Genomic DNA, 71,921 nt, shown 5'->3' on the forward strand with positions numbered 1-71,921 from the left:
AGACAAAGACTCACGGGATAAAATCTGCTGGTGCTTAAGGGGGGTTGGCTCAATCTGAAAACAGACTCACAAGACTGACCACAGCTGCGCTAGTCCGGGATACTTTGCACTGACCTCTGCCTAGACTCGCTGGACGCAGGAGGAATAAAGTCTCGGCACTTCTCTTCCTGCTTCCACTACGATGGTAGGTGGGGAGCCAGCCAGAGCAGAAGGAAGCCTGTACCATTCTCCCCACAGAATGGGGAGCGGGGTCAAAGGATGGAAATAAGAATATGGGGGCTGATGAGCCTCTGAGTTTGAGGGGGAAAAAAGGCTTGCCTCTGGGATAGCCCCTGTGGATGTGGGCTACACACCTGAGCCTGACTCTGAGATAGCCCCTGCGGATGTGGGCTGCACACCTAAGCCTGACTCTGAGATAGCCCCCGTGGATGTGGGCCGCACACCTAAGCTTGAGAATGCTAGGATCTTTGGTTGGCAGAGAGTCTTGTTTTCAGCAACCTGTCTTGACAACTTCTTGACGGAGCCCGAGCAAGGTCACATGCAGAGTAAAATCAAAATCCCTCTATTTCTCAGCAGAGGCTGACAAGAGCCTCGTGAGTCACAGACACTGATTTCTGCCACTTCCGTGCCTGTTACTCCAGCTGCCCACACTGTCAACAGAGATAAACAAGGGGAGGGAATTCATTGCCAACTTCACCTTAAAGTAAGACTTATCCACAGAAGAAGTCAAAAGAGCTGCGGCTGCCCCAGGCAGCCTTTGGTCTGACATGGTTTTCTGTCTTATAAACAGCAGAACTGCAGCCTTTGGTCAAATTCTTCCACACTCCCAACCCTCCAAGGGCAATAAAGTGCCTCTGTTCAGGCACCCTAAGGACTGCCCGCCTGTCTCCTCGCTGCTCAGGCTGTTCTCGGGCATCCATGAACATGCTCTCCTGGGTGTGCTTGTGTAACCGCACACATCCTTTGCATCTGAGCCACACATGCACACATACTAACTACATGAACTATGTCGTAGTCACTCTTGGGAGGAAGACAGTGTGTATCTCTATCATGACACTGGCTGAGCCACACACCTGGTCTTTCTTTCCATTTCTCCATGAACATTAGAAGCAATTGTCTGAATGTCTGCATGACTGTTATCTTTGATTAGAGCCCTCCGGAAGCAAAGCCACAGCATGACACAGGGACTTTGTGCCTGACCCTCCCCCCAGATTCATTCATTTTGTCACCTGAAGCTTCTGCCTCCTCTGTCCCCTAGTCATAAATCTGATTCTGTCATAAATCACAGAATTCATCCAAACCGTAATTTTCAAGCAGCTCGCCCTAGATCTCATCTCGTTTGACCTTTATAATAACCTGTCAAATCATGTGGTTCTACTTCCGCAGGTAAGAAATATGAGGCTCAGAAAGACAAAATGGCTTCCTCCAGGTCGCACTGCTGCACAGTGGTGGCTCCAGAGTCCATGGAGAGCCCTTCCTGCTCAGGAAGTCAGCTCAGCCCTCTCTCTCAGGAGCATCCATGGTCTGCAAGGGAGACTCACTGGAACTCATGAAAATATATACCACCCCCACTGTGTGCAGTATCCTGAACCTACTCCCATCGTACAGAGCACAGAACAATTGTAATTAAAATACTCTGACCTCCTCTCTTACTGTCAGGGCAGGAGGTATGGACAGGTCAATCTGTAACTGCTTCTTTCTGTAATTCCAGGAAGCCATCATCACCACCACCATCACCAGCATCACCACCATCATCACCACCATCACCATCATCACCATCACATCATCATCCTCCACCACCACCAGCATCATCACCACCACCACCATCATCATCCTTTCTTCCTTCTACTTCCCTTCTCCCTTCCTCTTGCTCTCATTTCTCTCCCCTTCATTCTTTGCCCGGAATGACTTGAAGTAAAACAAAGAGAAAAGAAAATGATAATATGACCAGTCTGCCAAACTTCCGATCATACAATTCCATAAATTATATGATTATTCAAATGATCACTGGGTCACTTTTTTTTTTAATAGAAAAATCTCCCATGCATTAGAAACAGATGTGGACAGGGCGCCGAGACAGATGAACAGGGAATGGCGCATGCTCTCTGAGGCACCCGAAGAGCCAGCTTTCCACTTCTCCATTTAGTGAGGGACTGCACTCACACAGGTGAGTCAGCCTCCTGGGCCATGAATCCCCCAGACTCAGGGCCTGGGGGGACCCACTCCTGGATCAGGAAAGATGACATGTCTGCCTCAAGAAATGCTTCCAATTCTCCCTTATCTAAATGTGCGTGTTTGGCCATCAAGGAGACCAGAGTTCCCCAGCGCTGTCTGGGAGTGTCACAGGTCTCCTCCAGGGTATTGTAGACACAAAACCAACTGACGACATACACAGCCTCTTCACAGGAAACCCCTCCCCCCTTTGCCTTCAACCAGGTGCCCTGATCTCTAAGAGTATTCAGAGTCTCCCCCAGGGGAGGGAGGCACACGCCCAGCCCGACACCCTACGCTCTAGAGCAGTGTGCTTCACAACCTTTCTAACGCTAAGACCCTTTAACAGAGTTTCCTCATGCTGTGGTGACCTCCAGCCACAAAACTATTTCCACTGCTACTTCAGATCTGTGATTCTGCTGCTGTTATGAATCGTGATGCACATATCTGTGTTTTCCGATGGTCTTGGGTGACCCCTGTGAAAGGGCATTTGACTCCCTCCCCCAAAGGGATCGCGACCCACAGGTTGAGAACCACTGCTCTCGCTAGGCACTACATCCTACATGGGCTGTACGTGACACCAGGTGCCAGAGGCTTTAATGACCAACTAACCCATGCCTGACTATAATAGCCAGGAAAAGTCAGGTGTGGGTAGTTTTGCAAGGTCCTTGGAGTCACAGCTCAAAGGAGCAAGGGACAGAAATGTGGACAAAAATGACAGGATTGGGATAAAGCTAAAACAGGTGTCAACTTTTTTCATCTCTTATTCTGACTACTAGGCCCTACCTAATCCTCTGACTCTCTTGTGGCATTTCTGTGACCTCTTTTGAAGAGCTCTGTTTAAGTATACTAATTGACAATGGAAAAAAAACAGTAGATATTCTTTGATATGTTAGAATAGGTGGCTGCATTTTGTGGGGAGCACCACACTGATTGCTGGGGAGCACCACACTGATTGTTGGGGAGAACCACACTGGTTTCAGAGACCTCATTATGTGCTTCCTACTGAGTTGTCATTGAATCCTCTACAATGTCCAGAAAATCTCTTCCAGAGACTGCTCCAGGAATATGAGCTAATGTCGCGGTCACTTGTGGGATTTTCCCCCTGTGTCACCCTGGTGGTTTAGTATTCTCGACAATGACTTTAAGCTAAGGAGGGCTGAGGGAAAGAGCTGGAAACTAACATCACTTCACCTCAAGAGCCACAAATGCTTCCTTCTTTCATATTTTGCACCCACAGATAGAACCCAAACTGCCTTGATCTTTGCAGATAATCCATCTTTCTAGAGATCTACATCGGCTACGCTGTTGCAAGGTGATTTATTTCATGAATTAAGGAGAAAACAGTCAGACTGGCAAAAGATTGCTCACTGTAAGAAATTAGAAGCTCTCCCATGCTAAACAGGCCTTCTGCTCATATATCCCGGTCTATCTGCAAAGGCTTTCTTTCTATGTGTTTGCAAAAAGCCACACAAGCCAGTCTCTCTGTGGCTATTTACCAAGTGGCTGCTGTGTAACCACTCCTAGTTTAGACCCTATCATGTGGGAGGAAAAATCAAATTCTTTCTAGGTCTGCATGTGTGCGGTGTATGTGTTGTGTGTGCACGTGTGGAGCACGTGCAGGCAGGAATGATGTGTGCCCATCCTGTGGAGGCTAAAATCTGTCAAGTGCTTGCACATCCGTAATGTGCAAGCAGTGAGGCTACTTCAGCTCCAGGGTAAGGCTGGGGCATCTTCAACTGAGACAGGAATGGGGTCTTTTGTCATTGCAGAATGGGTCACCCAGGGTGTCAGACAGAAGCTCAAATATCTCAATTTGTGTAAGACTATTTATACCACATTGGTGACATGGTGACATGCCACCAACCCATTTAAAACTAACGATGGCTTCACCATGCCCTTAGAGACAAGAGCTCGCAGTGAGCCCCGAGTCTACGTGCTGGTCTTAGAGTACAAGAGGCCTGCTGATCTGTGGCTCTCTCACACTGGGATTATGGATACTGCCACTTGACTTTTTATGTGTGTGCTGGTGACCTAAACTGAGGCTCTCATGTTTGGCAAGCACTTAACCCATTAAAGCATTCCCCAGCCCGACATTCAAACTTTTCTTTAAAATTCCTCAATTCAGAATCAATACAAGAGTATCATCAGACTGTTTGGTTACTATCTGGTTAAGCATTGGAATCATTTGAATGATAATCTTCCAGGCAGGCAAAGACTATGCAATGCCTCCCTGCCCCACCCCCTAAACACACACAAAGCTCAATCCAAGAGTATGCAAGTATCAGGCCTCAAATCATTTGAAATGAAAGAATTTGCCAGAAAAAGAAGGTAAAAAAAGCTTTGAGTTATTACCAATGAAGGGTCATAGAAAGCTTTTGATAAAAAGTAACAAGACTACATGTATTTGAAAAAAATTACTCCTGAAAGGGTACAGTTTATGTAGATTTATTTATTTATTTGTGTTTTTATTGGATATTTTATTTATTTACATTTCAAATGTTAGCCCCTTTCCTGATTTCTGCCCCCCAGAAGTCCCCTATCCCATCCCCCCTCCTCAGGCTTCTATGAGGGTGTGCCCCCACCCATCCATCCACTCCCACCTCCCCTCCCTAGCATTCCCCTACAATGGGCATCGAGCCTTCACAGGACCAAGGGCCTCTTCTCCCATCCTCTGCTACCTATGCAGCTGGAGCCATGGGTCCCTCCATGTGTACTTCTTGGTGGTGGTTTAGTCCCTGGGAGCTCTCGTTGGTTGATATTGTTGTTCTTCCTATGGGGTTGCAAATCTCACCAGACCTAATGAAAGGAAGGATTTAACTAGAATTCTCTCTTGTGTCCAACAATATCCATCTAATTGTGATTGAAAAACTGAAGTGTGTTCTACTCTCAGAGGGCACTTACCTCCCCAGCTTCAAGACAAGATTTTTCTCTTGAACAGGATTGCTCAAGCATCTAAGAGAAGAAGCTATTTCACAAGGAAGTGGCTCCTGGTACATCTTCAGAGCTTGCTCTGCAAGGTGCTGCACACAGCCTGTTTATGAGCCTCACCATAATCCTCCAAGGGCGGTATTTCCAAGATGAGGAACTAGGATTCAGAAGGTGTGTGTGACTGCTATTGGAAGAACTTTGGTTCAAGCAGAAGCAGAGTAGCTTGTTGCATTTAGACATTCAATGAGTCCCTACCACGTGTTACTTGCTATTCTAGGGTCATGATGGGTATGTCCCTGTCCTTAGAGAAAGATTTATGCACAAGTCTTTCACAAAGACCTGCAGTGCACACTGTCTCAGATATCATGATATGGAGCCTTGGAGAAACATGCAGGTAGTCTTACCCCCAGTGGATGGATGGATGGATGGATGGATGGATGAGAATGGCTTTCTGTAGGAAGTGTATTAAGCAAGGACCAGAGAGATAGATGAGGAGCCAGTGTTGTGAGCAGAACATGGTGGTGTAAAGAGGAAAGGAAGTATGAGTTTAAGCAAGAGAAATTAAGACATGAGATGGGTCTGAGTGAAGAAGGAAATGGTACATCCTCTCAACTGGGCAAAGAGTACCCCAGAGCATTAGGAAGCACAGCAAAGAATCTTCCCCTGTGTGTGTGCCTCACCTTCTTTAGGCACAGGTCCCAGGGCTCCTTCTCAGAGAGATTTTTCCCTAAGCAGCCTGGCATCTGCCGACACTGTCCACCATAGGCACAACTAGTTTCCTCTTGTACTAGCTACATAATACAACTACGTGGTCACAGGACCAAGTGACCCCCAAAACCTGTCACTTGAAACATCAAATGTTTGTCATCTTCTTACATTTCTAAGGTTTCTTCTCTAGGTTGTGGTATGGTAGTTAAGATGTTGGCCAGGGCCTTATCTGAAGGCTTGAGTGGGCAGGAATTTCACTCCCATGACTACTGTTTGGGGTCTCAAGTCCTCCGCAGGTAGTACTCTCTATAGGGATGCTCATAGCACAGTGGCTAACCCCTCCTGGGAGAAAGGTAAGGGAGAGAAAGAGAGTTACATTTTTATTGCTTTCTATCCCAAAGCAACACACCACAACGACTGCTCTCAGCTTTGAGCTTTGAGTAACTACATTCAGCTCATGCTGGGGGCAGGGGTGGGAAGTGGGGGGGGGGCAGTAGCCAAGCTTAACCTCTTAGAGAAAAGACAACCAGAGAACTCACACCCATTGGAAATCACCAGATCTCTCTCCGTGGCATTCAGGGCTGTGACATCCATGACTGCCTTGCACAATCAATTTCACTAACCTGTTTACTGTTTGGGTGGCATCATTGGAATGCCAGTGCACAAGAATTTCACTGATTTTATTTGCTATTGAATAGTCCTGACTCTTCAAACAATGCCTGGTACATAGTGAGAACCCGGTATTTGGTGAATAGATTGGAGAAAATGAATAGGTGGATTCATCAATGAATAGAACCAAGTTGGAGAGATGGACGTGGCCAAATGAAGAAGGTCCCTGGGACTATGTCAAGGAATGCAGACTTGTCCCAAAGGGCATGGGGAGCTATCACAAGTTTTAAACAGGTTGGTGACATGTCACCATGTTACAAATGTGGAATGTCTTACACAGGTTGAGATGTTTGAGCTTCTGTCTGACACCCAGGGTGAACCATTCTGCAATGACAAAAGACCCTACCCATGTCACTGTTGAAGATGCCCCAGCCTTACCCTGGAGTTGAAGTAGCTCCGCTGCTTGCACATTACGGTTAAGTGCTTGACAGATTTTATATTTTTAAGAAAATCATTATTGACTGAACTTCAAAGAGCTGAAACTTTTATATTACTATCATATTTTTCAAGAATTTCTTATTCCCAGATATTTAAGTAAAAGATGAGGTGATGCTCTGGGCTCCAACTCCAGGCTGGCCCACAGTCCCTTCTTAAGCATCAAAGTCACTCAGCTGGTTGTTAATCGGTTGTTTGAGACAACCCCTATATTCAGAGGATGAAGACAGCTAAGGGCAATCTAAGACAAAGCTATAAACAAAAACGATTCTAGAACTTTCTGCAGATGTTTTGATTGGCATGGCAAAACCAGATATAAGTAATGCTAAATGTGAAGGGTCCCTTTTAAGCCCCCACACCCATCATAATTTTCCAAGATATGCTAACTAGATCATTCTTATTTAACAAAAATAAAGTCCTGCCATACACGTGATCTTAATGTCTTGAATTCACTCTTTCTCCAGGAAAAAAACCCAAAGTGACATAGAAATATTCTGTATTATTCAAATAATGCAAAAGGCAACTGGTTGCCTGTTTTGTGCTATATGGAATTTCTTTAGTAAAACTCAGAAAGGGAGAGAAAGCATTGCGTAGCTTACAAAGGCGGTTCCGGGAAGGAAGAATGTCTACATTCTAGGAACGTGCTTTCCCGTCAACTGCAGCCCAGTATGGTCAAAAGGACTGGTTACTCGAGTAACCTGCTTGCTGGTCAGACAGGTAAGGATTGAGTCAACAGTATCTGTGACCAACCACCTGAAACTCTGGGGCTAACATCTTCATTCAACAAATCATTATCTTATCCTCACCGTGCTGGCTACCAGGCTATGTTCTTAGGGTGATAGACAGCTACTACCTTCCAGGTATTTAAAGGATAGAACACAAAATATCAGAGGAGGAGTTTCTCTGACAGTAGAGGAGATGCCGGAGCTGAAGATCTGCTGGGTCAAAGCCACAGGTGGGAAATAATGCACTCAGTCCCAGAAGAATCAACAGGCACAAGTGCAGCTTGGTGATGCATGCACAGGTAAGCAAGGCTGAGAGCCTATGCTGTGTCGGAGGGGTCGAGCAGAGAAAGAGAAGGCTTAAGAGAAAAAGCACAAAGGGATCTTCACACTTCATCCTGCGGGGCCAGCCAGATGTCAATGGAGGACAATGGAGCTAACCAGTGAGGTCCCATCTGCCCCATTGAGACAGCATTCTGGTAAGAACGAGGAAGAGATCTCTGGCTAGAGACCAGGCAGAAAAACTCATCAGCAGGCTGGTGCGATAGCATGGAGAGATGGTAGCCTGGGGTAGGTCATTGGGATGGAAAGAATGCAAAGGATGGAGAGGACTGGACTGAGCCAAACAGACTGAGAGACAGGTGGATGTGAGGAGAGAGTTGACAGATCCAAACTTCCTGGCTCGAACATTGGGGGCTAAATCTGGTGGAAGAACAGGGTGAGGAAATAAAATTGCTAACTTGTTTATGTCATTCTGGTAAAAGAAAGGGGAAGGGCAAGAGCAGGGGTGAAGCAGAGGCCAGGGAGCCACAGCCCCGAATCAGGGACCCGTCATCCTGATGGTCAGAGTCATGAGCAAGGGTGAGCTCACATTGCGTGTAAAGAGACGGCCTAGAGAGAAAGGGAGATGTTCACGCCAAGTGTGGTAAAGCAAAGCTTTGAGAGATGCTCTAGGGGGAATGGTGAGGGCCACAGAGAGGTCATGGTCCGCTTTCCTTGGAAAGTCCATACGTTTTCTTTGAGGAGATGATGTGTAAGCCAAGTGCGATTGGCTTGGTAAATACTCAACAGGCAGACCAGGGGAACAAGAGGGCAAGCAGGGACCACTCCAGAGAGCGGTGTGGAGGTGAGCAGAAACACAAGGTGCTTAGGGAACAGAGACATGAAGCTGGCAGAGTAGCCAGGGGCTGCATCATGAAGAATCTGATGCCCCAGTACTTGGGAGCTAGGGTTTCGCTACCCATGAGTCTCTGTCTCCTTTGAGTCTCCTTTCTAATGTGTATAACTGTGCACAGGGTTACAAAATGCACTGATCTCTAACACAAGGTCTGGGCCATGGAATCATGAAGTGTGGGTTTCCTAACCAGTTACTGGAATGCCTTCTCTGGCCTCCTAGTGCCAAACAGCAAAGGTGCAGAAGCCCTGACTGCAGGTAAGACCGGGAACATCATTTCTCCATAAGACACAGGACAGCTTCTTAGGTTTATTTTTTTCCCAAATATTACTTGGGGGCCATCTTAAATAATAAAATCATAGCTAAAACAAAACAAGAAAAGAATCAAAGTGTGCAACATAGCCACTAAACATAGTGCAATTTTAAAAAAGAAACTTACAAATACATTGTTTATAGTTTGAGAGATAAAACAAGAAGGCAGGAGATGAGTGTGGTGGTGGGTATTGTCAGCTTGACAGAATTTAGCATGGCCTGGGACATGGGCCTCTGAGTATGCCTGAGGGTGAGGCCACTCCCTACCTGTATCAGAGGAGAAAGGAAAGAGAGCCCCCTGAAAGCATTCATTGCTTTTAGCTCCAGGAGTATAGAATCAACAGGGCAGCTGCCTCAGGTTCCTGGGGCCTTGGCTTTCCTGCCAAGGAGCCCTGAACCTTGAGCCAGAATAATAAACCCTTCCTCCTCTAAGTCGCCTCTGTCAGAGGATTTAATCGCAACAAAGAAACAAACTCAGCCCAGCTGTGAATGCTCAGTTTTCATTGCTCCACCTACGTCTACAAATAACCCCCAAAAGTCCCATCTATGTTGATTTTAGAGTTACAAATAAATGTTAGCAGAGATGAGTTCATACATAGAATCATAATGAGTTGACTGTATATACATTCAAAGGAAAGAGTGGGTATTCCCGAGACACGTCGGTCCAGGCGAGACCCTTAGTAAAAGGATAAAAGGAACAATCATGTTACATTTCACAGTCCAGTTACACAAAAGGGAGTCTGGGTGGAATCCAGTGGACAGCACCAACCAAAAGCCTTTGTCTGCACTTGCTAAGTATCTTTCCTGGGAATGGTTGGAGCAAAAGCTTAGTTGCTATGGTTGGAGACTAAAGTAGAGAAATGGAGGGAAAGAAGACAGGATTGTTTTAGGGAGCTCGGCTGTGCTGGCCATAGGGGAATCTGTTCAACGTTGGTATGAAGGCTCCAAGGAAGGAAACGTTCTCTCCTACTGGTTACACAGCTCCTAGAGCAGTGCCTGAAACATTGTAATTCATACCATGCCTCCATCAGCCTGATAGAACTGGGAGGGACTTTCAAAGTTACCAGCCAATGGACGGTGTCTCCATCTCCCGGCCAGCTAGTGGCAGGACTACGCTAGAAGCACGTGGCTCCTTCTTCCTACTTAAATGTCCCTTCCTCTGTATCACGTGGGTTGAAGCTAGGTGATAACTGGAAGTAATAGGGACCCAAAAGACCGTCTGCACCATTATGACAGGGATTTCAGTAAGAAGGGGCTGGGTAGACTTCCCGTGTGAAGAAAGCAGCATGTGAACATGATACATAGAGCATACCTCCATTTTTATAGAATAAAAATAGTCACCCAGCATTGAAAATATTGAGATCCACTCAACAGTTAAAGTGTTTTTCTCTGCAGGAGATCTTCACTTCAATGGCATATTTTTATTTTATTTCATTTTATTGTATGTATTTATGTATTTCCTTTGTGAAGAGGAAGAGAAAAAGAGATTCCATGGCCATGAGTCATGGACCAAACAATATGTCTAATGAGGAAGTTTGAGGACCTCCAAACAGCAGGCTCCTCTGGAAGATGAAGAGAGGACAGTTAAGCTAAGTGGCCGAAGAGAAGACAGTGAGAAAAAAAAGGGAAGTATTCCCACTGTGGGGGCACCAAGGGCGCCCAAAACAAACCACAGATAATCTGGTCATTAATAAGCCAAGTCCCTGCTGAGAAAGAAAGTGACTCTAAGATTTGTAATATCAAGAGCAAAGGGTTTCCTGCCTCCCCCACCCCCGGGCACGGCTCACACTCCCTCAGGCACGCACTGGCAGCTGTAGTGCGCACCTACTGCATGCTCAGTTTGAGATCACTGAGCCCGTCTGTGCTAACTCCACGGGGCTTGATGGACTGGCATGCAGAGATAAATCAGACATGGCAGCAGGTACATGGAGCCACTACAGCATGGCCTGTGGAAAGGCACCTGGGGCACCCTCTCAAATCCATTTCATGCAGCTTGTATATTTCTCTCTTTAAAAAAAAAATAGATTTATTCATTTCATTTTATGTGTGTGTGAATGTTTTTTTTTAATCTTGAACTATGAAATATTTTATTATCATTTTATTTTGTTTTTCTTTATTAGTCATTTTATTCATTTACATTTCAAATGATATCCCCCTTCCCCGTTTCCCCTCCACAAACTCCTCAACCCATCTCCTTTATCCCCCTTCCCCTTTGCCTCTATGAGGGTGCTCCTCCACCCACTCACACACTCCTGCCTCACCACTCTAGCATCCCCCTAGGCTGGGGCATCAAACCTCCACAGAACCAAGGGCCTCCCTCCCCATTGATGCCAGCACCTGACCAATACAGATGCAGATACTTACAGCCAACCATCGGACTGAGCCCAGGGACCCCAATAGAAGAGCTAGGGGAAGGACCAAAGGAGCGAAGGGGATTGCAACCCCATAGGAAGAACAACAATATCAACCAACCAGACCACCCAGAGTTTCTAGGGACTAAACCACCAACCAAAGAGTGCACATGGAGGGCCCCATGGCTCCAGGTACGTATGTGGCAGAGTGCTTTGTTCGAATGCCTATGTACACATGTATACTTGGTGCCCAAGGATGTCAGAAGAGGATGTTGGATCTATAGGAGGAGTTACAGGTGGTCGTGAGTGAAAATGGAACCTGGGTCTTCTGCAAGAGCAGCAAGGGCTGTTAACCTCTGAGCAATCTCTTCGGCTCCCGTGTGTATTTCTCTAAAGTAAGCTTCATTCTATAGCCATGTCTAGAAATGGGAACCATTGCATCTGCATATGTCCTGCTGGTGCTGCTGGTGCTGCTGGTCCTGCTGCTGCTGAGGCTAGCAACCCTCCCCTCCCCCACCCCCCACCCCCCACCCACCCCCCAACGGCCATTTCTTGAGAACTTAGCAGACAAGAAGAAATGTTTTTGGGAGCTTGTTAGGCAAAACTCGGGGGCAAATTTACTTTTCTTTCTCAGATTTATGTTTTTTTAAATATCAGTGAGGAGTTTTACAGTTCTAAAAGATGACCATAAAGCATGAGACTTTCAACCTGGATATCATTTGGTGGCATGGAGTTATAAATGTCCCCACCCTGCCCCTGTAAGGCTCCTTTCTAGGAGCTGTTCCAAATATCCTCAGAAAGCAAAAACCGCCTCTGCTCACACGCATCTCACCCACCGCTCGCCCTGCCGAGTCACCTTCCATCGCGTCCAGCTGCAGACAGCTCACAGCCATTGCCATCTCCCTCACAAGGTCGTTGGTGATGCTGAAACCCTGGCACCGCAGTATATTGATGCCTAAAAAGAAATGTGTGGGTTTTATAGGGCAGAGCATTGACAGGATGCACTTCTTTCTCTCTGGAAGGCCTGAGAAAAGGGCTTCTCCTCTTCTCTACACAAAATATCTGACACACATGGTGGCTCTAATCTGTAACTATAGCACTCCTGAAAGGAAGATATGAATGTTGTATAAGTTACAGACCAGCCTGAACTACAGTCAGGTCTAGGCCAGTCTAGACACTGTCTCAAAACCAGCCCTTTCATAACTTATTAAATTATGCTGTTTTAATGAAACAGCCCATGGAAATAACTATAATAACCTTACCTTTGGTGATTCGGCACTGCCACCTGTCTCCTGCTACCTCGGGGTCTAATTAAACACAACACGTTTTAACTCATCCCTCGGAGTGGCAGTATTTCCAACCTAAGGTCTGGCACAAGGAAAATGGTGACAGCGATCGACGCTCTTCAAACGTGCCTGTACCTCTCTCAGCACTCTGTGCCTTGTAGAATTAGTGATAGTCATGTCTTCTGGGCCTTCCCTTTTCAAAGAATTAGGTTTTACACATAGTACCCACTTGAATATTATCATTTCCCTGAGCCATAAAATCCCTTCATCAACAGTAAGCCAAGAGTTATCAGGCATCTTCAACTCATTTTCAGTAGGCAATCTTTTGACCAAATGCTTCAGCCAACCACTCAAACATTTGATGCCCTTTTCCATATTAGACCTAGAATCTCCATTCAGAGGGCTCCTGTTGATAAACTCAGCCTGATCCAGTCTTCCGTTTCTTCCACCATTATCCTGCACCCTTAAAATTCATTCCTATAACTATTCCCCAGAGTTAGGCTTGAATAAATTAGCAACCTCACGAATCTCCTTAGTAGCACGCCTTGTGGACCACACTTTCAACCTCCCTCTAGGAACCTGCTTTGCTTTAACTCTGGTTATAGGTCTAGAGGTGACTGACTATTGGTGGGGCCCTAAGTGACATCCGGAATGTCTTGCCTGACATCTCCCTCAAGGAAAGTCACCAGGGGTTTAAGAGACAATTAAGGATTAATTCTCTCAGTCAATGGCAAAGAGGGCACTATTGCAGAGGAACTGGAGGGGGTTATCCTCTGCTGAGGGTGGAGAGACTGCTTCCTCTGGTGAGATAAAAAACCCTTTCAAATCTGAGGGTTCAAAGTCCTCCGTCTCAGTAAGGTCCCCTGACACCCACATCTTCATCCCAATTTCCGGGATTCCCTTCTTTACTAAGCAGTTTCCTTACTTTCACCACCCCGATACCCTGGGATTTGAATTTTTGCTGTAACTAAGCCAACTCTAGAGTGAGGACTTCAGGTTGACTTTCTACAGCCTGACCTCTATGGATGCTGGGAAGAAGGTGCTTTCCCAGGGAACACTTAGAAACCTTTAGATTGTTTCGATGCTGGCCAGTCGTAGCACTGAGTTCTTTCTTCCCTTGTCCCAGTATCCTGAGAAGCCAGAAGCTGGGTAATTTTATCAGAGCTCATTCTTGTTCCTTGTCAGTTTATCCAGAAATGTTAGAAGCATCCAGCCAATGTCATTATTTCCCTTTTGTCCCCACGAACTATCAAAATTCTTATCTACAGTCACGAAGCTCCCTTTACCTGCACCAAGCCCTTCCTTAAATATGTCTTAGCCATGGGCTTTCAGCGTTCTCCGTACTACCAGAAGAGCGACTGTGTTGGTGAGCTGCAAAACCTGTTCCAGATACTTAATCAGTTTATCCTTAAGACCCTGGTTCTCTAGAACCATTCCTGGTACAGCAGATCTGTACTAGTCAGAGCTCTCTAAAGGAACAGAACTCAGGACAATATATAAGTACATTTATAATACACCTATTAAAGGAACAGAGCTCAGAAGGACAATATACACATTCAAAGGGTTTATTAGCATGGCCTACCTAGAGGCTGCGGGATGAGCAATTCAACAATGGCTGTCTACTGACAGAAAGGTCAAAGATGTGGAAATGGTTCAACCCTTAGCAATCTCAATCTGGTGCTAGAGTCCTGGGGGGTAGAAGGCAGGGAAGGGGCAGTCCTGGAAAGCTGCGGGATTCCAGTCTACATTGAAATCCTGAAGTAGGTTCTAACACCAATGGAGGAACAACTCAGGAACAAAATGGATGAGCTTTCCAAGGAGTGTGAAGAGGAACAGGCCAAAACACACACACACACACACACACACACACACACACACACACACACACACACACACAAAAAAAAAAAACTCAAAAACAAACAAAACCACCACCACCAACAACAACAACAAAAACAAACCCAAAAACAAAAACAAAAATTCTCTTTCCATGACTTTTTACATAGGCTGCCGCCAACAGGTGTGGCCTAGATTCTGGGTGCTTCTTCTCACTTCAAATGATCCAACCAAGAAAACCCTCACAGCTGTGCCCAGATGCTTGGGTTTGAGTTGGGTCCAGATGTGGTCAAGCGACCGCCAAGATTAGCCATCATGTTTACTGATCACATTCTCTGAGGTGGCTTAGGATTTTTTAACCTACGGTTAGCACCCAGGCACAAGAGCTCAGAGAAGTTAAGTAACCTGCCCAGGATCACACAGCTAACATGGCAGAACCAAGATTCACACACTATTGTCTGATTATGGTTGTTTCTGCCCCCCCGCCCCACCTCCTCCAATTGCTTGTGGTCTATTGAAGAAAGCCTGCTAAGTAACGGTTCCCAACCTTCCTAATGCTGTGACCCCCGAAGCTGGAACGTGAGGAATACAGTTCCTCATGTGGTGGTGACCCCCAACCATAAAATTATTTTAGTTGGTACTTCATAACTGCAGTTTTGCTAGTGTTATAAATCGTAATGTAAATAGCAGATATGCAGGATATCTGATATGCAACATCCCAAAGGGGCCAACCTCTCCCCCAGGTGAGAACCACTGTTCTATAGAAAGACTGTGGAGACTGGAGAAGAGGGAACGGCAAGTCAAAGCATTTCCAAATACACGAACTGTGTACAGTTGCCACGCCTGGCTTTTTGGGTCCTTTAGAAGACCAGGAAAGGTGATTTCTAGAGTCCTAAAGCAACTGATTGGTATCTCGAGACTCAGAAGGAGATGTGTCCCTGGTGGACAAAGGCAAAGTGTGTGTCCTTTAAAGCAGGTGTGCTACTGGCAGAGGAAAGTAAACGCACAGGGCTATTGTCTTTTTAGCTTACTTCAGCATGTGTTACTTAGGCAGAGCCATTGTGGCAGATGACAAAAGGAGTGTGTGTGAGTCACTAATACACACTCAAACAGGTTCTCACACACACTCAGACTGTGCATAGATGGCTGCCGCTTAGAGGGGAAAGAGGTCCCAGTTTTTATAGGCCCTCAGGAGAGAATGGAGAAGGGAGAGTGGGGGATTTCTCAATTTTTCACATGATCTTTTTATTCAAGGGTTTACTCACAGGCAGTATTTAAAGTCAGGCTTTTTAAATTAAAGGCCTAAACTACGAAATCTTGTAAATATGACACTGGCAAAGAATGAGCATCTGGATAATTTAAACCCTCATTATCCCGGCGTCCAAGTTTGTAACACGGAACGCAAAGATCAGTATCATTCAAAACAAACAACTGAGAAACCACAGTGCTGGGTAACTTGGCAATGAAGAAGAAGCTCAGTTCAGCCTTGCTGAGTAGGAAACCAGGAACTCGCTCTCCTGTGGCAGAGCATCCATCCACTGTGCTTCAGAACTTTGCCTGTAAAGTCTCTTTCTCCATCAGCAAATCCGCGTATCTCTGTTGAAGCTCTTTCTCTCGTTCCTGTTGCAGCTGCACATCTTCCTTTAGACACTCTAGCCTACGGGGAATAGCAGAGTCTTCACGTTTCTTGAGTTCTTCAAAAGTGCGTAGCTCCAAGTGAGCCTGCTCAATCTGGTCCCATAAGTCATTCAACTGTTTCATGAGCCCCATAGCACGAGACTGGTATCCACCAAGCAAAATCTTCATCTTCTTTTCCATCTTTGCAGCTCTCTTGGCTTCTGTTGTCATGTGACCCCTGTTTATCTCAAGTCTCTTTTCAAGTGATTCAATTCTGTCCTTTTTGCTAGCAAGATTAGCGCGAGTGTAGCGGCTCTGAGCAATAAGAGAGAGGACTTGACTGTAGCATTCCTCCCACACCTGGTTGTAAGCTTCACTGGAGAGTTCGCCATGGCTCATTCCTTGTTTGACCACTTCCATCTCTTGTACCAGAGCACCCTGGGCCTTTTTCAGATCTTCTTTGGAGAACTTCTCATAAGGGCTATGCTCAAGATAGGTAATGTGCTCTGAATCGTTGGTAGCTAACCCAACATTTTTTCCTTTTTTGTTTCCAGATGGTTCGTAGGGATGATGTAGAAGATCATAATGAAGCATCGTAATCATTTCTTTTTTGATCAGTTCTTCGCTCTTCTGTAAATCTGTTAGAGGTGGTTCTACATTGAAAGGTCTTAAAATAGTTTCATTTACTTCAGACGGCCTGGGAAGATCCTTCTGAACGGCTTTGTGCATTCGTTTCACTTCCTTTACACGCTCAGCATCTCGGATGGCCTGCTTTCGAGCATCCACATCAGCAGCATCTTCAATGTAGGTATCATCTATTTCACGTTCTTCCAGTTCCTTCTCGGCATTTTCAGGCAGAACGATTTCAAAATCGTTCTTAGGTGCAGGGAGGCCTAAGAACCCGAGACGGAGATGTTCACGAGATTCTCTTTCCATCTGCTTCACGTAAGAGGGGTCACTGTAGTCTGCCATTCCATCCTCTGGATTAATGTTTAACTTGTCTCTAAGTGGTGTTCTACCTGGGGTGGCATTAGTGACTGGTTTAGGAGTTGTTCCACTTCGGGGAGTCAGCCCTTCAGCTCCATTAGAAGGAGTCCTGAGAGGGGTAGACAGAACTGTATTTGGAGTCTGCACAACTTGCCGCTGTGGGGTCACACCAGAGAAGTCACTCTCATGCAGTGGGGTATTAAGCCCACCTTTCAACGGAGTGTCCACATTGGTCAAGGCCATGAGGTTCTGAGCTTCCTGTAGAATCCTGTCTTGAGGGGCTGGTGTCCGTGGTGTTCTCAGAGCGATGCTGTTGTTTGTGACATTGTACTCAGACAGGAGAGTGCTAGAAGCAGAGTTTGTTATTCCTGACTCCTCCGCCGTCTGCCGCGCGACTTCACTGGCCTGGCCTACCTTGACAACTTCCTGGAGTTCAGCATCTGAAATCTGAGGCGCAGGCAACACAAGTTTGCTTCTCTTTTTAGTCAACTCGGAGACACCACTGGTTTGGAGGATAGCTGATGGTAAATCAGACTCCTTTTTCCTTTTTAAACGCTGTTTGTCTGTTTTTCTATCTCTTCCTTCTTTTTCAGATCTTAGCTCCCCGTCAAGATCCTGCTGTCGCAATTTCCTGAAGTCTGCATCAAGGGCCTGGTAATTCTCCTCAGAAGTATCATAAAAACCAAGAGCTGGCTTTTTTTCAAATGGGATTTCAGCATTATAATCAACGCCTCTCTTCCTTTTCCTTTTCTTCTGAATCTCTATGCCAGCTGCTCGAAGCTCTCGTCTTTTCTGGAGGGCAGCAAGGCGCCTGGCTTCTTCCAACTGCTTTTCTCTTGCTTTCCTTTTAGCCTTCTTTCCTTGAGTATTGGCCAGACGGGCTCGAGCCTCAGAGAGCATCTCAAGTTCATCCTCATCCATGTCAATCGGGTCGGGCCGGGCTGGCTTGGTCTCTGGGTTTGGATCGATCTCTCCAGGCTTAAGCTTTCGGGGGTCATCTGTTGTTTCCTCTTCATTGTCCCTTTGAGCAGTTCTGTCCAGGAGGAATTCATAGTGTTCTAGGCACTGGGCTGCTGTTCTTCCTATGATTGGAGCAATGGTCCTCCACTGCGTTGGCATCAGCTTGGCCAGGTGCAAGAGTTTTTCTTCCTCTTCTCTGGACCATTCAGTTTTTTTAATACTTGGATCCAGCCATTCGTACCATCTGGCTTTGCACTGCTTTGCCGATTTCCTATGCAGCAATGAGGCAATCCTAGACCACTGGTTTTTCCCATATTTCATTACCGCTGCTTTCAGAATTTCATCCTCCGTGTTCCTCCACACTCCTCCTTTGATCATAATCCGGGGCATCTTGGCGGCAGAGTGGAGTGTCCCGGCAAGGGGGCCGAGAGGAGCTTCGAGAAAATAGTAACTGTGCTCAGGTCACGGGACACAGGACGCAAGAGGCCACCTCCTCCCAAGAGCGACCTTCTGCTTTAGAGACTCCCTTCTTCCAATGTCCTTATATTGTCTCCAGCAGAAGCTGTAGCTCAGATTAAAGGTGTGTTCCACCACACCTTTAATCCCAGGTGAAAGGTGTAGCCCAGATTAAAGGTGTGTTCCTCCACATCCTTAATCCCAGATGTCCTTGAATTCGGAGATTTAATCTTCTGGAATCCATAGCCACTATGTCTAAAGATCTCCATACCTAGATCCAGATCAAAAAACTTCTATCTACAAGCCTCCAGATAAGGGTCACTGGTGAGCCTTCCAATTCTGGATTGTAGTTCATTCCAAATATAGTCCAGTTGATAACCAGGAATAGCCACTACAACCCACCCCTTGTTAACTTGACACAAATAATATCTCATGTTCACATGAAACAATAACAAGGTTGTGAATACGCCTAACAGGATATAACTATCCCTCGTACATTCGCAAATGTATTTGTAAATTTACAATGGGGCAATGTCCCTTGGGAACATCCTTTTAGTGTGTCAACTTAAATACAAATTGATGTTAAAGAAATCGGAAGTGAAAGACTCCGAGAGGAGCCCCTTGCTCAGGCCTCAGGACAATAGCGGACACCCAAGAACGCACGATAGACGGAGCTAGTTGCAGACCACATGAGGCTTTATTTGGGGAACGCCAGAGCTCTGGGGACGACTCATATCCCACTCAGGGGTAGAGGAGTCCACCTTGAGGGGAAAGAGGTCCCAGTTTTTAGAGGCCCTCAGGGGAGAATGGAGAAGGGAGAGTAGGGGATTTCCAGATCTAAACAATGTCTATTCTCAAGAAATGGGTATGGGAGGGGTACAAGGAAAGAGTCTGGTGCAGGTGTAGCAACTCAGGATTGGCTGGGCTGTGGTTGCTGGGGAGATTTTCTGACTCTTTCTCAGCAACCAATATCACAAACACCTGGCAATGGGCTTCATCAGTGGGCACACACACATGGGTTCAAGGAATGGTCAAAACATTGGCAGACATTGGTTCAAGGAGTGGCCAGAGCATTATGCACCTCTATTTTTCTAAATCTGTGAAGCTAGTACTGCTAACACTGACGTCTGTCTGGCCGATTTCAGGGCTTGTGTGACCTTTTACATTCTGTCAGGATCTTTCAGTAGTGTTTGTCCTTTTCCCTGAGGTGGGTTTCCTGTATGTAGCAAAATGTTGGGTTCTGTTTACATAGCCAGTCTGTTCATCTATGTCTTTTTATTTGGGAATTAAGCCCATTGATATTAAGAGATATTAGGGAAAAGTAATTGTTGCTTCCTGTTATTTTTGTTGTTAGAGTTGGGATTCTGTTAATGTGGCTATCTTCTTTTAGGTTTGTTGAAAGATTACTTTTTCTAGGGTGTAGTTTCACTCCTTGTGTTGGAGTTTTCCCTTTGTTATCCTTTGAAGGACTGGATTTGTGGAAAGATATTGTGTGAATTTGGTTTTGTCATGGAAAACTTTGTTTTTTTTTTTTTTTTTTTTTTTTTCCGTCTATGGTAATTGAGAGTTTTGTTGGGTATAGTAGCCTGGGCTGGCATTTGTGTTCTCTTAGTGTCTGTATAACATCTATCCAGGATCTTCTGGCTTTCATAGTCTCTGGTGGGAAGTCTGGTGTAATTCTAATAGGTCTGCCCTTATATGTTACCTGACCTTTTTCTTTTTACTGCTTTTAATATTCTTTCTTTGCTTAGTGCATTTGGTGTTTTGATAATTAATTATGTGATTGGAGAAATTTCTTTTTTGGTCCAAACTATTTGGAGTTCTGTCGACTTCTTGTATGTTCATGGGCATCTCTTTAGGTTGGGGAAGTTTTCTTCTATAATTTTATTGAAGGTGTTTCCTGGCTCTTTAAGTTGAAAATCTTAATTCTCATCTATATGTATTATCTTTAGGTATAGTCTTCTCATTGTGTCCTGGATTTCCTGGATGTTTTGAGTTAGGATATTTTTTGCATTTTGCATTTTGCATTTTCTTTGATTGTTGTGCCAATGTCTTCTATGGAATCTTCTGCACCTGAGATTCTTTCTTCTATCTCTTGTATTCTCTTGGTGATGCTTGCATCTATGGCTCCTGATTTCTTTCCTAGGTTTATCTCCAGAGTTGTCTCCCTTTGTGAATTCTTTATTGTTTCTACTTCCATTTTTATATCCTGGATGGTTTTGTCCAATTCCTTTAGCTATTTGATTGTGTTTTCCTGTAATTCTTTAAGGGCTTCTAGCTGTTTACCTGTGTTCTTCTGGATTCCTTTAAGGGAGTTATTAACGTCCCCCTTAAAATCCTCTACCAGCATCATGAGATATGATTTTAAATCCAAATCTTGTTTTTCAAGTGTGGGAGTACTGTGTTCTGATGATGCTGAGTGGTCCTGGTATATTAGTTTGGGTTCTCTGGAGTCACAGAACTTATGGATAGTCTCTATATAGTAAAGGAATTGATTGATGACTTACAGTCTACAGTCCAACTCCAAACAATGGTTCAGTAGTAGCTGTGAATGGGAGTCCAAGGATCTAGCAGTTACTCAGTCCCACATGGCAAGCAGGTGAGGGAGCAAGAACGAGACTCCCTTCTTCCTTTTATTTTTTCTCAATTTTTCACATGTTCTTCTTATTCAAGGGTTTACTCACAGGCAGTATTTAAAGTCAGGCTTTTTAAATTAAAGGCCTAAACTACGAAATCTTGTAAATATGACACTGGCAAAGAATGAGCATCTGGATAATTTAAACCCTCATTATCCCGGCGTCCAAGTTTGTAACACGGAACGCAAAGATCAGTTTCATTCAAAACAAACAACTGAGAAACCACGGTGCTGGGTAACTTGTCAATGAAGAAGAGGCTCAGTTCAGCCTTGCTGAGTAGGAAACCAGGAACTCGCTCTCCTGTGGCAGAGCATCCATCCACTGTGCTTCAGAACTTTGCCTGTAAAGTCTCTTTCTCCATCAGCAAATCCGCGTATCTCTGTTGAAGCTCTTTCTCTCGTTCCTGTTGCAGCTGCACATCTTCCTTTAGACACTCTAGCCTACGGGGAATAGCAGAGTCTTCACGTTTCTTGAGTTCTTCAAAAGTGCGTAGCTCCAAGTGAGCCTGCTCAATCTGGTCCCATAAGTCATTCAACTGTTTCATGAGCCCCATAGCACGAGACTGGTATCCACCAAGCAAAATCTTCATCTTCTTTTCCATCTTTGCAGCTCTCTTGGCTTCTGTTGTCATGTGACCCCTGTTTATCTCAAGTCTCTTTTCAAGTGATTCAATTCTGTCCTTTTTGCTAGCAAGATTAGCGCGAGTGTAGCGGCTCTGAGCAATAAGAGAGAGGACTTGACTGTAGCATTCCTCCCACACCTGGTTGTAAGCTTCACTGGAGAGTTCGCCATGGCTCATTCCTTGTTTGACCACTTCCATCTCTTGTACCAGAGCACCCTGGGCCTTTTTCAGATCTTCTTTGGAGAACTTCTCATAAGGGCTATGCTCAAGATAGGTAATGTGCTCTGAATCGTTGGTAGCTAACCCAACATTTTTTCCTTTTTTGTTTCCAGATGGTTCGTAGGGATGATGTAGAAGATCATAATGAAGCATCGTAATCATTTCTTTTTTGATCAGTTCTTCGCTCTTCTGTAAATCTGTTAGAGGTGGTTCTACATTGAAAGGTCTTAAAATAGTTTCATTTACTTCAGACGGCCTGGGAAGATCCTTCTGAACGGCTTTGTGCATTCGTTTCACTTCCTTTACACGCTCAGCATCTCGGATGGCCTGCTTTCGAGCATCCACATCAGCAGCATCTTCAATGTAGGTATCATCTATTTCACGTTCTTCCAGTTCCTTCTCGGCATTTTCAGGCAGAACGATTTCAAAATCGTTCTTAGGTGCAGGGAGGCCTAAGAACCCGAGACGGAGATGTTCACGAGATTCTCTTTCCATCTGCTTCACGTAAGAGGGGTCACTGTAGTCTGCCATTCCATCCTCTGGATTAATGTTTAACTTGTCTCTAAGTGGTGTTCTACCTGGGGTGGCATTAGTGACTGGTTTAGGAGTTGTTCCACTTCGGGGAGTCAGCCCTTCAGCTCCATTAGAAGGAGTCCTGAGAGGGGTAGACAGAACTGTATTTGGAGTCTGCACAACTTGCCGCTGTGGGGTCACACCAGAGAAGTCACTCTCATGCAGTGGGGTATTAAGCCCACCTTTCAACGGAGTGTCCACATTGGTCAAGGCCATGAGGTTCTGAGCTTCCTGTAGAATCCTGTCTTGAGGGGCTGGTGTCCGTGGTGTTCTCAGAGCGATGCTGTTGTTTGTGACATTGTACTCAGACAGGAGAGTGCTAGAAGCAGAGTTTGTTATTCCTGACTCCTCCGCCGTCTGCCGCGCGACTTCACTGGCCTGGCCTACCTTGACAACTTCCTGGAGTTCAGCATCTGAAATCTGAGGCGCAGGCAACACAAGTTTGCTTCTCTTTTTAGTCAACTCGGAGACACCACTGGTTTGGAGGATAGCTGATGGTAAATCAGACTCCTTTTTCCTTTTTAAACGCTGTTTGTCTGTTTTTCTATCTCTTCCTTCTTTTTCAGATCTTAGCTCCCCGTCAAGATCCTGCTGTCGCAATTTCCTGAAGTCTGCATCAAGGGCCTGGTAATTCTCCTCAGAAGTATCATAAAAACCAAGAGCTGGCTTTTTTTCAAATGGGATTTCAGCATTATAATCAACGCCTCTCTTCCTTTTCCTTTTCTTCTGAATCTCTATGCCAGCTGCTCGAAGCTCTCGTCTTTTCTGGAGGGCAGCAAGGCGCCTGGCTTCTTCCAACTGCTTTTCTCTTGCTTTCCTTTTAGCCTTCTTTCCTTGAGTATTGGCCAGACGGGCTCGAGCCTCAGAGAGCATCTCAAGTTCATCCTCATCCATGTCAATCGGGTCGGGCCGGGCTGGCTTGGTCTCTGGGTTTGGATCGATCTCTCCAGGCTTAAGCTTTCGGGGGTCATCTGTTGTTTCCTCTTCATTGTCCCTTTGAGCAGTTCTGTCCAGGAGGAATTCATAGTGTTCTAGGCACTGGGCTGCTGTTCTTCCTATGATTGGAGCAATGGTCCTCCACTGCGTTGGCATCAGCTTGGCCAGGTGCAAGAGTTTTTCTTCCTCTTCTCTGGACCATTCAGTTTTTTTAATACTTGGATCCAGCCATTCGTACCATCTGGCTTTGCACTGCTTTGCCGATTTCCTATGCAGCAATGAGGCAATCCTAGACCACTGGTTTTTCCCATATTTCATTACCGCTGCTTTCAGAATTTCATCCTCCGTGTTCCTCCACACTCCTCCTTTGATCATAATCCGGGGCATCTTGGCGGCGGAGTGTCCTGGCGAGGGGGCGAGAGGAGCTTCGAGAAAGTAGTAAGGGCGCTCCGGTAACGGGACGCAAGAAGCCACTTCCTCCCAAGAGCGACCTTCTGCTTTAGAGACTCCCTTCTTCCAATGTCCTTATATTGTCTCCAGCAGAAGCTGTAGCTCAGATTAAAGGTGTGTTCCACCACACCTTTAATCCCAGGTGAAAGGTGTAGCCCAGATTAAAGGTGTGTTCCTCCACATCCTTAATCCCAGATGTCCTTGAATTCGGAGATTTAATCTTCTGGAATCCATAGCCACTATGTCTAAAGATCCCCATACCTAGATCCAGATCAAAAAACTTCTATCTACAAGCCTCCAGATAAGGGTCACTGGTGAGCCTTCCAATTCTGGATTGTAGTTCATTCCAAATATAGTCCAGTTGATAACCAGGAATAGCCACTACAACCCACCCCTTGTTAACTTGACACAAATAATATCTCATGTTCACATGAAACAATAACAAGGTTGTGAATACGCCTAACAGGATATAACTATCCCTCGTACATTCGCAAATGTATTTGTAAATTTACAATGGGGCAAAGTCCCTTGGGAACATCCTTTTAGTGTGTCAACTTAAATACAAATTGATGTTAAAGAAATCGGAAGTGAAAGACTCCGAGAGGAGCCCCTTGCTCAGGCCTCAGGACAATAGCAGACACCCAAGAACGCACAATAGACGGAGCTAGTTGCAGACCACATGAGGCTTTATTTGGGGAAAGCCAGAGCTCTGGGGACGACTCATATCCCACTCAGGGGTAGAGGAGTCCACCTTGAGGGGAAAGAGGTCCCAGGTTTTAGAGGCCCTCAGGGGAGAATGGAGAAGGGAGAGTAGGGGATTTCCAGATCTAAACAATGTCTATTCTCAAGAAATGGGTATGGGAGGGGTACAAGGAAAGAGTCTGGTGCAGGTGTAGCAACTCAGGATTGGCCGGGCTGTGGTTGCTGGGGAGATTTTCTGACTCTTTCTCAGCAACCAATATCACAAACACCTGGCAATGGGCTTCATCAGTGGGCACACACATGAGTTCAAGGAATGGTCAAAACATTGGCAGACATTGGTTCAAGGAGTGGCCAGAGCATTGTGCACCTCTATTTTTCTAAATCAGTGAAGCTAGTACTGCTAACACTGACATCTATCTTGCCAATTTCAGGGCTTGTGTGACCTTTTACATTCTGCCAGGATCTTTCAGTAGTGTTTGTCCTTTTCCCTGAGGTGGGTTTCCTGTATGTAGCAAAATGTTGGGTTCTGTTTACATAGCCAGTCTGTTCATCTATGTCTTTTTATTTGGGAATTAAGCCCATTGATATTAAGAGATATTAGGGAAAAGTAATTGTTGCTTCCTGTTGTTTTTGTTGTTAGAGTTGGGATTCTGTTAATGTGGCTATCTTCTTTTAGGTTTGTTGAAAGATTACTTTTTCTAGGGTGTAGTTTCACTCCTTGTGTTGGAGTTTTCCCTTTGTTATCCTTTGAAGGACTGGATTTGTGGAAAGATATTGTGTGAATTTGGTTTTGTCATGGAAAACTTTGTTTTTTTGTTTTTTTGTTTTTTTTTTTCCGTCTATGGTAATTGAGAGTTTTGTTGGGTATAGTAGCCTGGGCTGGCATTTGTGTTCTCTTAGTGTCTGTATAACATCTATCCAGGATCTTCTGGCTTTCATAGTCTCTGGTGGGAAGTCTGGTGTAATTCTAATAGGTCTGCCTTTATATGTTACCTGACCTTTTTCTTTTACTGCTTTTAATATTCTTTCTTTGCTTAGTGCATTTGGTGTTTTGATAATTACGTGATTGGAGAAATTTCTTTTTTGGTCCAAACTATTTGGAGTTCTGTAGGCTTCTTGTATGTTCATGGGCATCTCTTTAGGTTGGGGAAGTTTTCTTCTATAATTTTGTTGAAGGTATTTCCTGGCTCTTTAAGTTGAAAATCTTAATTCTCATCTATATGTATTATCTTTAGGTATAGTCTTCTCATTGTGTCCTGGATTTCCTGGATGTTTTGAGTTAGGATATTTTTTGCATTTTGCATTTTGCATTTTCTTTGATTGTTGTGCCAATGTTTTCTATGGAATATTCCGCACCTGAGATTCTTTCTTCTATCTCTTGTATTCTCTTGGTGATGCTTGCATCTATGGCTCCTGATTTCTTTCCTAGGTTTATCTCCAGAGTTGTCTCCCTTTGTGAATTCTTTATTGTTTCTACTTCCATTTTTATATCCTGGATGGTTTTGTCCAATTCCTTTACCTATTTGATTGTGTTTTCCTGTAATTCTTTAAGGGCTTCTAGCTGTTTACCTGTGTTCTTCTGGATTCCTTTAAGGGAGTTATTAACGTCCTTCTTAAAATCCTCTACCAGCATCATGAGATATGATTTTAAATCCCAATCTTGTTTGTCAAGTGTGGGAGTACTGTGTTCTGATGATGCTGAGTGGTCCTGGTATATTAGTTTGGGTTCTCTGGAGTCACAGAACTTATGGATAGTCTCTATATAGTAAAGGAATTGATTGATGACTTACAGTCTACAGTCCAACTCCAAACAATGGTTCAGTAGTAGCTGTGAATGGGAGTCCAAGGATCTAGCAGTTACTCAGTCCCACAAGGCAAGCAGGTGAGGGAGCAAGAACGAGACTCCCTTCTTCCTTTTTTTTTTTTTCTCAATTTTTCACATGATCTTTTTATTCAAGGGTTTACTCACAGGCAGTATTTAAAGTCAGGCTTTTTAAATTAAAGGCCTAAACTACGAAATCTTGTAAATATGACACTGGCAAAGAATGAGCATCTGGATAATTTAAACCCTCATTATCCCGGCGTCCAAGTTTGTAACACGGAACGCAAAGATCAGTATCATTCAAAACAAACAACTGAGAAACCACAGTGCTGGGTAACTTGGCAATGAAGAAGAAGCTCAGTTCAGCCTTGCTGAGTAGGAAACCAGGAACTCGCTCTCCTGTGGCAGAGCATCCATCCACTGTGCTTCAGAACTTTGCCTGTAAAGTCTCTTTCTCCATCAGCAAATCCGCGTATCTCTGTTGAAGCTCTTTCTCTCGTTCCTGTTGCAGCTGCACATCTTCCTTTAGACACTCTAGCCTACGGGGAATAGCAGAGTCTTCACGTTTCTTGAGTTCTTCAAAAGTGCGTAGCTCCAAGTGAGCCTGCTCAATCTGGTCCCATAAGTCATTCAACTGTTTCATGAGCCCCATAGCACGAGACTGGTATCCACCAAGCAAAATCTTCATCTTCTTTTCCATCTTTGCAGCTCTCTTGGCTTCTGTTGTCATGTGACCCCTGTTTATCTCAAGTCTCTTTTCAAGTGATTCAATTCTGTCCTTTTTGCTAGCAAGATTAGCGCGAGTGTAGCGGCTCTGAGCAATAAGAGAGAGGACTTGACTGTAGCATTCCTCCCACACCTGGTTGTAAGCTTCACTGGAGAGTTCGCCATGGCTCATTCCTTGTTTGACCACTTCCATCTCTTGTACCAGAGCACCCTGGGCCTTTTTCAGATCTTCTTTGGAGAACTTCTCATAAGGGCTATGCTCAAGATAGGTAATGTGCTCTGAATCGTTGGTAGCTAACCCAACATTTTTTCCTTTTTTGTTTCCAGATGGTTCGTAGGGATGATGTAGAAGATCATAATGAAGCATCGTAATCATTTCTTTTTTGATCAGTTCTTCGCTCTTCTGTAAATCTGTTAGAGGTGGTTCTACATTGAAAGGTCTTAAAATAGTTTCATTTACTTCAGACGGCCTGGGAAGATCCTTCTGAACGGCTTTGTGCATTCGTTTCACTTCCTTTACACGCTCAGCATCTCGGATGGCCTGCTTTCGAGCATCCACATCAGCAGCATCTTCAATGTAGGTATCATCTATTTCACGTTCTTCCAGTTCCTTCTCGGCATTTTCAGGCAGAACGATTTCAAAATCGTTCTTAGGTGCAGGGAGGCCTAAGAACCCGAGACGGAGATGTTCACGAGATTCTCTTTCCATCTGCTTCACGTAAGAGGGGTCACTGTAGTCTGCCATTCCATCCTCTGGATTAATGTTTAACTTGTCTCTAAGTGGTGTTCTACCTGGGGTGGCATTAGTGACTGGTTTAGGAGTTGTTCCACTTCGGGGAGTCAGCCCTTCAGCTCCATTAGAAGGAGTCCTGAAAGGGGTAGACAGAACTGTATTTGGAGTCTGCACAACTTGCCGCTGTGGGGTCACACCAGAGAAGTCACTCTCATGCAGTGGGGTATTAAGCCCACCTTTCAACGGAGTGTCCACATTGGTCAAGGCCATGAGGTTCTGAGCTTCCTGTAGAATCCTGTCTTGAGGGGCTGGTGTCCGTGGTGTTCTCAGAGCGATGCTGTTGTTTGTGACATTGTACTCAGACAGGAGAGTGCTAGAAGCAGAGTTTGTTATTCCTGACTCCTCCGCCGTCTGCCGTGCGACTTCACTGGCCTGGCCTACCTTGACAACTTCCTGGAGTTCAGCATCTGAAATCTGAGGCGCAGGCAACACAAGTTTGCTTCTCTTTTTAGTCAACTCGGAGACACCACTGGTTTGGAGGATAGCTGATGGTAAATCAGACTCCTTTTTCCTTTTTAAACGCTGTTTGTCTGTTTTTCTATCTCTTCCTTCTTTTTCAGATCTTAGCTCCCCGTCAAGATCCTGCTGTCGCAATTTCCTGAAGTCTGCATCAAGGGCCTGGTAATTCTCCTCAGAAGTATCATAAAAACCAAGAGCTGGCTTTTTTTCAAATGGGATTTCAGCATTATAATCAACGCCTCTCTTCCTTTTCCTTTTCTTCTGAATCTCTATGCCAGCTGCTCGAAGCTCTCGTCTTTTCTGGAGGGCAGCAAGGCGCCTGGCTTCTTCCAACTGCTTTTCTCTTGCTTTCCTTTTAGCCTTCTTTCCTTGAGTATTGGCCAGACGGGCTCGAGCCTCAGAGAGCATCTCAAGTTCATCCTCATCCATGTCAATCGGGTCGGGCCGGGCTGGCTTGGTCTCTGGGTTTGGATCGATCTCTCCAGGCTTAAGCTTCCGGGGGTCATCTGTTGTTTCCTCTTCATTGTCCCTTTGAGCAGTTCTGTCCAGGAGGAATTCATAGTGTTCTAGGCACTGGGCTGCTGTTCTTCCTATGATTGGAGCAATGGTCCTCCACTGCGTTGGCATCAGCTTGGCCAGGTGCAAGAGTTTTTCTTCCTCTTCTCTGGACCATTCAGTTTTTTTAATACTTGGATCCAGCCATTCGTACCATCTGGCTTTGCACTGCTTTGCCGATTTCCTATGCAGCAATGAGGCAATCCTAGACCACTGGTTTTTCCCATATTTCATTACCGCTGCTTTCAGAATTTCATCCTCCGTGTTCCTCCACACTCCTCCTTTGATCATAATCCGGGGCATCTTGGCGGCGGAGTGTCCTGGCGAGGGGGCGAGAGGAGCTTCGAGAAAGTAGTAAGGGCGCTCCGGTAACGGGACGCAAGAAGCCACTTCCTCCCAAGAGCGACCTTCTGCTTTAGAGACTCCCTTCTTCCAATGTCCTTATATTGTCTCCAGCAGAAGCTGTAGCTCAGATTAAAGGTGTGTTCCACCACACCTTTAATCCCAGGTGAAAGGTGTAGCCCAGATTAAAGGTGTGTTCCTCCACATCCTTAATCCCAGATGTCCTTGAATTCGGAGATTTAATCTTCTGGAATCCATAGCCACTATGTCTAAAGATCCCCATACCTAGATCCAGATCAAAAAACTTCTATCTACAAGCCTCCAGATAAGGGTCACTGGTGAGCCTTCCAATTCTGGATTGTAGTTCATTCCAAATATAGTCCAGTTGATAACCAGGAATAGCCACTACAACCCACCCCTTGTTAACTTGACACAAATAATATCTCATGTTCACATGAAACAATAACAAGGTTGTGAATACGCCTAACAGGATATAACTATCCCTCGTACATTCGCAAATGTATTTGTAAATTTACAATGGGGCAAAGTCCCTTGGGAACATCCTTTTAGTGTGTCAACTTAAATACAAATTGATGTTAAAGAAATCGGAAGTGAAAGACTCCGAGAGGAGCCCCTTGCTCAGGCCTCAGGACAATAGCAGACACCCAAGAACGCACAATAGACGGAGCTAGTTGCAGACCACATGAGGCTTTATTTGGGGAAAGCCAGAGCTCTGGGGACGACTCATATCCCACTCAGGGGTAGAGGAGTCCACCTTGAGGGGAAAGAGGTCCCAGGTTTTAGAGGCCCTCAGGGGAGAATGGAGAAGGGAGAGTAGGGGATTTCCAGATCTAAACAATGTCTATTCTCAAGAAATGGGTATGGGAGGGGTACAAGGAAAGAGTCTGGTGCAGGTGTAGCAACTCAGGATTGGCCGGGCTGTGGTTGCTGGGGAGATTTTCTGACTCTTTCTCAGCAACCAATATCACAAACACCTGGCAATGGGCTTCATCAGTGGGCACACACATGAGTTCAAGGAATGGTCAAAACATTGGCAGACATTGGTTCAAGGAGTGGCCAGAGCATTGTGCACCTCTATTTTTCTAAATCAGTGAAGCTAGTACTGCTAACACTGACATCTATCTTGCCAATTTCAGGGCTTGTGTGACCTTTTACATTCTGCCAGGATCTTTCAGTAGTGTTTGTCCTTTTCCCTGAGGTGGGTTTCCTGTATGTAGCAAAATGTTGGGTTCTGTTTACATAGCCAGTCTGTTCATCTATGTCTTTTTATTTGGGAATTAAGCCCATTGATATTAAGAGATATTAGGGAAAAGTAATTGTTGCTTCCTGTTGTTTTTGTTGTTAGAGTTGGGATTCTGTTAATGTGGCTATCTTCTTTTAGGTTTGTTGAAAGATTACTTTTTCTAGGGTGTAGTTTCACTCCTTGTGTTGGAGTTTTCCCTTTGTTATCCTTTGAAGGACTGGATTTGTGGAAAGATATTGTGTGAATTTGGTTTTGTCATGGAAAACTTTGTTTTTTTGTTTTTTTTTTTTTTTTTCCGTCTATGGTAATTGAGAGTTTTGTTGGGTATAGTAGCCTGGGCTGGCATTTGTGTTCTCTTAGTGTCTGTATAACATCTATCCAGGATCTTCTGGCTTTCATAGTCTCTGGTGGGAAGTCTGGTGTAATTCTAATAGGTCTGCCCTTATATGTTACCTGACCTTTTTCTTTTTACTGCTTTTAATATTCTTTCTTTGCTTAGTGCATTTGGTGTTTTGATAATTAATTATGTGATTGGAGAAATTTCTTTTTTGGTCCAAACTATTTGGAGTTCTGTCGACTTCTTGTATGTTCATGGGCATCTCTTTAGGTTGGGGAAGTTTTCTTCTATAATTTTATTGAAGGTGTTTCCTGGCTCTTTAAGTTGAAAATCTTAATTCTCATCTATATGTATTATCTTTAGGTATAGTCTTCTCATTGTGTCCTGGATTTCCTGGATGTTTTGAGTTAGGATATTTTTTGCATTTTGCATTTTGCATTTTCTTTGATTGTTGTGCCAATGTCTTCTATGGAATCTTCTGCACCTGAGATTCTTTCTTCTATCTCTTGTATTCTCTTGGTGATGCTTGCATCTATGGCTCCTGATTTCTTTCCTAGGTTTATCTCCAGAGTTGTCTCCCTTTGTGAATTCTTTATTGTTTCTACTTCCATTTTTATATCCTGGATGGTTTTGTCCAATTCCTTTAGCTATTTGATTGTGTTTTCCTGTAATTCTTTAAGGGCTTCTAGCTGTTTACCTGTGTTCTTCTGGATTCCTTTAAGGGAGTTATTAACGTCCCCCTTAAAATCCTCTACCAGCATCATGAGATATGATTTTAAATCCAAATCTTGTTTTTCAAGTGTGGGAGTACTGTGTTCTGATGATGCTGAGTGGTCCTGGTATATTAGTTTGGGTTCTCTGGAGTCACAGAACTTATGGATAGTCTCTATATAGTAAAGGAATTGATTGATGACTTACAGTCTACAGTCCAACTCCAAACAATGGTTCAGTAGTAGCTGTGAATGGGAGTCCAAGGATCTAGCAGTTACTCAGTCCCACATGGCAAGCAGGTGAGGGAGCAAGAACGAGACTCCCTTCTTCCTTTTATTTTTTCTCAATTTTTCACATGTTCTTCTTATTCAAGGGTTTACTCACAGGCAGTATTTAAAGTCAGGCTTTTTAAATTAAAGGCCTAAACTACGAAATCTTGTAAATATGACACTGGCAAAGAATGAGCATCTGGATAATTTAAACCCTCATTATCCCGGCGTCCAAGTTTGTAACACGGAACGCAAAGATCAGTTTCATTCAAAACAAACAACTGAGAAACCACGGTGCTGGGTAACTTGTCAATGAAGAAGAGGCTCAGTTCAGCCTTGCTGAGTAGGAAACCAGGAACTCGCTCTCCTGTGGCAGAGCATCCATCCACTGTGCTTCAGAACTTTGCCTGTAAAGTCTCTTTCTCCATCAGCAAATCCGCGTATCTCTGTTGAAGCTCTTTCTCTCGTTCCTGTTGCAGCTGCACATCTTCCTTTAGACACTCTAGCCTACGGGGAATAGCAGAGTCTTCACGTTTCTTGAGTTCTTCAAAAGTGCGTAGCTCCAAGTGAGCCTGCTCAATCTGGTCCCATAAGTCATTCAACTGTTTCATGAGCCCCATAGCACGAGACTGGTATCCACCAAGCAAAATCTTCATCTTCTTTTCCATCTTTGCAGCTCTCTTGGCTTCTGTTGTCATGTGACCCCTGTTTATCTCAAGTCTCTTTTCAAGTGATTCAATTCTGTCCTTTTTGCTAGCAAGATTAGCGCGAGTGTAGCGGCTCTGAGCAATAAGAGAGAGGACTTGACTGTAGCATTCCTCCCACACCTGGTTGTAAGCTTCACTGGAGAGTTCGCCATGGCTCATTCCTTGTTTGACCACTTCCATCTCTTGTACCAGAGCACCCTGGGCCTTTTTCAGATCTTCTTTGGAGAACTTCTCATAAGGGCTATGCTCAAGATAGGTAATGTGCTCTGAATCGTTGGTAGCTAACCCAACATTTTTTCCTTTTTTGTTTCCAGATGGTTCGTAGGGATGATGTAGAAGATCATAATGAAGCATCGTAATCATTTCTTTTTTGATCAGTTCTTCGCTCTTCTGTAAATCTGTTAGAGGTGGTTCTACATTGAAAGGTCTTAAAATAGTTTCATTTACTTCAGACGGCCTGGGAAGATCCTTCTGAACGGCTTTGTGCATTCGTTTCACTTCCTTTACACGCTCAGCATCTCGGATGGCCTGCTTTCGAGCATCCACATCAGCAGCATCTTCAATGTAGGTATCATCTATTTCACGTTCTTCCAGTTCCTTCTCGGCATTTTCAGGCAGAACGATTTCAAAATCGTTCTTAGGTGCAGGGAGGCCTAAGAACCCGAGACGGAGATGTTCACGAGATTCTCTTTCCATCTGCTTCACGTAAGAGGGGTCACTGTAGTCTGCCATTCCATCCTCTGGATTAATGTTTAACTTGTCTCTAAGTGGTGTTCTACCTGGGGTGGCATTAGTGACTGGTTTAGGAGTTGTTCCACTTCGGGGAGTCAGCCCTTCAGCTCCATTAGAAGGAGTCCTGAGAGGGGTAGACAGAACTGTATTTGGAGTCTGCACAACTTGCCGCTGTGGGGTCACACCAGAGAAGTCACTCTCATGCAGTGGGGTATTAAGCCCACCTTTCAACGGAGTGTCCACATTGGTCAAGGCCATGAGGTTCTGAGCTTCCTGTAGAATCCTGTCTTGAGGGGCTGGTGTCCGTGGTGTTCTCAGAGCGATGCTGTTGTTTGTGACATTGTACTCAGACAGGAGAGTGCTAGAAGCAGAGTTTGTTATTCCTGACTCCTCCGCCGTCTGCCGCGCGACTTCACTGGCCTGGCCTACCTTGACAACTTCCTGGAGTTCAGCATCTGAAATCTGAGGCGCAGGCAACACAAGTTTGCTTCTCTTTTTAGTCAACTCGGAGACACCACTGGTTTGGAGGATAGCTGATGGTAAATCAGACTCCTTTTTCCTTTTTAAACGCTGTTTGTCTGTTTTTCTATCTCTTCCTTCTTTTTCAGATCTTAGCTCCCCGTCAAGATCCTGCTGTCGCAATTTCCTGAAGTCTGCATCAAGGGCCTGGTAATTCTCCTCAGAAGTATCATAAAAACCAAGAGCTGGCTTTTTTTCAAATGGGATTTCAGCATTATAATCAACGCCTCTCTTCCTTTTCCTTTTCTTCTGAATCTCTATGCCAGCTGCTCGAAGCTCTCGTCTTTTCTGGAGGGCAGCAAGGCGCCTGGCTTCTTCCAACTGCTTTTCTCTTGCTTTCCTTTTAGCCTTCTTTCCTTGAGTATTGGCCAGACGGGCTCGAGCCTCAGAGAGCATCTCAAGTTCATCCTCATCCATGTCAATCGGGTCGGGCCGGGCTGGCTTGGTCTCTGGGTTTGGATCGATCTCTCCAGGCTTAAGCTTCCGGGGGTCATCTGTTGTTTCCTCTTCATTGTCCCTTTGAGCAGTTCTGTCCAGGAGGAATTCATAGTGTTCCAGGCACTGGGCTGCTGTTCTTCCTATGATTGGAGCAATGGTCCTCCACTGCGTTGGCATCAGCTTGGCCAGGTGCAAGAGTTTTTCTTCCTCTTCTCTGGACCATTCAGTTTTTTTAATACTTGGATCCAGCCATTCGTACCATCTGGCTTTGCACTGCTTTGCCGATTTCCTATGCAGCAATGAGGCAATCCTAGACCACTGGTTTTTCCTATATTTCATTATCGCTGCTTTCAGAATTTCATCCTCCGTGTTCCTCCACACTCCTCCTTTGATCATAATCCGGGGCATCTTGGCGGCGGAGTGTCCTGGCGAGGGGGCGAGAGGAGCTTCGAGAAAGTAGTAAGGGCGCTCCGGTAACGGGACGCAAGAAGCCACTTCCTCCCAAGAGCGACCTTCTGCTTTAGAGACTCCCTTCTTCCAATGTCCTTATATTGTCTCCAGCAGAAGCTGTAGCTCAGATTAAAGGTGTGTTCCACCACACCTTTAATCCCAGGTGAAAGGTGTAGCCCAGATTAAAGGTGTGTTCCTCCACATCCTTAATCCCAGATGTCCTTGAATTCGGAGATTTAATCTTCTGGAATCCATAGCCACTATGTCTAAAGATCTCCATACCTAGATCCAGATCAAAAAACTTCTATCTACAAGCCTCCAGATAAGGGTCACTGGTGAGCCTTCCAATTCTGGATTGTAGTTCATTCCAAATATAGTCCAGTTGATAACCAGGAATAGCCACTACAACCCACCCCTTGTTAACTTGACACAAATAATATCTCATGTTCACATGAAACAATAACAAGGTTGTGAATACGCCTAACAGGATATAACTATCCCTCGTACATTCGCAAATGTATTTGTAAATTTACAATGGGGCAATGTCCCTTGGGAACATCCTTTTAGTGTGTCAACTTAAATACAAATTGATGTTAAAGAAATCGGAAGTGAAAGACTCCGAGAGGAGCCCCTTGCTCAGGCCTCAGGACAATAGCGGACACCCAAGAACGCACGATAGACGGAGCTAGTTGCAGACCACATGAGGCTTTATTTGGGGAAAGCCAGAGCTCTGGGGACGACTCATATCCCACTCAGGGGTAGAGGAGTCCACCTTGAGGGGAAAGAGGTCCCAGTTTTTAGAGGCCCTCAGGGGAGAATGGAGAAGGGAGAGTAGGGGATTTCCAGATCTAAACAATGTCTATTCTCAAGAAATGGGTATGGGAGGGGTACAAGGAAAGAGTCTGGTGCAGGTGTAGCAACTCAGGATTGGCTGGGCTGTGGTTGCTGGGGAGATTTTCTGACTCTTTCTCAGCAACCAATATCACAAACACCTGGCAATGGGCTTCATCAGTGGGCACACACACATGGGTTCAAGGAATGGTCAAAACATTGGCAGACATTGGTTCAAGGAGTGGCCAGAGCATTATGCACCTCTATTTTTCTAAATCTGTGAAGCTAGTACTGCTAACACTGACGTCTGTCTGGCCGATTTCAGGGCTTGTGTGACCTTTTACATTCTGTCAGGATCTTTCAGTAGTGTTTGTCCTTTTCCCTGAGGTGGGTTTCCTGTATGTAGCAAAATGTTGGGTTCTGTTTACATAGCCAGTCTGTTCATCTATGTCTTTTTATTTGGGAATTAAGCCCATTGATATTAAGAGATATTAGGGAAAAGTAATTGTTGCTTCCTGTTATTTTTGTTGTTAGAGTTGGGATTCTGTTAATGTGGCTATCTTCTTTTAGGTTTGTTGAAAGATTACTTTTTCTAGGGTGTAGTTTCACTCCTTGTGTTGGAGTTTTCCCTTTGTTATCCTTTGAAGGACTGGATTTGTGGAAAGATATTGTGTGAATTTGGTTTTGTCATGGAAAACTTTGTTTTTTTGTTTTTTTTTTTTTTTCCGTCTATGGTAATTGAGAGTTTTGTTGGGTATAGTAGCCTGGGCTGGCATTTGTGTTCTCTTAGTGTCTGTATAACATCTATCCAGGATCTTCTGGCTTTCATAGTCTCTGGTGGGAAGTCTGGTGTAATTCTAATAGGTCTGCCCTTATATGTTACCTGACCTTTTTCTTTTTACTGCTTTTAATATTCTTTCTTTGCTTAGTGCATTTGGTGTTTTGATAATTAATTATGTGATTGGAGAAATTTCTTTTTTGGTCCAAACTATTTGGAGTTCTGTCGACTTCTTGTATGTTCATGGGCATCTCTTTAGGTTGGGGAAGTTTTCTTCTATAATTTTGTTGAAGGTGTTTCCTGGCTCTTTAAGTTGAAAATCTTAATTCTCATCTATATGTATTATCTTTAGGTATAGTCTTCTCATTGTGTCCTGGATTTCCTGGATGTTTTGAGTTAGGATATTTTTTGCATTTTGCATTTTGCATTTTCTTTGATTGTTGTGCCAATGTCTTCTATGGAATCTTCTGCACCTGAGATTCTTTCTTCTATCTCTTGTATTCTCTTGGTGATGCTTGCATCTATGGCTCCTGATTTCTTTCCTAGGTTTATCTCCAGAGTTGTCTCCCTTTGTGAATTCTTTATTGTTTCTACTTCCATTTTTATATCCTGGATGGTTTTGTCCAATTCCTTTAGCTATTTGATTGTGTTTTCCTGTAATTCTTTAAGGGCTTCTAGCTGTTTACCTGTGTTCTTCTGGATTCCTTTAAGGGAGTTATTAACGTCCCCCTTAAAATCCTCTACCAGCATCATGAGATATGATTTTAAATCCAAATCTTGTTTTTCAAGTGTGGGAGTACTGTGTTCTGATGATGCTGAGTGGTCCTGGTATATTAGTTTGGGTTCTCTGGAGTCACAGAACTTATGGATAGTCTCTATATAGTAAAGGAATTGATTGATGACTTACAGTCTACAGTCCAACTCCAAACAATGGTTCAGTAGTAGCTGTGAATGGGAGTCCAAGGATCTAGCAGTTACTCAGTCCCACATGGCAAGCAGGTGAGGGAGCAAGAACGAGACTCCCTTCTTCCTTTTATTTTTTCTCAATTTTTCACATGTTCTTCTTATTCAAGGGTTTACTCACAGGCAGTATTTAAAGTCAGGCTTTTTAAATTAAAGGCCTAAACTACGAAATCTTGTAAATATGACACTGGCAAAGAATGAGCATCTGGATAATTTAAACCCTCATTATCCCGGCGTCCAAGTTTGTAACACGGAACGCAAAGATCAGTTTCATTCAAAACAAACAACTGAGAAACCACGGTGCTGGGTAACTTGTCAATGAAGAAGAGGCTCAGTTCAGCCTTGCTGAGTAGGAAACCAGGAACTCGCTCTCCTGTGGCAGAGCATCCATCCACTGTGCTTCAGAACTTTGCCTGTAAAGTCTCTTTCTCCATCAGCAAATCCGCGTATCTCTGTTGAAGCTCTTTCTCTCGTTCCTGTTGCAGCTGCACATCTTCCTTTAGACACTCTAGCCTACGGGGAATAGCAGAGTCTTCACGTTTCTTGAGTTCTTCAAAAGTGCGTAGCTCCAAGTGAGCCTGCTCAATCTGGTCCCATAAGTCATTCAACTGTTTCATGAGCCCCATAGCACGAGACTGGTATCCACCAAGCAAAATCTTCATCTTCTTTTCCATCTTTGCAGCTCTCTTGGCTTCTGTTGTCATGTGACCCCTGTTTATCTCAAGTCTCTTTTCAAGTGATTCAATTCTGTCCTTTTTGCTAGCAAGATTAGCGCGAGTGTAGCGGCTCTGAGCAATAAGAGAGAGGACTTGACTGTAGCATTCCTCCCACACCTGGTTGTAAGCTTCACTGGAGAGTTCGCCATGGCTCATTCCTTGTTTGACCACTTCCATCTCTTGTACCAGAGCACCCTGGGCCTTTTTCAGATCTTCTTTGGAGAACTTCTCATAAGGGCTATGCTCAAGATAGGTAATGTGCTCTGAATCGTTGGTAGCTAACCCAACATTTTTTCCTTTTTTGTTTCCAGATGGTTCGTAGGGATGATGTAGAAGATCATAATGAAGCATCGTAATCATTTCTTTTTTGATCAGTTCTTCGCTCTTCTGTAAATCTGTTAGAGGTGGTTCTACATTGAAAGGTCTTAAAATAGTTTCATTTACTTCAGACGGCCTGGGAAGATCCTTCTGAACGGCTTTGTGCATTCGTTTCACTTCCTTTACACGCTCAGCATCTCGGATGGCCTGCTTTCGAGCATCCACATCAGCAGCATCTTCAATGTAGGTATCATCTATTTCACGTTCTTCCAGTTCCTTCTCGGCATTTTCAGGCAGAACGATTTCAAAATCGTTCTTAGGTGCAGGGAGGCCTAAGAACCCGAGACGGAGATGTTCACGAGATTCTCTTTCCATCTGCTTCACGTAAGAGGGGTCACTGTAGTCTGCCATTCCATCCTCTGGATTAATGTTTAACTTGTCTCTAAGTGGTGTTCTACCTGGGGTGGCATTAGTGACTGGTTTAGGAGTTGTTCCACTTCGGGGAGTCAGCCCTTCAGCTCCATTAGAAGGAGTCCTGAAAGGGGTAGACAGAACTGTATTTGGAGTCTGCACAACTTGCCGCTGTGGGGTCACACCAGAGAAGTCACTCTCATGCAGTGGGGTATTAAGCCCACCTTTCAACGGAGTGTCCACATTGGTCAAGGCCATGAGGTTCTGAGCTTCCTGTAGAATCCTGTCTTGAGGGGCTGGTGTCCGTGGTGTTCTCAGAGCGATGCTGTTGTTTGTGACATTGTACTCAGACAGGAGAGTGCTAGAAGCAGAGTTTGTTATTCCTGACTCCTCCGCCGTCTGCCGCGCGACTTCACTGGCCTGGCCTACCTTGACAACTTCCTGGAGTTCAGCATCTGAAATCTGAGGCGCAGGCAACACAAGTTTGCTTCTCTTTTTAGTCAACTCGGAGACACCACTGGTTTGGAGGATAGCTGATGGTAAATCAGACTCCTTTTTCCTTTTTAAACGCTGTTTGTCTGTTTTTCTATCTCTTCCTTCTTTTTCAGATCTTAGCTCCCCGTCAAGATCCTGCTGTCGCAATTTCCTGAAGTCTGCATCAAGGGCCTGGTAATTCTCCTCAGAAGTATCATAAAAACCAAGAGCTGGCTTTTTTTCAAATGGGATTTCAGCATTATAATCAACGCCTCTCTTCCTTTTCCTTTTCTTCTGAATCTCTATGCCAGCTGCTCGAAGCTCTCGTCTTTTCTGGAGGGCAGCAAGGCGCCTGGCTTCTTCCAACTGCTTTTCTCTTGCTTTCCTTTTAGCCTTCTTTCCTTGAGTATTGGCCAGACGGGCTCGAGCCTCAGAGAGCATCTCAAGTTCATCCTCATCCATGTCAATCGGGTCGGGCCGGGCTGGCTTGGTCTCTGGGTTTGGATCGATCTCTCCAGGCTTAAGCTTCCGGGGGTCATCTGTTGTTTCCTCTTCATTGTCCCTTTGAGCAGTTCTGTCCAGGAGGAATTCATAGTGTTCCAGGCACTGGGCTGCTGTTCTTCCTATGATTGGAGCAATGGTCCTCCACTGCGTTGGCATCAGCTTGGCCAGGTGCAAGAGTTTTTCTTCCTCTTCTCTGGACCATTCAGTTTTTTTAATACTTGGATCCAGCCATTCGTACCATCTGGCTTTGCACTGCTTTGCCGATTTCCTATGCAGCAATGAGGCAATCCTAGACCACTGGTTTTTCCTATATTTCATTATCGCTGCTTTCAGAATTTCATCCTCCGTGTTCCTCCACACTCCTCCTTTGATCATAATCCGGGGCATCTTGGCGGCGGAGTGTCCTGGCGAGGGGGCGAGAGGAGCTTCGAGAAAGTAGTAAGGGCGCTCCGGTAACGGGACGCAAGAAGCCACTTCCTCCCAAGAGCGACCTTCTGCTTTAGAGACTCCCTTCTTCCAATGTCCTTATATTGTCTCCAGCAGAAGCTGTAGCTCAGATTAAAGGTGTGTTCCACCACACCTTTAATCCCAGGTGAAAGGTGTGGCCCAGATTAAAGGTGTGTTCCTCCACATCCTTAATCCCAGATGTCCTTGAATTCGGAGATTTAATCTTCTGGAATCCATAGCCACTATGTCTAAAGATCTCCATACCTAGATCCAGATCAAAAAACTTCTATCTACAAGCCTCCAGATAAGGGTCACTGGTGAGCCTTCCAATTCTGGATTGTAGTTCATTCCAAATATAGTCCAGTTGATAACCAGGAATAGCCACTACAACCCACCCCTTGTTAACTTGACACAAATAATATCTCATGTTCACATGAAACAATAACAAGGTTGTGAATACGCCTAACAGGATATAACTATCCCTCGTACATTCGCAAATGTATTTGTAAATTTACAATGGGGCAATGTCCCTTGGGAACATCCTTTTAGTGTGTAAACTTAAATACAAATTGATGTTAAAGAAATCGGAAGTGAAAGACTCCGAGAGGAGCCCCTTGCTCAGGCCTCAGGACAATAGCGGACACCCAAGAACGCACGATAGACGGAGCTAGTTGCAGACCACATGAGGCTTTATTTGGGGAAAGCCAGAGCTCTGGGGACGACTCATATCCCACTCAGGGGTAGAGGAGTCCACCTTGAGGGGAAAGAGGTCCCAGTTTTTAGAGGCCCTCAGGGGAGAATGGAGAAGGGAGAGTAGGGGATTTCCAGATCTAAACAATGTCTATTCTCAAGAAATGGGTATGGGAGGGGTACAAGGAAAGAGTCTGGTGCAGGTGTAGCAACTCAGGATTGGCTGGGCTGTGGTTGCTGGGGAGATTTTCTGACTCTTTCTCAGCAACCAATATCACAAACACCTGGCAATGGGCTTCATCAGTGGGCACACACACATGGGTTCAAGGAATGGTCAAAACATTGGCAGACATTGGTTCAAGGAGTGGCCAGAGCATTATGCACCTCTATTTTTCTAAATCTGTGAAGCTAGTACTGCTAACACTGACGTCTGTCTGGCCGATTTCAGGGCTTGTGTGACCTTTTACATTCTGTCAGGATCTTTCAGTAGTGTTTGTCCTTTTCCCTGAGGTGGGTTTCCTGTATGTAGCAAAATGTTGGGTTCTGTTTACATAGCCAGTCTGTTCATCTATGTCTTTTTATTTGGGAATTAAGCCCATTGATATTAAGAGATATTAGGGAAAAGTAATTGTTGCTTCCTGTTATTTTTGTTGTTAGAGTTGGGATTCTGTTAATGTGGCTATCTTCTTTTAGGTTTGTTGAAAGATTACTTTTTCTAGGGTGTAGTTTCACTCCTTGTGTTGGAGTTTTCCCTTTGTTATCCTTTGAAGGACTGGATTTGTGGAAAGATATTGTGTGAATTTGGTTTTGTCATGGAAAACTTTGTTTTTTTGTTTTTTTTTTTTTTTTTCCGTCTATGGTAATTGAGAGTTTTGTTGGGTATAGTAGCCTGGGCTGGCATTTGTGTTCTCTTAGTGTCTGTATAACATCTATCCAGGATCTTCTGGCTTTCATAGTCTCTGGTGGGAAGTCTGGTGTAATTCTAATAGGTCTGCCCTTATATGTTACCTGACCTTTTTCTTTTTACTGCTTTTAATATTCTTTCTTTGCTTAGTGCATTTGGTGTTTTGATAATTAATTATGTGATTGGAGAAATTTCTTTTTTGGTCCAAACTATTTGGAGTTCTGTCGACTTCTTGTATGTTCATGGGCATCTCTTTAGGTTGGGGAAGTTTTCTTCTATAATTTTATTGAAGGTGTTTCCTGGCTCTTTAAGTTGAAAATCTTAATTCTCATCTATATGTATTATCTTTAGGTATAGTCTTCTCATTGTGTCCTGGATTTCCTGGATGTTTTGAGTTAGGATATTTTTTGCATTTTGCATTTTGCATTTTCTTTGATTGTTGTGCCAATGTCTTCTATGGAATCTTCTGCACCTGAGATTCTTTCTTCTATCTCTTGTATTCTCTTGGTGATGCTTGCATCTATGGCTCCTGATTTCTTTCCTAGGTTTATCTCCAGAGTTGTCTCCCTTTGTGAATTCTTTATTGTTTCTACTTCCATTTTTATATCCTGGATGGTTTTGTCCAATTCCTTTAGCTATTTGATTGTGTTTTCCTGTAATTCTTTAAGGGCTTCTAGCTGTTTACCTGTGTTCTTCTGGATTCCTTTAAGGGAGTTATTAACGTCCCCCTTAAAATCCTCTACCAGCATCATGAGATATGATTTTAAATCCAAATCTTGTTTTTCAAGTGTGGGAGTACTGTGTTCTGATGATGCTGAGTGGTCCTGGTATATTAGTTTGGGTTCTCTGGAGTCACAGAACTTATGGATAGTCTCTATATAGTAAAGGAATTGATTGATGACTTACAGTCTACAGTCCAACTCCAAACAATGGTTCAGTAGTAGCTGTGAATGGGAGTCCAAGGATCTAGCAGTTACTCAGTCCCACATGGCAAGCAGGTGAGGGAGCAAGAACGAGACTCCCTTCTTCCTTTTATTTTTTCTCAATTTTTCACATGTTCTTCTTATTCAAGGGTTTACTCACAGGCAGTATTTAAAGTCAGGCTTTTTAAATTAAAGGCCTAAACTACGAAATCTTGTAAATATGACACTGGCAAAGAATGAGCATCTGGATAATTTAAACCCTCATTATCCCGGCGTCCAAGTTTGTAACACGGAACGCAAAGATCAGTTTCATTCAAAACAAACAACTGAGAAACCACGGTGCTGGGTAACTTGTCAATGAAGAAGAGGCTCAGTTCAGCCTTGCTGAGTAGGAAACCAGGAACTCGCTCTCCTGTGGCAGAGCATCCATCCACTGTGCTTCAGAACTTTGCCTGTAAAGTCTCTTTCTCCATCAGCAAATCCGCGTATCTCTGTTGAAGCTCTTTCTCTCGTTCCTGTTGCAGCTGCACATCTTCCTTTAGACACTCTAGCCTACGGGGAATAGCAGAGTCTTCACGTTTCTTGAGTTCTTCAAAAGTGCGTAGCTCCAAGTGAGCCTGCTCAATCTGGTCCCATAAGTCATTCAACTGTTTCATGAGCCCCATAGCACGAGACTGGTATCCACCAAGCAAAATCTTCATCTTCTTTTCCATCTTTGCAGCTCTCTTGGCTTCTGTTGTCATGTGACCCCTGTTTATCTCAAGTCTCTTTTCAAGTGATTCAATTCTGTCCTTTTTGCTAGCAAGATTAGCGCGAGTGTAGCGGCTCTGAGCAATAAGAGAGAGGACTTGACTGTAGCATTCCTCCCACACCTGGTTGTAAGCTTCACTGGAGAGTTCGCCATGGCTCATTCCTTGTTTGACCACTTCCATCTCTTGTACCAGAGCACCCTGGGCCTTTTTCAGATCTTCTTTGGAGAACTTCTCATAAGGGCTATGCTCAAGATAGGTAATGTGCTCTGAATCGTTGGTAGCTAACCCAACATTTTTTCCTTTTTTGTTTCCAGATGGTTCGTAGGGATGATGTAGAAGATCATAATGAAGCATCGTAATCATTTCTTTTTTGATCAGTTCTTCGCTCTTCTGTAAATCTGTTAGAGGTGGTTCTACATTGAAAGGTCTTAAAATAGTTTCATTTACTTCAGACGGCCTGGGAAGATCCTTCTGAACGGCTTTGTGCATTCGTTTCACTTCCTTTACACGCTCAGCATCTCGGATGGCCTGCTTTCGAGCATCCACATCAGCAGCATCTTCAATGTAGGTATCATCTATTTCACGTTCTTCCAGTTCCTTCTCGGCATTTTCAGGCAGAACGATTTCAAAATCGTTCTTAGGTGCAGGGAGGCCTAAGAACCCGAGACGGAGATGTTCACGAGATTCTCTTTCCATCTGCTTCACGTAAGAGGGGTCACTGTAGTCTGCCATTCCATCCTCTGGATTAATGTTTAACTTGTCTCTAAGTGGTGTTCTACCTGGGGTGGCATTAGTGACTGGTTTAGGAGTTGTTCCACTTCGGGGAGTCAGCCCTTCAGCTCCATTAGAAGGAGTCCTGAAAGGGGTAGACAGAACTGTATTTGGAGTCTGCACAACTTGCCGCTGTGGGGTCACACCAGAGAAGTCACTCTCATGCAGTGGGGTATTAAGCCCACCTTTCAACGGAGTGTCCACATTGGTCAAGGCCATGAGGTTCTGAGCTTCCTGTAGAATCCTGTCTTGAGGGGCTGGTGTCCGTGGTGTTCTCAGAGCGATGCTGTTGTTTGTGACATTGTACTCAGACAGGAGAGTGCTAGAAGCAGAGTTTGTTATTCCTGACTCCTCCGCCGTCTGCCGTGCGACTTCACTGGCCTGGCCTACCTTGACAACTTCCTGGAGTTCAGCATCTGAAATCTGAGGCGCAGGCAACACAAGTTTGCTTCTCTTTTTAGTCAACTCGGAGACACCACTGGTTTGGAGGATAGCTGATGGTAAATCAGACTCCTTTTTCCTTTTTAAACGCTGTTTGTCTGTTTTTCTATCTCTTCCTTCTTTTTCAGATCTTAGCTCCCCGTCAAGATCCTGCTGTCGCAATTTCCTGAAGTCTGCATCAAGGGCCTGGTAATTCTCCTCAGAAGTATCATAAAAACCAAGAGCTGGCTTTTTTTCAAATGGGATTTCAGCATTATAATCAACGCCTCTCTTCCTTTTCCTTTTCTTCTGAATCTCTATGCCAGCTGCTCGAAGCTCTCGTCTTTTCTGGAGGGCAGCAAGGCGCCTGGCTTCTTCCAACTGCTTTTCTCTTGCTTTCCTTTTAGCCTTCTTTCCTTGAGTATTGGCCAGACGGGCTCGAGCCTCAGAGAGCATCTCAAGTTCATCCTCATCCATGTCAATCGGGTCGGGCCGGGCTGGCTTGGTCTCTGGGTTTGGATCGATCTCTCCAGGCTTAAGCTTCCGGGGGTCATCTGTTGTTTCCTCTTCATTGTCCCTTTGAGCAGTTCTGTCCAGGAGGAATTCATAGTGTTCTAGGCACTGGGCTGCTGTTCTTCCTATGATTGGAGCAATGGTCCTCCACTGCGTTGGCATCAGCTTGGCCAGGTGCAAGAGTTTTTCTTCCTCTTCTCTGGACCATTCAGTTTTTTTAATACTTGGATCCAGCCATTCGTACCATCTGGCTTTGCACTGCTTTGCCGATTTCCTATGCAGCAATGAGGCAATCCTAGACCACTGGTTTTTCCCATATTTCATTACCGCTGCTTTCAGAATTTCATCCTCCGTGTTCCTCCACACTCCTCCTTTGATCATAATCCGGGGCATCTTGGCGGCAGAGTGGAGTGTCCCGGCAAGGGGGCCGAGAGGAGCTTCGAGAAAATAGTAACTGTGCTCAGGTCACGGGACACAGGACGCAAGAGGCCACCTCCTCCCAAGAGCGACCTTCTGCTTTAGAGACTCCCTTCTTCCAATGTCCTTATATTGTCTCCAGCAGAAGCTGTAGCTCAGATTAAAGGTGTGTTCCACCACACCTTTAATCCCAGGTGAAAGGTGTAGCCCAGATTAAAGGTGTGTTCCTCCACATCCTTAATCCCAGATGTCCTTGAATTCGGAGATTTAATCTTCTGGAATCCATAGCCACTATGTCTAAAGATCTCCATACCTAGATCCAGATCAAAAACTTCTATCTACAAGCCTCCAGATAAGGGTCACTGGTGAGCCTTCCAATTCTGGATTGTAGTTCATTCCAAATATAGTCCAGTTGACAACCAGGAATAGCCACTACAACCCACCCCTTGTTAACTTGACACAAATAATATCTCATGTTCACATGAAACAATAATAAGGTTGTGAATATGCCTAACAAGATATAACTATCCCTCATACATTCGCAAATGTATTTGTAAATTTACAATGGGGCAATGTCCCTTGGGAACATCCTTTTAGTGTGTCAACTTAAATACAAATTGATGTTAAAGAAATTGGAAGTGAAAGACTCCGAGAGGAGCCCCTTGCTCAGGCCTCAGGACAATAGCGGACACCCAAGAACGCACGATAGACGGAGCTAGTTGCAGACCACATGAGGCTTTATTTGGGGAACGCCAGAGCTCTGGGGACGACTCATATCCCACTCAGGGGTAGAGGAGTCCACCTTGAGGGGAAAGAGGTCCCAGTTTTTAGAGGCCCTCAGGGGAGAATGGAGAAGGGAGAGTAGGGGATTTCCAGATCTAAACAATGTCTATTCTCAAGAAATGGGTATGGGAGGGGTACAAGGAAAGAGTCTGGTGCAGGTGTAGCAACTCAGGATTGGCTGGGCTGTGGTTGCTGGGGAGATTTTCTGACTCTTTCTCAGCAACCAATATCACAAACACCTGGCAATGGGCTTCATCAGTGGGCACACACACATGGGTTCAAGGAATGGTCAAAACATTGGCAGACATTGGTTCAAGGAGAGGCCAGAGCATTATGCACCTCTATTTTTCTAAATCAGTGAAGCTAGTACTGCTAACACTGACGTCTGTCTGGCCGATTTCAGGGCTTGTGTGACCTTTTACATTCTGTCAGGATCTTTCAGAAGAAATACAAATATATTTGTTAGCAAAGTAAGACAGGGGCATTCATATTACTTTATAATCCTCGTTTCTGCAACTGGTCACGTGGCCTTAATTGGTACTTATAACCACCTTCATTTTCTACCCATTCTGTATTTCCTTCACTTTCGGCAAGCACCTCAGCAGGTCTTGGCTCTTTTCCTGGAGGATTGACCCATACCTTCATTCCTGATGGGTCTGTGTTCTTTGTCATCCTGCTTAGATTAGGCTTTTGTAGTTTCCCATTGACTTTAATCACAGGACATGGTAGTACCAAGAGACGCCCTAAGGGATCTCCTCCATTCCAGACATAATCTTGTTTACCTCTATTGTGAAGAGGTAATACAATTTCCCCATGGTAATCTGGATCTATCACCCCTCCTAACACTGTTATTCCTTTTTTTAGCCTGCTGGTTTAAGGGCATTAGAAGCCCAAAATGACCAGGGGGAAGTCTGAGCTTCCACTTCAATGGAATGTTTGTTGTAGCTCCTTGGTAGGAGCACTCGCCCCTCTGGAGCCAAAACTTCTAGGCCAGCAGAACCTAGAGTTATGGGGACAGGAAGCAAAAATTTTCCTAGAGGGTCACTAGGAGTGATAGTAAGTGGAACTATTCCTTTTTCCACCCCTTGATTCCTGGACCCATGAATCCTGGCTATGGGGGAAACTGTACCATATATCGAACACTGATTCAAGGCATGTACTGCCTTCTGTAGAACTCTGCCCCACCCTTTCATGCCATTACCACCTAATTGGCACTGTAACTGCATCTTCAAAAGGCCATTCCATCTTTCTATCAGACCAGCTGCTTCAGGATGATGGGGAACATGGTAAGACCAGTGAATTCTATGATCATGGGCCCATATTGCACTTCTCTGGCTGTAAAATTAGTTCCTTAGTCAGAAGCAATACTGTGTGGAATACCATGACGATAGATAAGGCTTTCTGTCAGTCCATGGATGGTGGTTTTAGCAGAGGCATTCGTGCAGGAAAGGCAAATCCATAGCCAGAATAAGTATCTACTCCAATAAGAACAAAACGGTGTCCTTTCCAAGAAGGAAGTGGTCCAATGTAGTCAACCTGCCACCAGGTTGCTGACTGGTCACCTCGAGGAATGGTGCCATATCTGGGGCTCAGTGTTGGTTTCTGCTGTTGGCAGATCTGGCATTCAGCAGCAGCTGTAGCCAGGTCAGCTTTGGTGAGTGGAAGTCCGTGTTGCTGAGCCCAAGCATAACCTCCATCTCGACCACCATGGCCACTTTGTTCATGTGCCCATTGAGCAATGACAGGGATGGCTGGGGAAAGAGGCTGACTGTCCACAGAATGGGTCATCTTATCCACTTGATTATTGAACAACTCCTCAGCTGAAGTCACCTTTGTTGAGCATTTACATGGGACACAAACATCTTCACATCCTTTGCCTATTTGGAGAAATCTATCCACATACTTCTTCTCCAGATGTCTTTCTCACCAATTTTCCAATTGTGATCTTTCCAAGTCCCTGACCATCCAGCCAATCCATTGGCTACAGCCCATGAGTCAGTGAATAATTGTACATCTGGCCATTTCTTCTTACAAACAAACTGTAATACCATGTGTACTGCCCGAAGTTCTGCCTACTGTGAAGATTTCCCTTCACCTGTGTCTTTCAGGGTTGTCCCAGAAAGGGGTTGTAATGCTGCAGCTGTCCACTTCTGGGTGGTGCCTGAATAACGTGCAGAGCCATCAGTAAACCAGGCCCTAGTCTTCTCCTCTTCGGTCAGTCGATCATAGGGAACACCCCATGAGGCTATAGGTGCATGCTTGGCAGCAGATGGCATTGTCACAGGAGTAGAAACCAAAGGTATTTGAGCAACTTCTTCATGTAACTTGCTTGTGCCTTCAGGACCTGCTCTGGCCCGATCGAGTATATACCACTTCCATTTGATAATAGACTGCTGCTGTGCATGTCCCACTTTATGACTTGCAGGGTCTGATAGCACCCAGCTCATGATGGGTAGTTCAGGTAGCATAGTAACTTGGTGTTCTATTGTCCTAACAATGATGCTGAGTGGTCCTGGTTTCTGTTTGTAAGATACTTGTTTGCCTTTTGCCATCTGGTAATCTTTGGTGTTAGATGTTCTAGCTGTTTCTGTCTGGAGCTTCTTCCTCCTGTGAGACTCTAAGCCTGTGTCAACACTCTGGGAGACCAGCTCTTGTTGGGAACTAAATGGGTGTGGGGGAAGAGAGGGGAGAGAAAGAGCCAGAGTCTGGTCAGAGTTCCTCCTATGCTCTGGGCAGGCAGATGTGGGAGAGCTGCCATACAGTTTTCACTTGGCCCTGGGTGGGCATCTAAGCCACTGATCCCACTCAACAGGGGGTAGACAAGGGGCACACCTGATACCAGGGTCCCTGGGGTGACACTCTTGGCTCTGGGGATATGGGAGAGAGGTTCCCACGCAGGTGAGAGTCCTTAGTTCCGGCCTTGACTGGAGCACAGGAAGGCCTTCTGATGGGAGATTAGAAACGGCTCATTATTAGAAAGCCTATCCCATCGTCCAAGTGCAGCCGGCCTTGATGAACAGAAACAGTCTATGGTTTTGGAGCTTTATTGTAGAAAGTCAGGGGAAAAGAGCCATGAATTTGCTATTTGGCCCTTAACTCACAGGCTTAAACATCTCAGATCTGTTTATAATAACAGCAATAGAAGGACTGGGTTGAAGCCCTGTACTTCAAAATTTTAGTATCAAAGATAACCTATAATAATCACCCCAGCCCCAAAGCTTAGGGAACTGGGATGACGACTATTTATAACTTCGTCAAGCTGAATATGGGGGTTGAGATATTTTTGAAGGGAGGGGGAAGGGTAGAGAAATGGGGGAGTTGGTTGACCTTAAGAAGGCCACACCAATGATTATATTAGTCTCTGATGTCTGTGTCCTGACTGGATCTGGATGAAAAACCAAGACATCAGGAGTTCAGGCAGGTCAGTTCAGCATGTCTGATGATGAAATTCACCAAGGCTCTAAATTCTGTCTTAAATAAATCTAAAAAAAAAAAATTTAGTATCATCAAAATAACCTTTTTGTTTGATCCTCTGGAATCTAGTTCTGGGGGGGGGGGCTCTCTATCAAATCTGATCCATATAACTCTGGAAGGTGTAAATACTTTAATAACCTTTTCCAAACACAAAGATAAAATGTTTTCCCCAAATAAGCACATCCTTCAGCCGGTAACCAGGAAAACCTGTAGCTTGCCCTCTGTCCCAGAGAAACAACAAAACTACCACAATACTCAAAATCACACACATTTTAGCCTATTTAGGCCTTTCTAATTTGTCATGTCAGGATTTAAACCCAAAATTTCCGTGGAGCCCACGTTAGAATATGAGTCTCCTGCAGACTTTATTATACCATCTTTAAAACAATTGATTCACACTTCTATTTTTCCTTTATTTTTCCTTTCTATACCTGCTTATAAGAGGCAGCTTGTTAAACCAGGATTGAAACCCAAATTTCCTATGGAGCCCACGTATGACAGAATGAGTATCCTGTAAGATTTGTTAGAGTAATATATCTTTTTTTTTATTACATATTTTCCTCAATTACATTTCCAATGCTATCCCAAAAGTTCCCCATACCCTCCCCCTCACTTCCCTACCCATCCATTCCCATTTTTTTGGCCCTAGCGTTCCCCTGTACTGGGGCATATAAAGTTTGCGTGTCCAATGGGCCTCTCTTTCCAGTGATGGCCGACTAGGCCATCTTTTGATACATATGCAGTTAGAGTCAAGAGCTCCGGGGTACTGGTTAGTTCATAATGTTGTTGCACCTACAGGGTTGCAGATATCTTTAGCTCCTTTGATACTTTCTCTAGCTCCTCCATTGGGGGCCTGTGATCCATCCAATAGCTGACTGTGAGCATCCACTTCTGTGTTTGTTAGGCCCCGGCCTAGTCTCACAAGAGACAGCTATATCTGGGTCCTTTCAGCAAAATCTTGCTAGTGTATGCAAAGATGTCATCGTTTGGAGGCTAATTATGGGATGGATCCCTGGATATGGCAGTCTCTATATGGCCCATCCTTTTGTCTCAGCTCCAAACTTTGTCTCTGTAACTCCTTCCATGGATGATTGTTTCCAATTCTAAGAAGGGGCAAAGTGTTCACACTTTGGTCTTCATTCTTCTTAAGTTTCATGTGTTTTGCAAATTGTATCTTACATCTCCGGTATACTAAGTTTCTGGGCTAATATCCACTTATCATTGAGTACATATCATTTGAGTTCTTTTGTGATTGTGTTACCTCACTCAGGATGATGCCCTCCAGGTCCATCCATTTGCCTAGGAATTTCATAAATTCATTCTTTTTAATAGCTGAGTAGTATTCCATTGTGTAAATGTACCGCATTTTCTGTATCCATTCCTCTGTTGAGGGGCATCTGGGTTCTTTCCAGCTTCTGGCTATTATAAATAAGGCTGCTATGAACATAGTGGAGCATGTGTCCTTCTTAACGGTTGGGACATCTTCTAGATATATGCCCAGGAGAGGTATTGCGGGATCCTCCGGTAGTACTATGTCCAATTTTCTGAGGAACTGCCAGACTGATTTCCACAGTGGTTGTACAAGCTTGCAATCCCACCAACAATGGAGGAGTGTTCCTCTTTCTCCACATCCTCGCCAGCATCTGCTGTCCCCTGAATTCTTGATCTTAGCCATTCTGACTGGTGTGAGGTGGAATCTCAGGGTTGTTTTGATTTGCATTTCTCTGATGATTAAGGATGTTGAACATTTTTTCAGGTGCTTCTCAGCCATTAGGTATTCCTCAGGTGAGAATTCTTTGTTTAGCTCTGAGCCCCAATTTTAATTGGGTTATTTGATTTTCTGGAGTCCACCCTCTTGAGTTCTTTATATATAGTGGATATTAGTCCCCTATCTGATTTAGGATAGGTAATGATCCTTTCCCAATCTGTTGGTGGTCTTTTTGTCTTATTGACGGTGTCTTTTGCCTTGCAGAAGCTTTGCAGTTTCATGAGGTCCCATTTGTCAATTCTCGATCTTACAGCACAAGCCAGTGCTTTCTATTCAGGAATTTTCCCCTGTGCCCATATCTTCGAGGCTTTTCCCCACTTTCTCCTCTATAAGTTTCAGTGTTTCTGGTTTTATGTGAAGTTCCTTGATCCACTTAGATTTGACCTTAGTACAAGGAGATAGGAATGGATCAATTCACATTCTTCTACATGATAACAACTAGTTGTGCCAGCACCATTTGTTGAAAATGCTGTCTTTCTTCCACTGGATGGTTTTAGCTCCCTTGTCGAAGATCAAGTGACCATAGGTGTGTGGGTTCATTTCTGGGTCTTCAATTCTATTCCATTGGTCTACTTGTCTGTCACTATACCAGTACCATGCAGTTTGTTTTTTTTTTTTTTTTGTTTTGTTTTTGTTTTTTTTTATCACAATTGCTCTGTAGTAAAGCTTTAGGTCAGGCATGGTGATTCCACCAGAGGTTCTTTTATCCTTGAGAAGATTTTTTGCTATCCTAGGTTTTTTGTTATTCCAGATGAATTTGCAAATTGCTCTTTCTAATTCGTTGAAGAATTGAGTTGGAATTTTGATGGGGATTGCATTGAATCTGTAGATTGCTTTTGGCAAGATAGCCATTTTTACTATATTGATCCTGCCAATCCATGAGCATGGGAGATCTTTCCATCTTTTGAGATCTTCTTTAATTTCTTTTTTCAGAGACTTGAAGTTCTTATCATACAGATCTTTCACTTCCTTAGTTAGAGTCACACCAAGGTATATTATAATATTTGTGACTATTGAGAAGGGTGTTGTTTCCCTAATTTCTTTCTCAGCCTGTTTATCCTTTGTGTACAGAAAGGCCATTGACTTGTTTGAGTTAATTTTATATCCAGCTACTTCACCGAAGCTGTTTATCAGGTTTAGGTGTTCTCTGGTGGAATTTTTAGGGTCACGTATATATACTATCATATCATCTGCAAAAAGTGATATTTTTACTTTTCCAATTTGTCTCCCTTTTATCGCCTTTTGTTGTGGAATTGCTCTGGCTAGGACTTAAAGTACAACGTTGAATAGGTCGGGAGAAAGTGGGCAGCCTTGTCTAGTCCCTGATTTTATTGGGATTGCTTCCAGCTTCTCACCATTTACTTTGATGTTGGCTACTGGTTTCCTATAGATTGCTTTAATTAAGTATGGGCCTTGAATTCCTGATCTTTCCAAGACTCTTATCATGAATGGATGTTGGATTTTGTCAAATGCTTTCTCAGCATCTAACGAGATGATCATGTGGTTTTTGTCATTGAGTTTCTTTATATAATGGATTACGTTGATGGATTTTCGTATATTAAACCATCCCTGCATCCCTGGAATAAAACCTACTTGGTCAGGATGGATGATTGTTTTGATGTGTTCTTGGATTCGGTTAGCAAGAACTTTATTGAGGATTTTTGCATCGATATTCATAAGGGAAATTGGTCTGAAGTTCTCCATCTTTGTTGGATCTTTCTGTGGTTTAGGTATCAGAGTAATTGTGGCTACATAGAATGAGTTGGGTAGAGTACCTTCTACATCTATTTTGTGGAATAGTTTGTGCAGAACTGGGATTAGATCTTCTTTGAAGGTCTGATAGAACTCTGCACTAAACCCATCTGGTCCTGGGCTTTTTTTGGTTGGGAGACCATTAATGACTGCTTCTATTTCTTTAGGGGATATGGGACTGTTTTGATTGTTAACTTGATCCTCGTTTAACTTTGGTACCTGGTATCTGTCTAGAAATTTGTCCATTTCGTCCAGGTTTTCCAGTTTTGTTGAGTATAGCCTTTTGTAGAAGGATCTGATGGTGTTTTGGATTTCTTCAGGGTTTTTTGTTATGTCTCCATTTTCATTTCTGATTTTGTTAATTAGGATGCTTTCCCTGTGCCCTCTAGTGAGTCTGGGTAAGTGTTTATCTATCTTGTTGATTTTCTCAAAGAACCAGCTCCTTGATTGGTTGATTCTTTGAATAGTTCTTCTTGTTTCCACTTGGTTGATTTCGCCCCTGAGTTTGATATTTCCTGCCGTCTACTCCTCTTGGGTGAATTTGCTTCCTTTTTTTCTAGAGCTTTTAGGTGTGTTGTCAAGCTGCTAGTGTGTGCTCTCTCTAGTTTCTTTTTGGAGGCACTCAGAGCTATGAGTTTCCCTCTTAGAAATGCTTTCATAGTGTCCCATAAGTTTGGGTATGTTGTGACTTCATTTTCATTAAACTCTAAAAAGTCTTTAATTTCTTTCTTTATTCCTTCCTTGACCAAGGTATCACTGAGAAGAGTGTTGTTCATTTTCCATGTGAATGTTGGCTTTCTGTTATGTTATTGAAGATCAGCCTTAGTCCATGGTGGCCTGAGATTTCAATATTTTTGTATCTGTTGAGGCCTTTTTTATGACCAATTTTATGGTCAATTTTGGAGAAGGTCCCGTGAGGTGTTGAGAAGAAGGTATATCCTTTTGTTTTAGGATAAAATGTTCTGTAGATATCTGTTAAGTCCATTTGTTTCATAACTTCTGTTAGTTTCACTGTGTCCCTGTTTAGTTTCTGTTTCCACGATCTGTCCATTGATGAAAGTGGTGTGCTGAAGTCTCCCACTATTATTGTGTGAGGTGTAATGTGTGCTTTGAGCTTTACTAAAGTGTCTTTAATGAATGTGGCTGCCCTTGTATTTGGAGCATAGATATTCAGAATGGAGAGTTCCTCTTGGAAGATTTTACTTTTGAGTATGAAGTGTCCCTCCTTGTCTTTTTTGATAACTTTGGGTTGGAAGTCGATTTTATTCGATATTAGTATGGCTACTCCAGCTTGTTTCTTCAGACCATTTGCTTGTAAGCAGCAGAATGTTGGGTTCTGTTTTTGTAGCCAGTCTGTTAGTCTATGTCTTTTTATTGGGGAATTGAGTCCATTGATATTAAGAGATATTAAGGAAAAGTAATTGTTGCTTCCTTTTATTTTTGTTGTTAGAGTTGGCATTCTGTTCTTGTGGCTGTCTTCTTGGTTTGTTGAGGGATTACTTTCTTGCTTTTTCTAGGGCGTGATTTCCATCCTTGTATTGCTTCTTTTCTGTTATTATCCTTTGAAGGGCTGGATTCGTGGAAAGATAATGTGTGAATTTGGTTTTGTCGTGGAAAACTTTGGTTTCTCCATCTATGGTAATTGAGAGTTTGGCTGGGTATAGTAACCTGGGCTGGCATTTGTGTTCTCTTAAGGTCTGTTTAACGTCTGCCCAGGCTTTTCTGGCTTTCATAGTCTCTGGTGAAAAGTCTGGTGTAATTCTGATAAGCCTGCCTTTATATGTTACTTGACTTTTTTCCCTTACTGCTTTTAATATTCTATCTTTATTTAGTGCATTTGTTGTTCTGATTATTATGTGTGGGGAGGAATTTCTTTTCTGGTCCAGTCTATTTGGAGTTCTGTAGGCTTCTTGTATGTTCATGGGCATCTCTTTCTTTAGGTTTGGGAAGTTTTCTTCTATAATTTTGTTGAAGATATTTGCTGGCCCTTTAAGGTGAAAATCTTCATTCTCATCTACTCCTATTATCTGTAGGTTTGGTCTTCTCATTGTGTCCTGGATTTCCTGGATGTTTTGAGTTAAGATCTTTTTGCATTTTGTATTTTCTTTGATTGTTGTGCCAATGTTCTCTATGGAATCTTCTGCACCTGAGATTCTCTCTTCCATCTCTTGTATTCTGTTGCTGATGCTTGCATCTGTAGTTCCAGATTTCTTTCCAAGGTTTTCTATCTCCAGCGTTGCCTCACTTTGGGTTTTCATTATAGTGTCTACTTCCCTTTTTAGGTCTTGGATGGTTTTATTCAATTCCATCACCTGTTTGGTCATGTTTTCTTGCAATACTTTAAGGGAATTTTGCGCTTCCTCTTTAATGTCTTCTACCTGTTTAGCAGTGTTCTCCTGTATTTCTTTAAGTATGTTATTAAAGTCCTTCTTGATGTCCTCTACCATCATCATGAGATATGCTTTTAAATCCGGGTCTAGTTTTTCGGGTGTGTTGAGGTGCCCAGGACTGGGTGGGGTGGGAGTGTTGCATTCTGATGATGGTGAGTGGTCTTGGTTTCTGTTAGTAAGATTCTTACCTTTGCCTTTCGCCATCTGGTAATCTCTAGAGTTAGTTGTTGTAGTTGTCTCTGGTTAGATCCTGTTCCTCAGGTGTTTGCTAGCCTCTATCAACAGACCTGGGAGACTAGCTTTCTCCTAAGTTTGAGTGCTCAGAGTACTCTCTGCAGGTAGGTTCTCCTCTTGCAGGGAAGGTGCCCAGATATCTGGTGTTCCAACCTGCTTCCTGGCAGAAGTTGTAATCCACTCACAGAGGTCTTAAGATCCCGAGGAGGGTCCTGTGTATACCTTACGGGTGTCCGCAGACTTCACGCCCCAGGTACCCCGATGCTGGCCGGACCGGAAGGGACTTGTGCCCCTGCTCAGGCCGGGTTTTCTGCTTTCCTAACTAATGCAGTCTCAGGTCCCACGTGATTGGATCGGAGCAGACACTGTGTTCCACTCACCACACATCTTAAGTTCCCGTGGTGGGTGTTGTGGGTAGCTGGCAGGTGTCAGCCGACTCTGTGCCCTAGCTACCCCGGTGCTGGTCAGACCTGAAGGGACTGAGTAATATATCTTTGATACCATCTTTAAAGCAATTAATTCAAACTTCCACTAACTCCTGTTATACCATCTATCTTTTGTGCTCTCTACCGGAGCCACACATTTATTTAATACCTATTATAATATCTGTTATGCTTTCTACCCAGAGCCACAGACTTCTATTAATACCTGTTCATAGCAGGCTATTATCATTGCTCTCTACTTGGAGTCAGTGACTAATATTCCCTATCTGGTTCCGAACTGCAGGTGAAATTTTCCATCTTTAAGTATTACACCTGCTTATAAAAGGCAGCTTGTTAAACCAGGATTTAAACCCAAAATTTCTGTGAAGCCCACGTTAGAATATGAGTATCCTGTAAGACTTATTAGAGCAATCTATCTTTATACCATTGTTAAGTATCAAAAGGTTATATTTCTCTCTTTATAGAAATGAATTACCCGGTCCAGAGCCCTTTGTAACTTTGTCTCTCAATTCTTTATTGACAGGGAGAATATGAGTGTAAAAAGACCCCAATTGTCTGTGTCCCTGTTTGGAGGTAGAGGCAGGGTGGGGAGCAAAGGATACGGGGAAGCAAACACAGAAAGGCTCTCTTGGGCATAGATGTCTCTCTGCTGGTCTCTGTAGGCCCCTCAAATCCAGTCAGCTTCAAATCCATACTGCTTGGTCACTGCCCAAGCCCCATTCAGGGGTTGGGGAAGGAGTGGGGGCGTGGAGGGGGCAGGGTGGGGGCAGTGAATTTTATCTCAGGTTAGTTGAATTCAAATCAATACGTTGGTCGCCATTTTGTTGCAGTAAATCTCTCCCAACCTAATTATGCCCAGCAATGAAAACATAACACAATTAATATGAATACATGTTGTACACCTAGATTGGGCAGATCTACCATTACACTACTGTCTTCCCCATCTATGAGACCCTTTAGATCTTGCAGTTTCTCTAGGCTATGTGCTTCTGCTCTGCTTTCTTCTTCCTTTTTCTCTGTATCCTCTTCCATTTTCTCCTACTCCTCTCTCCCACCTTCCCTTTTATCTGCCCAATTATCAGCTCTCCTTTATTTTACAAATTAAGGTGGGAAGCAGGTTTGCAGGAAATCTCCTGAGTGCTGACTCATTCCTTGTTTGCAGCCCCCCACAGGAGAACGGAATTAGCATCAACTATGATTAGCCCCAGGGCTATCCACAACAGAGCTGTAGTTCTCATGGCAATCTGTTTTAGTTTCTCTTATTTCTTTTCTTATTTACATGTTCCTGGTAGCCTAGGCCAAGAGCTTAAGCGATAATAATGGGTGTTTTAGTCAGGGTTCTTATTCCTGAACAAACATCATGACCAAGAAACAAGTTGGGGAGGAAAGGGTTTATTCAGCTTACACTTCCATACAGCTGTTCATCACCAAAGGAAGCCAGGACTGGAACTCAAGCAGGTCAGAAAGCAGGAGCTGCTGCAGAGGCCATGGAGGGATGTTCTTTTCTGGCTTGCCTCCCCTGGCTTGCTCAGCCTGCTCTCTTATAGAACCAAGACTACCAGCCCAGAGATGGCACCACCAAAAAGGGACCTTTCCCCTTTGATCACTAATTGAGAAAGTGCCTTATAGTTGGATCTCATGGAGGCATTTTCTCAACTGAAGTTCCTTTCTCTGTGATAACTCCAGCTGTGTCAAGTTCACACAAAACTAGCCAGTACAATTGACCCCTTGTCAACTTGACACACAAACATATCACTAGTAAGCCTCAACCCTTACATTCTTATTCATCCCCAAGGTCTAAATAACTTTAAATGTCCCACAGTCTTTACATATTCTTAAAATTTCAATCTCTTTAAAATGTCCATCTCTTTTAAAATCCAAAATCTTTTTACAATTAAAAGTCTCTTAACTGTGGGTTCCACTAAAATAGTTTCTTCTTTCAAGAGGGAAAATATCAGGGCACAGTCACAATCAAAAGCAAAAATCAATCTCCAACCATCCAATGTCTGGGATCCAACTCACGATCTTCTGGGCTCCTCCAAGGGCTTGGATCACTTCTCCAGCCATGCCCTTTGTAGCACACGCGTCATCCTCTAGGCTCCAGATGCCTGTACTCCACTGCTGCTGCTGCTCTTAGTGGTCATCTCATGGTACTGGCATCTCCAAAACACTGCATGACCCCTTCAGTCCTGGGCCGTCAATTGCAACTGAGGCTGCACCTTCACCAATGGCCTTCCATGGCCTCTCACAGTGCTGAGCCTCAGCTGCTCTGTGTGACCCCCTCATGCCTTCAAAACCAGTACCACCTAGGTGACCCTTACACATTACCAAGTCCCACTGCAGCAGGAGTATACCCTTGGCTATCTCTGAAACACAGCCTCTTTGTGCTTTCAAAAAACACTTCCCAGAAGATGTCACCTCAATGATGCTGGTCTCTTCTTAATCACTAATTTCTTAGCTCCAGCTAACCAGCATCAATGGTCCTAGTAATGCAAAGTTTTTGTTTTAGTAGTTCTGGTATCTTGTTAATCACAGCTGATTCTTCAGCCCCAGCTAACCAGAACCACAAAATCTTCACAATCAAAATAGCAATAGCCCTAAAAAAAAATCTTCCCTCTGAAATTTCACAAGCCAGACCTCCATCTTCAGCACTGTTCTCAACATTATCTTCCAAGCTCCTACACAATATTCGACAGAGCTCTTAACACCGAATGGATCTTCTGTCCCAAAGTTCCAAAGTCTTTCCACAGTGCTTCCCAAAACTTGGTCAGGTTATCACAGGAATACCCCACTATGCTGGTACCAATTTGTGTCTTAGTCAGGGTTTCTATTCATGCACAAACATCATGACCAAGAAACAACCTGGGGAGGAAAGGGTTTATTTGGCTTACACTTCCATATTGCTGTTCATCACCAAGGAAGTCAGGACTGGAACTCAAGCAGGTCAGAAAGCAGGAGCTGCTGCAGAGGCCATGGAGGGATGTTCTTTACTGGCTTGCTTCCCCTGGCTTGCTCAGCCTGCTCTCTTATAGAACCAAGACTACCAGCCCAGAGATGGCACCACCCACAAGGGACCTTTCCCCCTTGATCACTAATTGAGAAAATGCCTTACAGCTGGATCTCATGGAGGCATTTTCTCAACTGAAGTTCCTTTCTCTGTGATAACTCCAGTTGTGTCAAGTTGACACACCAAACCAGCCAGTACAATGTGTAAGAAACCATCCCTTGAGATGGGGTCACTAACATGACCTTATCCCTGGGAAACCAACACTTTATAAATCATTTGTAAAGTTATATAATAGCATTATGAGAGATAAAAACTTTCTCCATAATAAAATTTCATATGGCTACATGTGTGTCATCAGAGGTGGGCCTTTATGGTAAAGGAATCCTTAAATAAAAAATTAAAATAGTTTAAATTTACTCATTTAAGATTTACAAAAAAATCAGGTGTTAGATGTTAAACAGTAATTGACCATAAAGCTTTATTAACCTGCTCTTGGAAATATGCCACTAGCCTTGGATGACAGTTCCCACTGCATCCATCCTTTTAGAATTGTTATATTTTGACTTATATAAATGATGTTCCCTGTTCTGTTTGTGATTCACTGAATACATAGTTTCAGAGTTGTAATGCTTGGATGATTTTTGTGCTTTACTGTGCCAAATGATTTTTGTTGGTATTTGTGATTGTCTCACTGGATATAGTTTCTAAGAGATGTAATGTTTGCTTTTTTTAATGTATAAAATCCCCTGCTTGAGAGCTGCAAAATACACTCAGATTCAAACTGCCTCTGTGTTTGTTATTGTTTGTTACCACCGAATCCTTACCCACCTAGCTTCAAGAACCCTCGTCACAGGGACCCCCATACCCGACTAGGGTGGTCTGTGGAGAGGGAGAGGAAGAGGAGGAAGGAGGAGGAGGGAGGTGGGAGGGAGAGGGAGGGACGAGGAGGCAGGAGGAGGGAGATGGGAAGGAGGGGGAGGGAGAAGGAGGGAGAGGGGGAGGTGGAGGGAGGACATCAGTGCTGGGATTACTGTGTGGCCACACTCACCTTAGGATCACCTTTTACTTATATATGTCTTGTCCTAGGTTTTCTATTGCTCTGATGGAACACCCTGACCCAAAAGCAAGTTAGGGAGGAAAGGGTTTATTCAGCTTATACTTTCAGTTCATTGTCCATCATTGGAGGAAGTCAGGGCAGGAACCTGGCGGCAGGGTCTGATGAAGAGGCCATGGAGGGTGCTGCTTATTGGCTTGCTTCCCCTGGCATACTCAGCCTGCTTTCTTATAGAACCCAGGGCCACCAGCCCAGGAATGGCCTCACCCACAATAGGCTGGGCCTTCCCCTATTAGTCACAAATTAAGAAAATGCCTTACAGCCGGATCTTATGGAGATATTTTCTCAACTGAGGGTTCTTTCTCTTTAATGACTCTAGCTTGTGTCAAGTTGACACACAGAACCAGCCAGTGTGTGTATCTAGCATTTATAATTAACTATATAACAAGGAGGGTGTGTCTTATTTCATACCTAGATGATCTGATGCCTCTATCTGGTTATTGTCACATTGAACAATAAAGAATGGAGGACAAGAGTGTCGGAGTTCTGATTAAAACATCCACAGGGATAAGGGCTTGGTGGTGGGAGAGGGACACAAAGCCAGGATCTGTGCTCCAACAATGCTGTGTCAGCCTTTACCCTTCGGCTGGAGTGAGTGCGCAGCCACAGCCTGGGAGCCGCCCTTGTCACGTGCTCAGGACCTATACGCTGGCAGTGATGCTGGGTTTTTTTTCTGTGTGGCCCTGACTGTCCTGGAACTAGATCTGTAGACCAGGCTGGCCTCGAACTCCGAAACCCCCAGGCCTCTGGCTACTGAGTGCTGAGATAAAGACTTTCGCCAGCACCACCCAGCATAGGATGTCCATTCTTATGGTCTAAAATGCTCACGATAAGAATTCCAAGGCTTAGTGCCCAGGTGCTTCCGAGTGGGTGTTTGGATCGTAAAGAAATTTCAGCAAATTAACATACTTACCTCTTCTTAGCTTGTGTTTAATTTTCACGTTTGGTAGAGAGACTTGGACTGCGGTCTCTCTCCCCTGCACAAATTCTTGTTTTTTGTTTTTTTGTTTTTTGTTTTTTTTATCAAGGTGGGATAAGTAATAAGGAAAACTACAAACTAATGCCTCTCTGTGGAACATAGAGGAGAGGAGGCTCTGGGTTAGCTCCCTTGCCTGAAAGGACGGAAAGTTTATCACTTAAATTTGGCTTATTCCGTATTTATCCTATACAGCCACATTCTTACGACTTCTTACATATAAGTTAATCATTATACGAATGTACGTTTCACTGATCACCAGTTTATTATGGGATTGCCATTCCCAACAAGAGAAATTTATGTCACCCAGAAATCCAAAGAGAAGGAAGAATTTAACATGGAGGGGAAGAGGTGAGCCCTGTGGAGGACCCTTGGAGAGTTGCCAGAAAGATAGCTGCTCTGGGTCGTTTAAAATGGGAATTTGGAACATGTCCTCAATATTTTCTTCTCATGCAGGAATCTTCAGTTTCTGTTCCGATGCATCTCCTCTGTCAGTTTTGGAGCTTTTGTTGGTCTAGCTCCACCCACAAGGTGGGGCAGTGGTATGCTGAATAGTGTTGCAGTTTAGTGGCTTGCGCCCTCTTGTGGCCACATACTAGCATAGCACCGACCAATCTCCTTCCACCTCAAGCCTGCTTCGGTAAATTTGTTCCACAAACCATGGCCAGCGCTCTGGTATAAAGCAATTTCCCCGGGAAGTAGAACGTCACAGCATCGGACTGATATTTGTATTGCCTCCTCAGGCATTGCGGTGGAAAATTAGACTCTGGCTACCTGTTTAATTTCCCTCTGATCATAAGTTTATATTATTTGACAGAAAACTTGGTAGCAGTTAAACATAAATTTTATTGAGCATTTTCTGTACAAGAAATTCTTATTTTTATTCGGGTCAGAGAGTATCAGAGAGATTTTATAAGACATAGAATGTGGCATTAATTTAATGTTTCCTTGATAAAAACAGCTACATAGGGGTAAAACAAACAGTATATGCTGTATACTCTACACACGATATGTTTATAAACAGTATAGAAACAGCAAATATATAGAAACATTATTCTTTCTGCATTTGTCCTTGTTGGCTCTACCACTAGGTTTGTTGTAGGAAACATGAGGAAAATGTAGAATTTGTCCTTTGAGGTGTGTGTGAGTGTGAGTGTGTGTGTATGTGTGTGTGTGTGTTCATAGGGCTGTAGGGAAAGAAGGAGGCGGCAACTTAACTTCATAGACACTTGTCACATAAGGAAGAGTTAACGCGCACAGGCAGGAGTCTTAGCAAAGTTCTGTGGTTTGGAGTAGGTGTGAAAAATTCCGGACAAAACAGGTAAGATACCGAGAACCCCTCTCCCCTGGCCAGGATTTCCGTCAGCACAGGTCGTTCTCCAGCGTGCCATATAGCTAAGGGTAGATGTGAACTGACCCTGTCGCTCTTACCTCCTGGGTGCCGGGATTCCCAGCACACACCATTCCGCTCCGTCTGAGTTCCAAAGATCCTTCATGCATATTGAAGAACCTGGCAGAATCTTCTTTCCACGACCAAGAAGCGGGGACAATAAATGGGCTGCACTCTGTCTAGGATTCTAGGACCACAGTAGGGCGGTGTTACCGTCAGCAGATAGGGCTGCGTCCACACTGCTGCCCAGCCTGTCCTGTTCTCAACACTTAACGTAGGTAACAGAAAAGAACCATACAGACCGGTTCCTTAACCTGTACGCTTCACTCTTGAAGCCATGTCAACACCAAACATTTGGCCTTCTGCTCTGCCCCGGTCCAAAAAACCTTGTCAAGAACCAATATCCCAACAGATGCTGCAAGCCAGTGGGATTTTATTTTGACTCCATGCTTTGAAGCTAATAGGAAGAATTGATGTTTTTATTTTTACACTTTCGTATGGATAAGGGCATTTTCATAAAACGTCAGTGTATGCTGAGGCTATCCGCTCATGGCTCCTCCCTTGCCTCTTTGCATCCCTCCCTCCTCCTCTGGGTTCCGCTAGGTAGCATTATGTCTATATTTTTATAGACATTTTTCTAGCGTATGCGATTTTAAATATTTTTTGACCATGTTGAGTTTTTATTGCCATCGACAGTTTGTCATGGGGACCAGAATGGATCAAAACGGATGACTTAATAAAGATGAAAATACATTTTAATTTATTATTTTATTTTCAATTCAGACGATGATATCAGCATATCGTGTCCTTGACATTTTATTCTAGAATGAAATAAAAGCCCATACAGACTTTGAAGCAGTGAGGAACTTTTACCTAAAGCAAACCAGTAGAAAAGATCAGAATCTGCTGTAGGGACGGCAGGCCACGTGACTGAAGATCTTCAGGGGCCTTGATTATCTTTTGGGGTTTCTCTTTATGGCATCGAAGAGGAGTTTGGTTGCTAGGGGACAGAGCGAGGGTGGCGCTTTGTTTTGACTGATAGATTAGGTCATGTGATCAGTTTTTTACTACATATGTTCTTTCCCATAATGCATCTGATTTTAATTATATACGTGGACACAAGGCTGTCAATAGGGGAGTCTCCCTAAAGGTTAGCCTGAGGACAGTTGTGCCTTATTTTGTGGGCATCCAAAGCCAGTTCAGACTCCCATCACCCTTTCTATCCTTCCTATTTGAATAAAGAGGGAATTCATTTGAATAAAAACCACTCAGAGAGGGACAGACAGGTATTCTGTGGCCGGCTGGCAGCTGAGTAGTCTTGCAGTTGCTAGGTGTGTTGTCCAGAGAGGAATATATATGAACAGTGCATAGGGGTAAGGGAGTTAGCCTGGCAAATACATTGTTACAAAGTGAAGTGGAAATTTCTGGTTTCTTTGGAAAGTCAGTTGTGTCAGATGGTGTTTTGCTGGGGCAGACATGTGAAGGAGTGTTTTCCTGAAGCGGATACAGAAGAGAGGATGTTCTGCTAAAGCAAGCATGTGAAAGGATGGGTGATGAAGGATTCGTTGCTAAGGAGACACGCGCGCGCGCACACACACACACAGACACACACAGACACACACAGACACACACACACTGGTTCGCCTTACATTGCATTCTTGAGGTCCATTTGTCAGGACTCCATAGAGAAAAACATACTGAAAAACTTCTTGTAAGGTTCCTGCGGCTTCTTGCCGCTTCTGTGGAATCAGGTGATTGGCAGAGTGATGTCAGCTGAGACAGACTTGTGTGCTGAGACAAGACCCGTGGAGGGCACATGATATTTGGAGGGAGAATGAGTAGGACTCAAAGAACAGTGACAGAGCCTTGCCTAGCTAACTTTACAATGCTTCTTGGTCTGGAGTCTTTGCTGATCTTTGCTTCATTGAGAGATGCATGACAAAGAAGAAAGGGCGGTGGCCTTTGCTGTTGGGTTAAGTACATCTCCGTGCAGTCCTAGCTGTCCTGGAACTCACTCTGTAGACCAGGCTGGCCTCGAACTCAGAAATCCGCCTGCCTCTGCCTCCCAAGTGCTGGGATTAAAGGTGTGCGCCATTAGCTCTAGTTGTAACTTTAAAAACATTTTCATGGGGGCTGGAGAGATAGCTCAGCGGTTAAGAGCACCGATGCTCTTCCAGAGGTCCTGAGTTCAATGCCCAACAACCACATGGTGGCTCACAACCATCTGTAATGGGATCTGATGCCCTTTTCTGGTGTGTATGAAGACAGTTACAGTGTACTCATATACATAAAATAAATAAGTAAAAATTTTTTTCACATCTTTATTTCTTTTTTCCCCCCTCTTTTAATTGTATCAGCTATGGGCTCCTCTCATGCGGTATTCCCTCCATTAGCTCTGAGAGTGTAGCAGGTTTTCACTCATTGTATGTAGAAATAATGTTGTTAGGGACATATACAAATGAGTGTCACATCTCCTCAACTAAAATTTACCTTCGTTATTTTAATGTTATTTTTTTCCTCTATATCCTACTTTTTTTTAAAGATCTATTTATTTATTATATGTGAGTACACTGTAGCTGTCCTCAGATACTCCAGAAGAGGGCATCAGATTTCGTTACGGATGGTTGTGAGCCACCATGTGGTTGTTGGGATTTGAACTCGGGACCTTTGGAAGAGCAGTCGGTGCTCTTAACCACTGAGCCATCTTGCCAGCCCTATATCCTACTTTTGATACTAATAGATTCACTCCAGCTTTTAAGAAACTCACAATCAGTATGACACATCTGTTTTCATCTATGGTTGAAGCTGGGTTCTCTTAGGCAGCATCTGTTTAAACTGTGTTTTCTAAGATATTGCCTTGACATCCTCTCCAGCACTGTGGTTAAGCCATTCACATCTGAAATGAAAGAGGAAGGGGATACGTGCTATGTTGAGGTCAAGGATGAACTTCAAGAATCACTTTTTTTCCGTGTGGGTTCTGGGGCTTGAACTCAGGTCTTAGGCTCATACGGCAAGCACTCTTACCTTCTGAGCCATCTCATGGCCCCAGACTACTCTCGTCTAAAGGGTTTACTAATGGAGTTTAATTTAAACGTACCAGTCTGCTCTCTATTCTTACATATGCTTCCTGTTCTCTTTTTATATCCCTCTTTCTTCATCTTCATGATAAATCAAAGAAAAAAGATTCCATTTTATCATCTTCATTGACTTGCATTGAATCATTTTGCCAATCTGAGACCAGGCGTTCTAGCTCATCATTTAACATTTTTGTTTTTCATGATTAGATGTGTAGATTTATTATTTTTAAATTTTAATTATTTTTTTGAGACACAGTTTCTTTGTGTAGTCCTGTCATCCTGAAACTCTCTCTGTGTAGACCTGGCTGGCCTTAAACTCAGAAATTCACCTGTCTCTGCCTCCCAAGTGCTAGAATGGTGCATGCCACCATTGCCCAAATAGATACCCAGTTTTATACAGAAACAGGTTTGATTTCATTGGCTGGAACACTTCACAGGCAGCGTTCTATATTTTCATATTTTCACTGAGGGATAAACATACGGCCTTCCCTTTTATGATGTTAGCAGCTCCTGATAATCATTGTCTAAGTCCATGAATTCATAAGGCATTGTAAAACAATGATTTTCAAAATTCCATTACCTCCTTTTTATTCGTAGCTCGGGATAATTCTTTGAAGCAAACCCATCTACCGCTAGGGTTAACTTTCTTTGTAAGTGTTCTAAGATTGGGGGCTTCTTGAGATTGGTTTATTTTAATTTTTAATTTTTATTTTACATGCATTGGTGTTTTGTCTGCCTGGGGGTGTCAGGAGTCCTGTGGGACTGGAGTTATAGTTTGTGAGCTACCATGCAGGTGCTGGAACCCAAGTCTTTTGGAAGGGCAACCAGTGCTCTTAACCACTGAGCTATCTCTACAGCCCCAACTCCAGGCTCCTTAAACCACAACTAAAGCACTGTCATTCTTATAATAGTCCTAAGATTTGGAACCCCAGAGTCACTACATTTGAACATTGTCTCATTGTTATTGGGAATATTTTAAGCAATCTGCAGCACACATCCTTTAGGGGGTGTCTGAATTTTACTCCCCTTTTCCCCCTTTTCTTGGACATTTCAAGTGTTTTCCCCTTTCCATGTCTCCCCTTCAGAAACCCCCTATTCTGTCTCCTCTTCCCCTGCCTCTATGAAGGTACTTCCCTACCCATCCACCCACTCCTACCTTCCCACTCTGGCATTCCCCTACACTAGGGCACCGAACCCCCTCAGGCCCAAGGGCCGTTCCTCCTACTGATGTCCAACAAGGCCATCCTCTGCCACATATGTGGCCAGTGCCATGGGTCCCTCCATGTGTATTCTTTGGTTGGTGGTTCAGCCCCCGGGAGCTCCAGGGGTTTCTGGCCTGTTGACACTGTTGCTCCCCTCATGGGGCTGCAAACCCCCTCAGCTTCTTCAGTCCCTTCTCCAACTCCATCAGGTTTCATTTCTAATGGCTGACAAACTCAACTTAAGGGAAAAAGGGTATATTTAACTCACAGCGATAGGTGACATATGTCATCATTGTAGGGAGGTCGAGGCAGGAGCTTGAAGCAGCTAGATGTATTACACTTGAAAGAGAACTGAATTCGTGCAAGTTTGCCTGTGTCAGCCCACTTTCTCCCATCCTGTCCACCTCTGCCTACAGGATGGTGCCACCCTCCGAGGGCAGAGCTTTTCATCTCAATTAATGTAATCAAGAAAATCCCCTACAGATACTGCCCGATGCCAGCGTAATCTAGTCAGTCACTCCTTAGGACTTTCTTCCCAGGTGATTCCAGATTGGCTCAAGTTGACAATGAAACTAACCATCCCAGAAAGGCAGAGACCAGAGGATTACTGAAGATTTGATGCCAGGCAAGGCTATCAAGTTAGATCCTGTCTCAAAAAAAAAAAAGGTTTTAAATTAAAATCAGAGTACAATAATGTATATGAATGAAAAGGTCAAAATAAGACATGATTTAGTATGCCAACTGAAAAGGTTAAAAAAAAAAAAGCAAAATATATTTTGTAACAGGCGGCCAGTCTTCGGTCAGCCCTAGATCTCAGCACAGCTGACTCATGACAGAAGAACCACTTGGTATGCAGACAGCAGAGTCCATAGTTCTTGGGAAGGCTCTAAATGTTCTAACCTTGCCGTTGGCTTTTGGAGTCTTGCTTCTGGCTGTTTTTATTAATTGAACGTGTCAACCCAGGATATGGTCACCTGGAAAAAGGCTTAGGGCTATTCTGGGATCCTGAACACACAGCGTAGTGTCTAGGTAATAAAGACTTCATCCTGTGTTTGGGTGGTCTTCTCTTATGGATTCCTGATAAGTGAGATAAGAGCTACTAGGATTAATTAGCTGGATACTATCTTTATTCAAATAAATTATGTGTAATATAAACTTAGTAATATTCTTTCTCTCTCTTCCTCTCTCCCATCTCTCTCTCTTAAACAGAGTCTCACCTTATAATTTTGGCTGGCTTGGAACTCACTCTGTAGATCAGGCTGGCCTCAAGGGCACAGATACCTGCCTGCCTCTGCCTCTTGTGTGCTGAGACTAAAGGTATACACCACCACTCTGGCTCAACTTCTTCATTTTAATAATCTCTAATCATAGCCCTTGAAAGTTGGCTTGTGTATATATGAGACTGCTTGTTTAATTACATTATTTATTTGTATGTAGGAGGACACACACTGACATTCTTGGTCATTGGAAGTCAGTTCCTTCCTTCCACCGTGGATTGAACTCAGGCACAGGCTTGATGGCAAGGGCCCTTACCTGTTGACCCAACTCAGTGGCTCACCTCATCCGCCCTGCAGGGTATGGTTGAAGGATTCTTACAAAGCATAAATACACTCAGCCTCAGGTGCCTCCTTGGGGACCTAGGATAATTTTGCCTAATTGCCACTGATCAAAGCTGAGACAGAAGAAAAAAATTCCATGATTTTTCAACATTTCCTCATTTGCTTTAATTAAATTTTGAGAGCCCAAGGACTAACTGGTAATTAGAGAGGTGCATTCCCTATATTCCTGTTTATAATTGCATTAAAAAATCTGCCATCTTAGCAAATGGGATCACCGTGTCTCTGCCTCCCAAGGGCAATTGGTGAGTGATTCGGATCATCAGTTGCAATTAGCTTATCAGAGTGTAAAACGCCACCCACCATTTTGCTTTGCCATTTTGCTTTCTTGCAGTGGCTTCAACTGTTAAGGCAGGAAGCAGGCATGGGACCTACTATGCATCGTTTTTAACTAATAGTGAAACCCCCATTCTATGCCTTCAATAATGATAGTAACCTCAAGTTAGGGCTATTGGAAAAAATAAGTAAATAGCAGAAAGGGTTAGGCACACAGTAGGTCTGCAAAGTTCCTGTCTTTTTGCTCATTTGTTTTGTTGTCTTTTTTTTTTCCTCCTCCTATTTTGACACAAAGTCTAACTTGTCCTGGTCATCCTGGAAGTTGCCATGCACCTGAGGCCAGCTTAAATTGGCAATCCTCCTGTCTCAGCTTCTTGAGTGTGGGATGGCAGGCTGGTATGACCCCATTGCTGTCTTTCTTCACTGCTTCATATACACAGAACATTTATTAAATATTTTTACATCTCACTGGTTATTGCATCCCACTTGACCGGAAAGAAAGACGCAACAAACCGGAATCTTCTGTGGCCAAGCTTTATTGCTTACTTCTCAGGAAGACCCCGAACCGGGAAAATGGCGCTGCTTATATAGCCCACAGCGTGATGTTTCAGTACCTGATATGGCGTGACAGCTCCTGATTCATTGCTCGCCCATCACCCCACTATTATGCCCCGAAAATGGGAGTGACTAGGAGTGAGTTCACTCTCGCACCTGCGTACAAGGCTTGTTTACTAGTTAGGCACAGCGGAGGCCAGCGCCATCTTATAATGGCGATTGCTCACAGCATGGCTCTCCACAGCGATTGCTGGCAGCATGCATGCGATTGCTCGTGGCACGGCTCTCCACAACCGGTCTCCAAGAGAGTGGGTGCCTTAGATAACCAAGTAGCTCTTCAGAGCTGAACGCTGGCGTTACAGTGAATAATACGTTAATGCATAGCAGCGCCTTGCTTTAAGCAGGGAGAGATCATTTATGAGCAATTGCCTTTAATCTCGATGAATGCATGGCCTCGCTCTGTGTTAGAATCTTTTGCCAACAAATTCATTGCTTGGTTAATGATGCAACATCTTTGTTAAAAGTTACGGTGCAGAGCCTCAAGGGCTAAAATTTTTTTTTCACATGATAAATTATAAGGGCTGTTTTTGATAAGTAGAAGTTATACTGGGAATTAAAACACACACAGGAGCCGGGTGTGGTGGTGCACGCCTTTAATCCCAGCACTTGGGAGGTAGAGACAGGCATATTTCTGAGTTTGAGGCCAGCCTGGTCTACAGAGTGAGTTCCAGAACAGCCAAGGGTATACAGAGACACAGGGACACACACACACACACACACACATGGATGCACATGTGTATATTCTCTCTCTCTCTCTCTCTCTCTCTCTCTCTGTCTGTCTGTCTGTTCTGGCTAGTTTTGTGTCAACTTGACACAGCTGGAGTTATCACAGGAAAAGGAGATTCAGTTGAGGAAATGCCTCCATGAGATCCAGCTGTAAGGCATTTTCTCAATTAGTGATCAAGGGGGAAAGGCCCCTTGTGGGTGGGACCATCTCTGGGCTGGTAGTCTTGGTTCTATAAGAAAGCAAGCTGAGCAAGTCAGGGGAAGCAAGCCAGTAAAGAACATCCCTCCATGGCCTCTGCATCAGCTCCTGCTCCCTGACCTGCTTGAGTTCCAGTCCTGACTTCCTTGGTGATGAACAGCAGTATGGAAGTGTAAGCCAAATAAACCCTTTCCTCCCCAACTTGCTTCTCGGTCATGATGTTTGTGCAGGGATAGAAACCCTGACTAAGACACACACACACACACACACACACACACACACACACACACACACACACACTAAAGTTATCCTACCCTATACTCTGTTTGTGGCTCAGCTTTTTGAAAAACATTTTTCCCCTCTGTGGTTGGAACATGGAAAGATGCTTTGTGAGGGTCGACAGTTACTCTCTGTCAGAAGGACTTCATTCTGCGCAGTGCAGTGCAAGGGTGTCCTATATGTGGGTCTCCCAGCTCAGGCTGCTCTGGGCCAGCACTCTGGAATCCTCCAAACTACTCTTCAACCCGCTGGCTCCATGCTTAGCCCCTTGTAAAGTAAATCTCCCCTCTCCTCCCTCTTCCTCTCCCCCTCCCTCTCCCTCTCTCCCTCAAGACTGGACCTGAAGATACGGTCCCCACTTGAATAGAGCTAGGATGACATCAGCCAAGAGCCACTCACACCATCTATTGCTGAGCATACCACGTGTCAGTCACTTTGATGGGCATTGCCATTTAGCTACTTGTGTTTTGTGAATCTTCACTGAATTGTCTTGGTTGACACCCCCCCCCCCACACACACGTTATTTTCTTGTTAGTACCTTGAGAGAACGCCCAAAGAAGTAGTTCTCAACTTGTGGGTTGCGACCCTTACACAGGGGTCACGTATCAGGTATTCTGCACATCAGATATTTACATTACAATTCATTAACAGTAGCAAAATTAAAGTTATGAAGAAGGAATGAAACAATTTTATGGTGTGTGTGTGTGTGTGTCTCGGGGTCACCACAGCATGAGGGGACGCAGTCAGCGTAAGGTAGCTCCCCATGGTCTTAGCTGGTTCCGCAGACGCCAGCAGCAACCTCTGTGTTCATTCTCCAGCTCTCCACAGGGCGTGTTGCACCAACAGTGCTTGTT

The 71,921-nt window shown here is 44.1% G+C and overlaps 6 pseudogenes; all 6 read right to left on the reverse strand.

The window, feature by feature from the left end:
• Positions 1 to 16,151: 16,151 nt before the first annotated feature.
• On the reverse strand, positions 16,152 to 18,601 carry Gm9040 (annotated as a pseudogene).
• Positions 18,602 to 21,583: 2,982 nt separating this feature from the next.
• On the reverse strand, positions 21,584 to 24,040 carry Gm9044 (annotated as a pseudogene).
• A 2,982-nt stretch (positions 24,041 to 27,022) lies between these two features.
• Positions 27,023 to 29,463, reverse strand: Gm9045 (annotated as a pseudogene).
• A 2,965-nt stretch (positions 29,464 to 32,428) lies between these two features.
• Positions 32,429 to 34,887, reverse strand: Gm9046 (annotated as a pseudogene).
• A 2,972-nt stretch (positions 34,888 to 37,859) lies between these two features.
• Gm9048 lies at positions 37,860 to 40,311 on the reverse strand (annotated as a pseudogene).
• A 2,983-nt stretch (positions 40,312 to 43,294) lies between these two features.
• Positions 43,295 to 45,737, reverse strand: Gm9049 (annotated as a pseudogene).
• Positions 45,738 to 71,921: the final 26,184 nt, after the last annotated feature.

The sequence above is a fragment of the Mus musculus genome, chromosome 10 (genome assembly GCF_000001635.26).
Source record: "Mus musculus strain C57BL/6J chromosome 10, GRCm38.p6 C57BL/6J".
Lineage (NCBI taxonomy): Eukaryota > Metazoa > Chordata > Mammalia > Rodentia > Muridae > Mus > Mus musculus.